The sequence below is a fragment of the Phocoena phocoena genome, chromosome X (genome assembly GCF_963924675.1).
Source record: "Phocoena phocoena chromosome X, mPhoPho1.1, whole genome shotgun sequence".
Taxonomy (NCBI): Eukaryota; Metazoa; Chordata; class Mammalia; order Artiodactyla; family Phocoenidae; genus Phocoena; species Phocoena phocoena.
Window position 1 is genome coordinate 68,202,104 of NC_089240.1, and position 72,089 is coordinate 68,274,192.

General features: G+C 36.7%; 1 protein-coding gene and 1 pseudogene across 1 annotated transcript; both read right to left on the reverse strand.

The window, feature by feature from the left end:
- Positions 1-29,740: 29,740 nt before the first annotated feature.
- Positions 29,741-36,400, reverse strand: HMGN5 (high mobility group nucleosome binding domain 5). Its single transcript, XM_065900200.1, has 6 exons — positions 36,386-36,400; positions 34,608-34,637; positions 34,032-34,061; positions 33,730-33,783; positions 31,687-31,824; positions 29,741-30,382 (listed from the first exon to the last, which is right to left on the reverse strand). The coding sequence occupies exons 1-6, from the start codon at positions 36,398-36,400 to the stop codon at positions 29,741-29,743; spliced, it is 909 nt and encodes a 302-aa protein (XP_065756272.1).
- Positions 36,401-39,616: 3,216 nt separating this feature from the next.
- On the reverse strand, positions 39,617-39,964 carry LOC136142833 (small ribosomal subunit protein eS26 pseudogene; annotated as a pseudogene).
- Positions 39,965-72,089: the final 32,125 nt, after the last annotated feature.

Sequence of the window (72,089 nt, forward strand, 5' to 3'; positions counted from 1 at the left end):
TATCAAATGGCAAAAATCTCCCAGAGATCTCCATTTCAACAAAAGCACCCAGCTTCACTCAATGACCAGCAAGCTACAGTGCTGGGCAACCTATGCCAAGCAACTAGCAAAACAGGAACACAACCCCACCCATTAGCAGAGAGGCTGCCTAAAATCATAATAAGTCCACAGACACCCCAAAACACACCACCAAACGTGGACCTGCCCACGAGAGAGACAAGGTCCAGGCTCATCCACCAGAACAAAGGCACTAGTCCCCTCCACCAGGAAGCCAACACAACCCACTGAACCAACGTTAGCCACTGGGGACAGACAACAAAAACAAAGGGAACTAAGAAACTGCAGACTGCGAAAAGGAGACCCCCAAAACAGTAAGTTAAGCAAAATGAGAAGACAGAAAAACACACAGCAGATGAAGGAGCAAGATAAAAACACACCAGACCTAACAAATGAAGAGGAAATAGGCAGTCTACCTGAAAACGAATTCAGAATAATGATAGTAAAGTTGATACAAAATCATGGAAAAAGAATAGACAAAATGCAAGAAAGATTTAGCAAGGACCTAGAAGAACTAAAGATGAAACAAACAATGATGAACAACACAATAAATGAAATGAAAAATACTCTAGATTGGATCAATAACAGAATAACTGAGGCAGAAGAACGGATAAGTGACCTGGAAGATAAGATAGTGGAAATAACTACTGCAGAGCAGAATAAAGAAAAAAGAATGAAAAAAACTGAGGACAGTCTCAGAGACCTCTGGGACAACATTAAACGCACCAAATTTCGAATTATAGGGGTTCCAAAAGAAGAAGAGAAAAAGAAAGGGACTGAGAAAATATTTGAAGAGATTATAGTTGAAAACTTCCCTAATATGGGAAAGGAAATAGTTAATCAAGACCAGGAAGCACAGAGAGTCCCATACAGGATAAATCCAAGGAGAAATATGCCAAGACACAGATTAATCAAACTGTCAAAAATTAAATACAAAGAAAGCATATTAAAAGCAGCAAGGGAAAAACAACAAATAACACACAATGGAATCCCCATAAGGTTAACAGCTGATCTCTCAGCAGAAACTCTGCAAGCCAGAAGGGAGTGGCAGGACATACTGAAAGTGAATAAGGAGAAAAACCTGCAACCAAGATTACTCTACACAGCAAGGATCTCATTCAGATTTGATGGAGAAATTAAAACCTTTACAGACAAGCAAAAGCTGAGAGAGTTCAGCACCACCAAACCAGCTTTACAACAAATGCTAAAGAAACTTCTCTAGGCAGGAAACACAAGAGAAGGAAAAGACCTACAATAACGAACCCAAAACAATTTAGAAAATTGGAATAGGAATATACATATCGATAATTACCTTAAATATAAATGGACAAAAGGCTCCCACCAAAAGACACAGATTGGCTGAATGGATAGAAAAACAAGACCCATATATATGCTATCTACAAGAGACCCACTTCAGACCTAGAGACACATACAGACTGAAAGTAAGGGGATGGAAAAATATATTCCATGCAAATGGAAACCAAAAGAAAGCTGGAGTAGCAATTCTCATATCAGACAATATAGACTTTAAAATAAAGACTATTAGAAGAGACAAAGAAGGACACTACATAATGATCAAGGGATCGATCCAAGAAAAAGATATAACAATTGTAAATATTTATGCACCCAACATAGGAGCACCTCAATACGTAAGGCAAATACTAACACCTATAAACGGGGAAACTGACAGTAACACATTCATAGTAGGGGACTTTAACACCCCACTTTCACCCATGGACAGATCATCCAAAATGAAAATAAATAAGGAAACACAAGCTTTAAATGGTACATTAAATACAATGGACTTAATTGATATTTATAGGACACTCCATCCAAAAACAACAGAATACACATTTTTCTCAAGTGCTCATGGAACATTGTCCAGCATAGATCATATCTTGGGTCACAAATCAAGCTTTGGTTAATTTAAGAAAATTGAAATTGTATCAAGTATCTTTTCTGACCACAACACTATGATACTAGATATCAATTACAGGAAAAGATCTGTAAAAAATACAAACACATGGAGACTAAACAATACACTACTTAATAACGAAGTGATCACTGAAGAAATCAAAGAGGAAAAAAAAAAATACCTAGAAACAAATGACAATAGAGACACGACGACCCAAAACCTATGGGATGCAGCAAAAGCAATTCTAACAGGGAAGTTTATAGCAATACAAGCCCACCTCAAGAAACAGGAAACATCTCGAATAAACAAACTAACCTTGCACCTAAAGCAATTAGAGAAAGAAGAACAAAAAAAACCCCGAAAGTTAGCAGAAGGAAAGAGATCATAAAAATCAGATCAGAAATAAATGAAACAGAAATGAAGGAAACAATAGCAAAGATCAAAAAAACTAAAAGTTGGTTCTTTGAGAAGATAAACAAACAAGGTAAACCATTAGCCAGGCACATCAAGAAAACAAGGGAGAAGACTCTAATCAACAGAATTAGAAATGAAAAATGAGAAGTAACAACTGACACTCCAGAAATTGAAAGGATCATGAGAGATTACTACAAACAACTCTATGCCAATAAAATGGACAACCTGGAAGAAATGGACAAATTCTTAGAAATGCACAACATGCCAAGACTGAATCAGGAAGAAATAGAAAATATGAACAGACCAGTCACAAGCACTGAAATTGAAAGGGTAATTAAAAATCTTCCAACAAACAAAAGCCCAGGACTGGATGGCTTCACAGGCGAATTCTATGAAACATTTAGTGAATAGCTAACACCTATCCTTCTCAAACTCTTCCAAAATATAGCAGAGGGAGAAACACTCCCAAATTCCTTCTATGAGGCCACCATCACCTCAATACCAAAACCAGACAAGGATGTCACAAAGAAAGAAAACTACAGGCCAATATCACTGATGAACACAAATGCAAAAATCCTCAACAAAATACTAGCAAACAGAATGCAACAGCACATTAAAAAGATCATACACCATGATCAAGTGGGGTTTATTCCAGGAATGCAAGGATTCTTCAATACACGCAAATCTATCAATGTGATAAACCATACTAACAAATTGAAGGAGAAAAAACATATGATCATCTCAGTAGATGCAGAGAAAGCTTTTGACAAAATTCAACACCCATTTATGATTAAAAACCCTCCAGAAAGTAGGCATAGAGGGAACTTTCCTCAACATAATAAAGGCCATATATGACAAACCCACAGCCAATATCATCCTCAATGGTGAAAAACTGAAAGCATTTCCACTAAAATCAGGAGCAAGACAAGGTTGCCCACTCTCATCACTCTTATTCAACATAGTTTTGGAAATTTTAGCCACAGCAATCAGAGAAGAAAAGGAAATACAAGAAAGATAAATTGGAAAAGAAGAAGTAAAGCTGTCACTGTTTGCAGATGACATGATACTATACATAGAGAATCCTAAAGTTGCTACCAGAGAACTGCTAGAGCTAATCAATGAATTTGGTAAAGTTGCAGGATACAAAATTAATGCACAGAAATATCCTGCTTTCCCATACACTAATGATGAAAAGTCTGAAATTGAAATCAAGAAAACACTCCCATTTACCACTGCAACAAAAAGAATAAAGTATCTAGGAAAAAACCTACATAAGGAGACAAAAGACCTGTATGCAGAAAATTGTAAGACACTGATGAAACAAATTAAAGATGATACCAACAGATGGAGAGATATACCATGTTCTTGGATTGGAAGAATCAACATTGTGAAAATGACTCTACTACCCAAAGCAATCTACAGATTCAACGCAATCCCTATCAAACTACCACTGGCATTTTTCACAGACCTAGAACAAAAAATTTCAAAATTTATATGGAAACACAAAAGACTCCAAATAGCCAAAGCAATCTTGAGAACGAAAAGTGGAGTTGGAGGAATCAGGCTCCCTGACTTCAAACTATACTACAAAGCTACAGTAATCAAGACAGTATGGCACTGGCACACAAGCAGAAAGATTGATCAATGGAACAGGATAAAAAGCCCAGAGATAAACCCACGCACATATGGTCACCTTTTCTTTGATAATGGAGGCAGGAATGTACAGTGGAGAAAGGACAGCCTCTTCAATAAGTGGTGCTGGGCAAACTGGACAGGTACATGTAAAAGTATGAGATTAGATCACTCCCTAACACCATACACAAAAATAAGCTCAAAATGGATTAAAGACCTAAATGTAAGGCCAGAAACTATCAAACTCTTAGAGGAATACATAGGCAGAACACTATGACATAAATCACAGCACAATCCTTTTTGACCCACCTCCCAGAGAAATGGAAATAAAAACAAAAATAAACAAATGAGACCTAATGAAACTTCAAAGCTTTTGCACAGCAAAGGAAACCATAAACAAGACCAAAAGACAACCCTCAGAATGGGAGAAAATATTTGCAAATGAAGCAACTGATAAAGGATTAATTTCCAAAATTTACAAGCAGCTCATGCAGCTCAATAACAAAAAAAAAACAAACAACCCAATCCAACAATGGGCCAAAGACCTAAATAGACATTTCTCCAAAGAAGAGATACAGAATGCCAACAAACACATGAAAGAATGCTCAACATCATTAATCATTAGAGAAATGCAAATGAAAACTACAATAAGATATCATCTCACACCAGTCAGAATGGCCATCATCAAAAAATTTAGAAGCAATAACTTCTGGAGAGTGTGTGGAGAAAAGGGAACACTCTTGCACTGCTGGTGGGAATATGAATTGGTTCAGCCACTATGGAGAACAGTATGGAGGTTCCTTAAAAACTGCAAATAAAACTACCATATGACCCATCAATCCCACTACTGGGCATACACCCTGAGAAAACCAAAATTCAAAAAGAGTCATGTACCAAAATGTTCATTGCAGCTCTATTTACAATAGCCCGGAGATGGAAACAACCTAAGTGCCCATCATCGGATGAATGGATAAAGAAGATGTGGCCTATATATATACAATGGAATATTTCTCAGCCATAAAAAGAAATGAAATTGAGCTATTTGTAATGAGGTGGATAGACCTAGAGTCTGTCATACAGAGTGAAGTAAGTCAGAAAGAGAAAGACAAATACCGTATGCTAACACATATATATGGAATTTAAGAAAAAAAATGTCATGAAGAACCTAGGGGTAAGACAGGAATAAAGACGCAGACCTACTGGAGAACGGACTTGAGGATATGGGGAGGGGCAAGGGTGAGCTGTGACAAAGAGAGAGAGAGGCATGGACATATATACACTACCAAACATAAGGTAGATAGCTAGTGGGAAGCAGCCGCATAGCACAGGGATAACAGCTCGGTGCTTTGTGACTGCCTGGAGGGGTGGGATAGGGAGGTTGGGATGGAGGGAGACTCAGGAGGCAAGAGATATGGGAACATGTGTATAACTCATTCACTTTTTTATAAAGCAGAAACTAACACACCATTTTAAAGCAATTATACCCCAATAAAGATGTTAAAAATAAAAATGAAAATAAATGAACAAAGTTTTTATTAGTTATCTTTTTATAGCACAGGGGACTCCACTTCTCTGTACAGTAGAATTGAACACAACATTGTAAAACAACTATAACCCAATACAAAAAAAGAGAACAAAGTTTCATTTTTTAATTTTTAAAATTAATTAATTAATTTCTTTTTGGCTGCATTGGGTCTTCATTGTTGCTTGTAGGCTTTCTCTAGTTGCTGCAAGTGGGGGGTACTCTTTGTTGTGGTGCGCAGTCTTCTCAGTGCAGTGGCTCCTTTTGTTGTGGAGCATGGTCTCTAGGTGCGAGGGCTTCAGTAGTTGTGACTCGCGGACTCTAGAGTGCAGGCTCAGTAGTTGTGGCGCACGGGCTTAGTTGCTCCACAGCACGTGGAATATTCCCGGACCAGGGCTCAAACCCATATCCTCTGCATTGGCAGGCGGATTCTTAACCCCTTCGCCACCAGGGAAGTCCAAGAACAAAGTCTTAATGGAATATTGATATGGTCTTCACAACAGATTTAAAAGTTTCTTTACCTTTTAAGGTATGTGTTGTAACATTCTGTATTTGCCTTTGAAATCTTTTGTCACTTTACTTGGGTGGATAACTAAGTATTGGTTCACAGTGGACTATGATCCTATTTGACCAAGTGTTTCTAAACTTTGATATCTTTGATTATCTTTCCAAATCAAATTCTAAGTGAAGTTCTTTTGACCTCTAGCTAATTTTGTGATGCTACAGAGGGCCCTGGAAACATCTGAAAGAGAGATACTAAACTAATTAGGCTTATTTGTGTTGTCAAATTACATAGGAAATGTTAAATGAATGATGATAAACCTTCTTAGGTTATGTTATATGGATAGATGTCATTAATATAAATGTTCTAGAAATTATATGAAATTTCTAAAATTTAAATGTGTCCTGATATAATGTCATCAGTTTTAATTCTAATTATTATTTTAATATTGTGTGTCACAAAAATTACCGAATTTCTTTGGCACTTGCATTGTAATCAGATCTTTAATGTTGTGTTTTTAAGTATTCTGTCATTTATAGACAGTTATTGTTTTACCTCTGATGCTTTTACAAAAATTCTTAATCTTCAAAACCATTCAAAAAAGGACTCATTGACAAACGCAAGTTTCTGATAACTTTTGGATCATACCACTGAACTGGGTAAGAAATTAAAGAATTCTAATGAAAAATCTGATGGCAAGTTCTTTGTGTGTCTTTCCCGGCCTTGTGAAGCATTTTAAAAGTTCAGTCTGAGATTCCTTATGAGAAGTTCCAGCACAGCCAATTCAAAAGAGCCTATATGATCAATTACATTTATAAAAATTATCAGACCAAGTTTATTGAAACCAGACATTTTGAAAACAAAATAGTCTTAATTTGGCTACATTTGGTAGAAATAAGGGTAACTTTAGAGAGAAAAAGTACTTACGTTTCAGTAGATATTAAGTTCTAGTGTTCTTAATTTCTTTGACATTTTTTATTTACTTCCTAAGACTCACTTCTAAGATGGCTGTATGTTGCCGTGTAACATTATTGTAAAGTTTAATTGAATTATTAAAAGAACATTCTAAGTTTCTGAAGCTTATCACAGTAAACTATTTTTTGGATGAAGATCAGGTGTTCCATGTCCTGCAACAGGAGATTATGCATACTGGAAAATACATCATTTAAAGCGCTCTCTCCAGCCTAGATTGAAGGACCGTTATCAGGTACTCTTGACTAGGTCATGCACAGCAAGCATGACGGGAACTGAGTCTTGCATTCATATTTCCCACTTAAAAGGGCCCCTGCACTGTACTGGTCTATAGAGAGGACTGCTGACCTCAAAATAACCTTAAAACAATGGTCAAACAAAGGAGAAATTATACCCATCCTAGGACGAGAGGAAGACAACATCAGAAGCAGACTGCTATCCCAAGATTCCAGACATGACCTATATAATTATTTATAGTATTCTTTGATATTTTGGATGATTGCACATGAATCAAATGTTTTTCTATCATGGGCACAATCCTATGCAAATTTTAGAAATTAATCCAATTGTTGTCTTTATGGTCAATTACCTACATCCAGCACTTCGGTGTTACCTTGGTGGATTTCTACTGTCAAAGGCTGTAACTGAGTGGCACTTAGGAAGTTTGTTCTAGAAGAAAGAAGTTACAGTTCTGTTCAGGCAACTATTGATATTACTAGATTGCATCCCCCCCTCACCGGACTATACAATCATACTTTCTTTGACCATGGTAATATATATGAATTTTCTTTAAAGATTACTCAAGCTCAAGAACATAACTTCCTGATTACGGAAGGACTGTCTCTCAGTTATGAGATGGATTTATATGGCTAAAACCATGTTATGGTTATTTAAGCCTCCCCACCACATGTTGGGAACAATTAAATCATACTAAAGATAATCAGTCCATTAACACTAGAAAATTAGGCTGAGTGCCTTATGAACAATGCCAGTATAGTTGATTTACAATATTGTGTTAGTTTCAGGTGTAGAGCAAAGTAATTGTTATATATAGATAGACATATTTTTCACATTATTTTCCATTATAGGTTATTACAAGGCATTGAATATAGTTCCTTGTGCTACATAATAAATCCTTGTTGCTTATATATTTCATGTATAACAGTTTGTATCTGTTAATCTCATACTCCTAATTTCCACCCCCTTTCATCTTTGGTAATCATAAGTTTGTTTTCTATGTCTGTGAGTCTGTTTCTGTTTTATATATAGATTCATTTGTATTATTTTTTAGATTCCACATATAAGTGATATCATATAACACTTGTCTTTGTCTGACTTACTTCACTTAGAATGTACTCTCTAGGTCCATGCAGGTTGCTGCAAATGGCAATATTTCATTCTTTTTTTAAGCAGAGAAATATTTTATTGTATGATCATCTTAAGCCACTTGTCTGTTAATGGGCACTTGGGTTATTTCTGTGTCTTGGCCATTGTAAATTGTGCTGCTATGAACATTGGAGTGCATGTATCTTTTCGAATTAGAGTTTTCATCTTTTTTGGATATATGCCCAGGAGTGGGATTGCTGAATCTTATGGTAGCTCTATTTTTAGTTTTTTAAGGAATCTCCATACTGCTTTCCATAGTGGTTGCACCAATTTACATTCCCACGAACAAGGTAGGAGGGTACCCTTTTCTCCACACCTTTTCTAGCATTTCTTATTTGTAGACTTTTTTATGATATCCATTCTGATAAGTGTAAGGTGATACCTCATTGTGGTTTTGATTTGCATTTCTCTAATAATTAGTGATGTTGAGCACCTTTTCACATGCTTGTTGGCAACCTGTATGTCTTCTCTGGAGAAATGTCTATTTAGGTCTTATGTTCATTTTTTGATTGGTATGTTTTTTTGATATTGAGTTGTGTGAGCTATTTGCATATTTTGGATATTAACCCCTTTTTGGTTACATTGTTTGCAGATATTTTCTCCCTTTTTGTAGGTTGTCTTTTCTTTTTTTTATGGTTTCCTTTGCTGTGCAAAATCTTTTAATTTTAATTAGGTCTCATTTGTTTTTTGCTTTTTTTTCTCTTGCCTTGGGAGACTGATCTAAGAAAGTATTGCTATGATTTATGTCTGAGAATGTTTTGCCTATGCTCCCTAGGAGTTTTATGGTGTCATGTCTTATATTTAGTTCTTTAAACTGTTTTGAGTTTATTTTTTGTATATTGTGTGACAGAGTGTTCTAACTTCATTGATTTACATGTAGTTGTCCACCTTTCCCAACACCACTTGTTACAGAGATTACCTTTTCTCCATTGTATATCATTGCCTTTAAAGAAAGGTATTGGTATGGGACAGACTGTGTCAGATGAGTGGGGATATACTGGGCACACCTGATGGAAGTTCTTAGCTTAAATATTTACTTATGACCTTAAGAGTTCTACTAACTATGTTACTTATACACTGTCTATTTTATAAGATTATTGTTTCTTACATTACCCATTGTGCATACAAGTCTCTGACAAAAGTAATGATGGCTGAATGTATATATGATGAACATATATATGAATGTATATATGATAGTGAACATATATAGTTCTATATATAATTAATTGTAATAGTGCAATTCTAGATATGGAAGAATCAACAAGGGGAAAGTTTCTGGATAACAATGGACTAGTAAGGGAGATGATCCAGATACTTTTTAAGTTATTAACAGGGCTTAATCCAGAAATAGCCCATTGTGTGGTGTATCAAATTAATCCTCATCTGACTTAGGAATGAGCTTTCCTAGCACCATGGGACAAATTAGTCATGAATTGCCTCCCAAATTTTGGTGAAATTTATCACAAACAGGGGGCACTGTAAACAAAAATGTTACCTGCCATTTCAGTTCTACAAGAATCATATCATTAGCCACTGCGGTCACCCACCAACAGTGTACCCTGAAGGAAATTCAGGATGGAAAAAATAGGATGAAATATCCTGTGCTTTTGGATATACAGACCCCTAAATAGCTAAGATGCATATCTATGGAAGCATTTCGATGACTACAGATTCTTGCATCTTCCCATACATAGAAAAGCACTAAAATCATTAACTGAGATATCTGATCTTCATTACTAGCCATGACATTTTACCAAGATGTATTCTTGACCCCAGGTATTTCCCAGCCAAAAGAAACTTCTCTATATACTGGCTCTTCCCTTACCTCTTTGAAGCAGTTCCTCAGAGCTATCTCCCATCTATAGTCGTCAGTATGTCCCCCAATAAAACTGAATCTTACAGCTCTCATGTCTTGCATTTTTTCAGTCAATGTAATTCTCTTCCTGGTTCATAGATAGGGCATTCTTGTTGTGTTCTCACATGGTGGAAAGGAAAGGGATCTCTCTGATGCCTCTTTTATAAAGACACTAATTCCATGCATAAGGGCTCCATTCTTATGACCTGATTACCTTCCAAAGGCCCCACCTCCTAATATCATTATATTGGACATTAGGATTTCAACATATGAATTTTGGGAGGATACAAACTTTCAGACCATAGCATCCACCAATTTTCTTTATAGCTCTAAAAATCTATCTCTAAATACAAAAATGAAATCAAGTAAATGTGTTCCTGAATTTCTGAAACTTTAAACACCTTTGGATTGTATATTCTCATGCTTATTTTACTCTAAAAGCTCTTTAAAATAGGATGCCATATTCAGTGAGTTCAAATTTAACATGTAGTATGGGCAGTATGCAGTTGATGCTACTTCCATACCTTCAAGCCTTGGAAAAAATAAATTTCCAAAGACAAGCCTGAACCACATTCTCTGTTCCTGCCTAGAACAGAGCCAGAGCAAATGACACGAGCACTCTGTGTTGAGAACAGAGGCCTCATTCAGCTATAAAATGTCATTGGGGATTCTTTGCTCTACCTTCTTGACCTTCCCAATGCAAACCTCTTCCTAGCTGGTCCCTGGGATTAGTCAGGTGGACAGAGATAGGACTACTTCTTTCCAAAGACAGAATGAACAAGCCCATCAGTCCTCAGGGGCTTGCAGCTAAAGGATGCAGACCCTTTCACTTTTGGCGAGAGGGCAACTCAGGCTTCTTTGTCCCTCTGGTTCTTTGAAACCTGGGTAAAGCTGTGTTGTGTTATTCTACTTTCCTGGGAAACCTACCCACCTTTCCAGCCAAGCTCCTATTTTTTAATCACCCAAGCTATATCTCCACTGGGCATCCCTGGATATGACTTAGCTCTGTATGTCTGGACTTAAAGGGTTAAGCTCACACTTTCCTCTCTTAGAATTAGACCTCTCACACCACCCCCACAGGAAATAGCATGTGCCAATAAATGGACTCAATCTTTTTCAAAAAACAAAATTAGCATGTCAAATAAATGTGTAAGTACACAGAATTTAATGAATATTTTGATGTTTCAAACATAGTAAATATTTTTTTTTCTTTTCTGTTTGGATACTTCAAAACCAATTGTCTCTAAAAGTTATTAATTTTTAAGTCATATAGTATGTATTAATTTCAAATTTACTCGTCAGTGAAAACAAACTGATCCATAACTGTGCCTTGTCAAACAAATGACTGAAAATATTTTAAAATTGAAGGCCAAACATTAAGAGAACATTGTCTTTATGCACATTTAAGCAAATGTGTTGTATGTATAAACAGCTGTAAAGAGGTAAGACTATTTGAGAATAAGTAATACTGTTAGCATGTATCTCATGGAAAATCTGTGGACTTTCAGAAGACTTTTATACTTTTAGTAAGAGTAATTTCAATCTTTATTTCTTTTCCATTTGTCTCCTGCATAACAATTTATTAAGTGTTTAAGCAAATGATGTAAAAAGGAAAAACAGTGCTACTGCAGCTACGTGGATACATCATAGGATGAATAAATTCTGGTGTCAAAATACGTTATAATGAAGAGATATCATATTGAGTGTTTCAAAGCATATTATCTATACTAGCATCAAACATGTGAAAACCGAAATAAAATACACAGTACTATACACTTTCACTCCAAAAAATTAAAAGTAGATATCAATCTAATAAAACATGTACAGGATCTGTATGCTGAAAAGAACAAAATGCTGATGAAATAAATCAAAGAAGATAAATGGAGAGACATATTGTGTTCATAGACTGGAAGACTCAGCATAGTAAAGATGTCAATTCTCCCCAATGTAACCTGCAGGTTTAACGTAATGCCCATTAAAATCCAAGCAAATTTTGGTAGACGTTGAGAAGCTTATTCTAAAATTTATGCAAAAAGGCAAAGGAATTAGAATAGCCAAAATAATTTTGAAAAGTAAAATACAATGGGAATAATCACCCTATCTTATGTTAAGAATTACTTATATTGCTACAGTAATCAACAGAGTGTGATATTGTGGAGGGGTAGACATATTGATCAATGTAACAAAAGAGAGAACCAAGGACTAGAACTAAAAAGATATGCCCAGTCGATTTTTTTTTTACAAAGGTGCAAAGCAATTTAATGTAGGAAGGATAGTCTTTTTGACAAGTGGTGATGGAATAATTGGACACTATAGGCAAAAAAAAAAAAAGGAACCTTGACTTCAACCTCACATCTCATACAAAAATTAGCCTAAAATGTATCACAGACTTAATTATAAAATGTTAAACTATAAAACTTTTAGAAAATCTGGGACACATTTTTCAGGATCCAGGGCCATGCGGAGTTCTTAGACTTGATATCAAATGGATGATCCATAAAAGGTAAAATTGATAAGTTGGACTTCATCAAACTTTATAACTTTTGCTCTGTGACTTTGTTAATGGGGTGAAAAGATAAGCTATAGACTGGGAGAAAATTGTTTGCAAACCATATATTCATAAAAGTTCTTGTTTTTAGAACATATAAAGAACTATATAAAGACTCAAATGCTTAAAAAAATCTAATTAGAAATGGTCAAGACATGAAGAGACATCTCATAGGATAGCATACAAAATTGAAAATAAGCACATGAAGGGTTGTTCAACATCATTAGCTAGAAGAGAATTGTGAATTAAAACTACAATGAAATATCACTGAACGCATATCAAGGTGGCTTTGAAAAAAGAGTGACAACAACAAATTGTTGGAAGGATGTGGACAAACTGGATAACCCATACTTTACAGATGGTGAATGTAAAATGGTATAGCCACTCTGAAAAATTGTTCGTCAGCTTCTTAAAAAATTAAATGTGCAACCACCATACAACCCAGCAATCACACTTTTGAACATTTGTCCCAGAGAAATAAAAGCCTATGTTCACACAAAAATATGTATATGAATATTTATAGCAGCTTTTTTCATAATATACAAAAGGTGGAAAAACATAAAAATGAATGTCTTATTTTTAAAATTTCTATTCAATTTATTTAAACTAAACTAAAAAGAAAAGTTTAGCCATTTCTCCCATCTCTCCCATCACCCCCCCAACCTCTTAAAACCACTAAGCTGTTCTCTGTATCTATGTACTTGCTTTATTTTTAGTTTTTTTTTTTTAATTTCACATTTAAGAGAGATCATATGGTATTTATTTTTCTCTGTATGACTTAGTTCACTTAGTATAATGTCCTCCTTGTTTATTCATGTTGTTACAAATGACAGGATTTCCTTCTTTTCTATGGCTGAATAATATTCCACTGTATGTATATGTGTGTGTGTGAATATATATATATATATATATATATATATATATATATATATATATCACATCTTTTTAATCCATTCGTCCATCAGTGGACACTTAGGTTGTTTCCATATTTTGGCTATTATAAATAATGCTGCAATGAACATGTCGGTGCCTATATATTTTTGAATTAGTGTTTTAGATTTTTTTGGATAAATACATAGAAGTGGAATTGCTGGATCATATGATAGTTCTATTTTCAACATTTGGAGGAAGCTTCATCCTGTTTTTCATAGAGACTGCACCAATTCATATTCCCACTAACAGTGTACTAGGGTTTTCTTTTCTCCACATCCTCCCCAAACTTTTTTTTTGTCCTTTTGATGGTTGCCATTCTCACAAGTATTAGGTGATATCTCATAGTTTTGATTTGCATTTCCCTGATGATTAAGGATGTTGAGCATCTTTTCATGTGTCTGTTGACAACCTGTATGTCTTCTTTGGAAAAAAAATGTCTATTCAGATCCTCTCTCCATTTTTTAATTGGATTGTTGTTTTTCTGATATTGAGTTAAATGAGTTTTTAACATATTTTGCATGTTAACCTCTTATCAGATATATCCTTTGTGGGCTTCCCTGGTGGTGCAGTGGTTGAGAATCCGCCTGCTGATGCAGGGGACACAGGTTTGTGCTCCAGTCCGGGAAGGTCCCACATGCCACGGAGTGGCTGGGCCCATGAGCCATGGCCGCTGAGCCTGCAGGTCCGGAGCCTGTGCTCCGCAACGAGAGAGGTCACAACAGTGAGAGGCCCGCATACCGCCAAAAACAAAAAAAAAGATATATCCTTTGTAAATATCTTTGAACATTCAGTAAGTTGCCATTTTGTTTAGTTGATAATTTCCTTTTCTTTGCAAAAGCTTTTTAGTTTGATGTAGTCCATTTATATTTGCTATTGTTGCTCTTGCCAGAGGAGATAGATCTCAAAAAAGAAAAAAATGACTGATGTTAAAGAGTGTCCTGCTTACATTTCCTTTTAGAAGTTTAAGGTTTCATGCCTTACATGTAAGTCTTTATATTTAAGTAATATGATTATAAAATTCATTTATGTGGTCTTTGTTGTTCCTTACAAATTTTAGGAATATTTGTTCCAGATCCATGAAATGTGCAATTGGTATATATATATATATATATATATATATATATATATATAAACATCTTTATTGTAGTATAATTGCTTTACATTGTTGTGTTAGTTTCTGCTGTATTACAAAGTGAATCAGCTATACGTATACATATATACACTCCCTCTTGTGTCTCCCTCCCACCCTCCTTATCCCACCCCTCTAGGTGGTCACAAGAACCAAGCTGATCTCCCTGTGCTATACAGCTGCTTCCCACTAGCTATCTATTTTACATTTGGTAGTGTATATATGTCCATGCCGCTCTCTCACTTTGCCCCAGCTTACACTTACCCCCACCCCATGTCCTCAAGTCCATTCTCTACATCTGCATCTTTATTCCTGTCCTGCCCCTAAGTTCTTCAGACCATTTTTTTTTAGATTCCAGATATATTGCACTGAATCTTTAGATTGCTTTTGGTAGTATGAACTTTTTAACAATATTAATTCTTCCAATCCATGATATGGTATATCTTTCTATTTATTTGCATTGTCTTCAATTTCTTTCATCAATGTCTTATAGTTTTTGAGTACAGGTCTTTTAACTCCTTGGTTAGATGTATTCTGAGGTATTTTATCCATTTTGATGCAATTGTGAATGAAATTATTTTACTAATTTCTCTTTCTGATACTTTGCTGTTAGTGTATAGAAGTACAACATATTTTTGTATATTAATATTGTACCCTTTGACTTTACTGAATTCTTCATTAATTATAAAAGGCTTTTTGCTGGAGTCTTTGGGGTTTTGTATATATAGTATCATGTCATTTGCAAATAGTGACAGTTTTGCTTCTTCCTGTCCAAATTGGATGCATTTATCTCTTTCTGTTGTCTGATTACTGAGGCTACAATCTCCAATACTATTTTGAATAAAAGTGGCAAGAGGGGGCATCCTTGTCTTGTTCCTGATCTTAGAGGAAAAACTTTTGGCTTTTCACCATTGAGTGTTATGTTAGCTGTGGGTTTGTCATATATGGCTTTTATGATGTTGGAGTATATTCCCCCATACTCATCTTGTTCAGTTTTTTTTTATCTTAAATTGATGTAGAGTTTTATCAAATGCTCTTTCTACATCAATTGAGATGATTACATGATTTTACTTAAATTGAAATATAGTTAATTTACGATGATGTGTTAGTTTCAGGTGTGCAGCAAAGGAATTCAGTTATATATATATATATATATATATATATATATATATATATATATTCTTTTTCAGATTCTTTTCCCTTATAGGTTATTACAAAATATTCAGTATAGTTCCATGCATTATACAGTAAGTCCTTGTTGGTTTTCTATTTTATATGTAGTAGTGTGTATATGTTAATCCCAGACTCCTAATTTATCCCTCCACTTTCCCCTTTGGTAACCATAAGTTTGTTTTCTAAGTCTGTGTGTCTATTTATGTTTTATATTTAAGATCTTTTGTAATATTTCTTTAAGATTCCACATATAAGCAATATCATATGATATTTGTCTATGTCTGGCTTACTTCACTTAGAATGATAATCTCTAGGTCCATCCATGTTGCTGTCAATGGCATTATTTCATTCTTTTTTATGACTGAGTAATATTCCATTGTATATATATGTACCACATCTTCTTTATCCATTCATCTGTTGAGGGACATTTAGATTGCTTCCTTGTCTTGGCTCTTGTAAATAGTGCTGCAATGAACAGTGGAGTGCATGTCTCTTTCAAATTATGTTTTTCCCCATATATAGGCCCAGGAGTGGGATTGCAGGATTACAGTAAGTCCCCTATATATGAATGAGTTCTTTTCTGAGAGTGCATTCATAAAACCAACTTGATTGTAAGTCTGACAAAGTTAGCCTAAGTACCCAACTAACACAATCAGCTATATAGTACTGTGCTGTAATAGGTTTATAATACTTTTCACACAAATAATACATAAAAAACACAAAAAATAAAGAAAAAATTTTTAATCTTACTGTATAGTACCTAGAAAAGTACAGAGGTACCAGCTACATCACCGCTGATTTTACCCTTGCTTTGGGACATCCTGGGCTTGAAATAAAGATACTGTACTACTGTACTCTATACAGTACTGTACAGTAAAGTACACAAAAGCACAACCACTTGTAGAGGGTACAAACACACGACAATGTAAGCCAGATATATGAACTAGCTTATGTGATTTGACATGTGAACACAGGTTCACATCTTTGAAAGTTTGTAACTTGAATGTATGTGTGTAGGAGACTTACTGCATATGGTAGCTCTAGTTTTATAAGGAACTGGATACTGTTCTCCATAGTAGCTGCACCAATTTACATTCCTGTCAACAGTATAACAGGGTTCCTTTTTCTCCACACCGTCTCCAACATTTACTTTTTGTAGACTTTATGATGATGGTCATTCTGACTGGTGTGCGGTGATGTTGAGTGCTTTTCATGTGCCTGTTGACCATCTGTATGTCTTCTTTGGAGAAATGTCTATTTAGGTCTTCTGCCCATTTTTTGATTAGATTGTGTGTGTTCTTTTTTTTTTTTGATATTGAGCTATATGAGCTGTTTGTATTTTTTGTATATTAACCCCTTGTCAGTCACATGGTTTGCAAATATTTTCTCCCATTCTGTAGGTTGTCTTTTCATTTTGTTTATGGTTTCATTTGCTGTGTAAAATCTTTTAAGTTTAATTAGGTCCCATTTATTTATTTTTGTCTTTATTTTCACTACTCTAGGAGGTATATCCAAAACAATATTGCTGTAATCTATGTCAAAGAGTGTTTGGCCTATGCTTTCCTCTAGAAGTTTTAGAGTATCTGGTCTAACATTTAGATCTTTAATCCATTTTGAGTTTACTTTTGTGTGTGGTGTTAGAGAATATTCTAATTTCATTCTTTTACATGTAGCTGTCCAGTCCCAGGACCACTTATTGAAGAGACTGTCTTTTGTCCACTGCATATTCTTGCCTCCTTTGTCATAGATTAATCGACCATAGGTGTATGGGTTTATTTCTGGGCTTTCTATCCAGTTCCATTGATCTGTATTTCTGTTTTTGTGCCAGTACCATACTGTCTTGATGATTGTAGCTTTGTAGTATAGTCTGAAGTTAGGGATCTTGATTCTTTCTGCTCTGTTTTTTTTTCTCAAGTTTGCTCTGGCTATTCAGGGTCTTTCGTGTTTCCATACAAATTGTAAATTCTTTATTTCTAGTTCTGTGAGAAATGCCATTGGTAATTTGATAGGGATTGCATTGAAACTGTAGATTGCCTTGAGTAGTATATTCATGTTGACAATATTGATTCTTCCATTCCAAGAACATGGTATATCTTTGCCCCCGTTTCTGTCATCTTCGATTTCTTTCATCAGCGTCATATAGTTTTTGGAATTACATGTATTTTACCTCCTTAGGTAGGTTTATTCCTAGGTGTTTTATTCTTTTTGATGTGACAGTAAATGGGATTGTTTCTTTAATTTCTATTTCTGATCTTTTGTGGTTAGTGTATAGAAAGGCAACAGATTTCTGTGTATTAATTTTGTATCCTACAACTTGACCAAACTCATTGATTAGCTCTAGTAGGAGGATTTTCTATGTATAGTATCTCGTCATATGTAAACAGTTACAGTTTTACTTCTTTTCCAATTTGGAGTCCTTTATTTTTTCTCTTTTTTCTTCTCTGATTGCTGTAGTTAGGACTTCCAAAACTACATTGAATAAAAGTGGTGAGAGTGGACATCCTTGTCTTGTTCCTGGTCTTAAAGGAAATGTTTTCAGCCTTTCACCATTGAGTATAATATTAGCTGTGGGCTTGTCATATATGGCCTCTATTATGTTGAGTTATGTTCCTCTATGCCCACTTTCTGGAAATTTTTTGTATCATAAATGAATGTTGAATTTTATCAAATGCTTTTTCTGCATTTATTAAGATGATCATATGGTTTTTATTCTTCAATTTGTTAATGTGGTGTGTCACACTAACTGAATTGTGGATATTAAAAAATCCTTGCATCCCTGGGATAAATCCCTCTTGATCATGTCATATGATCCTTTTACTGTATTGTTTGGTTCAGGTTGCTAGTAATTTGTTAAGGATTTTTGCTTCTATGTTAATCAGTGATATTGGCCTATAATTTTCTTTTCTGTGTGTTATCTTTGTCTGTTTTTTGTATCAGGGTGAGTGAGGTCTCATAGAATATGTTTGGAAGTGCTTCCTTCATCCTGTGCAATTTTTTGGAGTAGTTTCTGGAGATAGGTGTTAACTATTCTGTAAGTATTTGGTAGAATTTGCATGTGAAGCCATCTGGTCCTGGACATTTGGTTTTTTTGGAGTTTTACCTCAGGAAACAAGAAAAATGTCAAATAAACAACCTAACCTTTTACACCTAAAGTAATTAGAGAAAAAAGAACAAACAAAACACAAAGTTAGTAGAAGGAAAGAAATCATAAACATCGGAACAGAAATAAATGAAATAGAGACAAAGAAAACAATAGAAAAGATCAATGAAATAAAAAGCTGGGTCTTTGAAAAGATAAGAATATTTCTAAACACTTAGACTCATCAAGAAAAAAAGAGAGAGCTCAAATCAATAAAATTAGAAATGGAAAAAGAGTAGTTACAACCGACACCACAGAAATACTAAGGATCATAAAAGGCTACTACAAATAACTATATGCCAGTAAATTGGACAACCTAAAAGAAATGGAGAAATTCTTAGAAAGGTACAATCTCCCAAGCCTGAACGAAGAAGAAATAGAAAATATGAACAGACTAATTACAAGTACTGAAGTCGAATCTGTTATTACAAACTTGATATAATTATCTTCCTTATTAGATTTCTGAAAGAGTGCACAGGAGATTAAATTTTTGACTTTTCACATATGGAAGCATGCTTATTTTACTCCCAAACTTGATTGATAAATTGTCTAGATATAGACTTCTAGGTTGTAAATTAATAATTCTGAAGTCATGATTCATTGTTTTCCAGCTTCCAGTGCTGTTGTTCAGAAGTCCTTTGTCATTCTTATTCCTTCTCTTTTGAATGTGAACTGGTTTTTATATGTGTGTGTGTGTGTGTACACACACGCACGTGTGCTCATGCAAACAGGCATGCATGCATGTATGCATGCACCTGCACAAAAGACAGAAAGGGGGTAAGGAGAGAAGGAAAGGAGAGAGAATGAGAATTATAAGTTTGAAGGTGTCCTTTTTTTTTTTTTTTTTTTTTTTTTTTTGCGTTACGCGGGCCTCTCACTGCTGTGGCCTCTCACTGCTGTGGCCTCTCCCGTTGCGGAGCACAGGCTCCGGACGCACAGGCCCAGCGGCCATGGCTCATGGGCCGAGCCACTCTGCGGCATGCGGGATCCTGCAGGATTGGGGCATAAAACCGTGTTCCCTGCATTGGCAGGCGGACTCAACCACTGCACCACCAGGGAAGCCCTGAAGGTGTCCTTTTAATCCATAATATACTAAAACTTCCAGATGATGTCCTTTGACATTTTTCTTTTTTAATTCATTATGATGGGCACTTGATAGATCATTTAAATCCAGAAATTTAGTCCTACAAATGTTCTTGCATTGTTTCTTTGATAATTCATGTTCCATTTCTTTTTTAACAAAGCATCCCCAAATTCAATAGCATAAAGTAAATATTATTATTTCTGAAGTTTTTGTGAGTTTGCAGAGATCACTTGAGTGGTTCTCAGGAGTCTTTCATGTGGTTACAGTCAAATGGTGGTAGGGGTTGGAGTCATCTGAAAACTTGACTGGCTTACTGTCCATGATGACTTCTTCATATATGTGTCTGGCAACTCAGCTTAGATGGCTGAAATATCTGAGGGCCAGGCAGTCATTTCCTTCCATACACAGGCTTCTTCAAAGCATGGTTATATCAGGGTAGTCAGATCTCTCACATGGAGGCTGGATTTCCCCAGAGCACACATTCCAAAGGTGAGTGTTCCAAGAATTAGGAAGCAAAAGCCACTCATCTTTTTAAATCAGTTGTTCTCAGCTGGAGGTTATTTTGCCCTTACCCCAGGGAATATTTGGTTATGTCTGAAGATATATTTAGTTGTCACAAGAGTAGGGGGGAGGGAGAGTACAACTGGCTTCTGGCTAGCAGAGGCAAGGGATGCTGTTAAACAGCCTATGGTGTACAGGACAGCATCATACAACAAAGGATTATTCAACCTCAAATGTCAAAAGTGCCAAATTTGAGAAACTTCATCTCAAAATTTAGGCTCAGAACTGGCACAGCATCACTTCTGCCACATTCTATTGGTTAAAGCAGCCATAGGCTAGAAGTTTGGTCACTAGAGACTTTGGCACAAAAGGGGTCTGAATTCAGTGATACCAGGTACAACTAAGGATGAAGGTAAGGTACTTTTTGAAAACATCACAGTGAATTAACTGAAAGGGTACATAATAATCAATGAGACCATTATATTTAATTTTATCTGTCAAATTGGAGAGTATTTTGGATGAGCTTAACATTAAACCCATGAACTTTGAGTTAGCAGATTGCCCTCCATAATGTGAGTGGGCTCATTGCAATCAGCTGAAGAAAAAAAAAAGACCGTCTTCCCTGGGGAAAAGGGAATTTTCTAACTGACTGCCTTCATCTGAACCATTGGTTTTCCAAGCCTCTGGTCTTCAGGCTGAAACTGCAATGTCGACTCAGATCTCGAGCCTATCAGCCCATATGACAGATTTAGAATTGCCAGTTTCCATAATCATGTGAATCAATCCCTTATCTCTCATTCCCCCCTCTTTCTCTTTCTCTCTCTCTCTCTCTCTCTTTATATATATATATCCTTCCTGTTGGTTTTGTTTCTCTGGAGAATCCTGACTAATACAGAAACACACAGCACCCATTTTTCTTGGGTTTTCAGAATACCTGTAGTTAAGCTTACACATCCAGACAGGAGTTTGAATGATTTCTCTCCAGAGAAACTCATTAGCTGAAGAGAGAAGGCTCATAGAGAATGACATTGGTAGATCTAGCTCATGAAATGGCCAGACTCCTACATATCATCCCATAGTGCCATTAATTGACAAGCTCCACTTAACCAGCTTTCTTAGCGTCTCATTCTTAAATTTGAATATTACATATTTTAAATCACCAGGAATTTGAGGAAAGACACTAACATTAAAGGCAGATACTAAAATAAGCCAAAAATGAGGAGGGGAGGACCTTGGAGGAAATATAGCAACCCAAGAAGTAGAAGAAAACTTAAACAAAACAAAAACCAGAAACAAATTGTTGTAAAATTAATACCAGAAGACAGAAGAGAGAAAATGTTACATCAAGAAATAAGAACAGCGTGATATGCAAAAAAGAAATAAAAAAGTATAAAATTCAATAGACACTTTGATGAAAATATAAAGACATATCCAAGAAAGAAGAAAACGACAAAGAGAAGAAAGATAGGAGAGAAAAGGTTTGTTTTTTTTAAAATAAGGGATCAATCCAGAAGAGCCAACATCTATGTAGAGGGAATTCTGAAAACAGAGAATGAGGAAATGGAGAATTATGGTAGCTAATCTCCAAAGATGGCTCCCCCATGAGTCATGCCCTCCTGTACTCATGTCCTTGTTTATATTCCTTCTCTTGGATTTGGGTTGATTTTTTCATTTTCCTTTTGACTAATAAAATGGGGAAGTAATACATGGCTTCCCAGGCTAGGTCATTAGAAAACTTGCAACTGGTGTCTGGGTTTCTTGCAACACACATTTTGGGGATATCCAGCCACCATCCACCTTATAAGAAGTTAGACCACCCTGAGACCACCATGCTGCATGGGTTAAAAAAAATCCCAATAAATTAGCCATGTGAAAAATCATCCAAGCAGTATCCAAGCTGAAGTGTAGACAGGTGATTGAAGAAACCATCCTAAATGTCTGCTCAGTTAAGCTTTCGGTTGACTCCAGCCCCAAACACTATGTGTCTATAATTACATGGGCAATCTTAAGTGAGAACCTCCCAGCTGAGTTCAATCAACATATGTGTCTAGGTAAGTGGATTGACACCTCTAATCACCTACAAGTACTAACTTCTCCCAGGTCTCTGTCTTTCCATCTTTTAGCCACCTTACTATTCTTCTATAGCATTAACAAAAATTATAATTATATAATTATTTATGTGATTGAAAAATATATTGGTTTCTTCTGGTGCACTGTAAGATCTATGAGGGCAAGGAAGATCCCTATTTTCTTCACAGATATAACCCCTGTCACCTAATTGACACATAGTAGGTACTCAACAAATATTTATTGACTAAATGAATTAAAGAATCTAAGTTGTAACACTGGTGAGTGACGTCATTTCTCATTGAATTTCTAAGAGTATTTTTACAAAACAAACAAAAAATCCTACTATGTGGAAAATGCTTGTGGATTAAGCCTATTTGAGAGATGGTATAACTTAGTTCAAATCCTGGAAACCATGGATTTACCACAAATAAAATAAATTGATCAGCCTTTGTGCTTAGTTTCCTTATCTATGAAAATGAGGATAATAATAGTACCTGCCTCATAGGGTTGTTATATGTAAATATGTTTCTTTACATATATGTGTAACATATGTAACATGTTTAAGAAAGTGCCTGGCACATAGTAAACACTTTTATATGTGTTAAATATTTGAAGAAGTTATTTCACCCTTGGTCAGAATTCCTAATCTATGTGAAAAAATAGCCTTTTAAGCCACTGATACTAAAATATTTTGAAATCATTCATCTCATTTTGTGATTTCCCCTTCTTCTCTTCTCTAGAAAACACACACATGCACACACACACACACTCACACACACACACACACGCACACACACACATACACACATACACCCTCCCCCATTATCTGATCTGGAACTCAATTTCTATAACCACTGGAGTTCATTCATATTATTTAGTAAATTACACCAAGCCTGGACTGCAGATTACAGTTACTAAGGAATTAAATGCATATGTTGTCAAGTAACATAGTAAATCATAGTTTAGGTTTTTAAGGAATAATTAATTTTTATGAATTTAATTTTTAACTTCTAAAGAAAGGAAAACCATTCTGATCTACACTATTATGTCGTACTTGATATAAATATGTAAAGATAATGTTCATGGGAAAAACAACATTTAGAAAAAGAGAGTTTATAAAATATGTAATAAACAACCAGAATGAACTGTAGTTACAGAGAAAAATATGTGAAAGAAAATGATTGTTACTCCATATAAAGCTGGACTTTTGCCTACTTACTATTTTCCAACCTAAGAAAGTCAACATAATCTGAAAGACTATTCACGTCAGGCAAATAAATTGATAGGTAATAATATTAAATCCATGTATTTTAAGATAAAAAACAATCATATCTATTGTGTAAATATCACATTAAAAAGCCTCTTCTGTATTCTAGAAAAATACCTTCACACAAGTCACTTACCTACTGCGTGGTTTAGATTTAACTTAATTTAAACACAGGAGGTTGTAAACTGCAGCCGATTTGGTGGGCTTTTTCTCCGTTCCTTATATGCTAAGCAACTTGTTCCAGCAGTTCTGCTTTGAAATTTTGGACAATTGCCACAATAGTATCTTGAAGACAATTAAATTTTTAGGACCAAAACATTATTATTTGAGGATTTTCAAAACCCGATTTTTAAAGATAATATCAAGATTTATCTGTGTGATCTCAGTAGGTAATTAATAATACCTATAATTTATGAGATTAGACTCCAACTCTGACATGCCTTTGTTCTATGTCTCCCTTTCTTCATACCACCCTAAACATGGAATTTTTATAAGGATTAATAATGTTCAGCATGAAAAATTTTAAATATTAATGGGAAGTATTAAGGACAGTCCTTATACAGCAGATATTCCCCTGAAGAACTGTGTATAAATATTCATTTTTTTTTCATGGTACAACAATAAACTGAATCAGCTTCCCATCTAATTACAATATAATTTCAAAGTTTATTCCCATTAATTTTTTTTTTATTCTGAGGCATGCCCTCAAGCTTATGAATGGGGCAAGCCCTTTAAAGTAACAACAGAAAAGTTTAGATGAAAACTTCAGCACTACATACTCAGAAAATCAATTATTGTGTTGAATCAATAATATGCTACCAAAAACTTGTGCTGCCAATCAGATACTTAACAAAAGATGCTTCATATTACTGAAGAAACTCCAAAGGTACTTCTTGAATACCATTTCTCTGTGGGGTTCCCTGAAGATTTTTTATACCCTTATTTATTTCTCCCCATCTTTAGTGAAGATTGTTCTGTTTTGTAGATTTATAATTTATATCCGCTTTCACTTATAGTCATGGTGTGCTGTCTCTATAAATTAGCACTCCCCTACTCCACTTCTCCCCTCACACCTTACTATCATTGAGTTTTTTAGAAGAGAAATTGTGGGAAGCAAGGTTTGATGATAAAGAGAAAGTAGGATCCAATTAAAACATCAAGAAATAAAACAATAAAAGACCAGAGGAAGAAAATTTACTTTAATATCATAGTGTGAAACAATGATCCTCCTATAGTACACCATGGCATTTTGTCATATGAGCACTTTATTATAGAGTTAAGATAATGTTGTAAGGTGAAGGCGCCTACCTTCTTTATGTAGAGGGTATAATTTCACAGGAAAATTAAGATTACTCATTACCACAGTTCTGCCAGTCACCTGGGATGTGTTTTTAAAGAGGAATGCAGGATTGTTACTTTTATTTTATCCTTAGCAGTGAAGGGGATCAAGGTGCTTAAAACAACACATTTCTGTGCTGGAAGTTGAGTACAATTTTTGTGGTTGCAGAATATGGCTAGAAAGTGGGGGATCCAGGCAAGTTACCTAGATATTTAACCAGCCCATTTAAGTTGGTTTTTATTACTGTAGTATTGTAGTAAGTTCTGAGACAGAGTAGGAAATGGTGCAGGGCCTGCCAGCCTTGGGAAAGAGGTAGAAGCAGAAGTCTATGCTTTGAAAACTGGAATTCTGAACTTGTATATTTCCTTTTTTTATTCTTAATATTTGAGAAGCCAGGGAAATTAGGCAGAAAGAAAGAAATAAAGGCATCCAAATTGGAAAGAAAGAGGTAAAACAATCTCTATATACAGATGACATGATCTTATAAATAGAAAAAACTCTGAAGAAAACACAAAATACCTGTTAAACCTAATATACAAGTTCATGAAAATTGTAGGATATAAGATCAATATTCAAAAATCAATTGTATTCTGCACACTAGTAATGAACAATGCTAAATTAAAATCAAGAAAACAATTCCAGTTACAGCTTCAAAATGGATATAATACTTAGGAATAAATTTGATCAAGGAAGTGCAAGACGTGTACATGAAGAACTACAAAATATTGTGGAAAGAAATTAAAGGCACCATAAATAAATGGAAAGACATCCTGTGTTCATGGATTGGAAGACAATTTTGTTAATATGGCAATGTTCCCCAAATTTATCTGCATATTTATTATGACCCCTATCAAACGTCAAATGCCTTTTTCCTTTTTTTTTTTTTTTTTCTGGTAGAAATGAACAAGCTGATCCTAAAACTCATAAGGAATTGTAAAGGACTGGGAACAAACTTGGAGGACACATACTTTCTGATGTCAAAACTTACTCTAATGCTATGGTAGTCAAAAGTGTGAGACTGACATGAAGAAAGACCTATAGATCAATGGTATAGAATTGAGAGTCCAGAAATAAACCCATACATTTGTGGTCCATTGATTTCTGAACAGTGCCAGCACCATCAAATGGGGAAATAGTTTTTTCAAGAAATGGTGCTTATAAATGAATGAATATGGGACCCTACTTCATGCCATACACAAAATTTAACACAGGATGGATCAAAAGCTTAAATGCAAGAGATAAAATTATAAAACTCTTCATACGGGTATACATCTTTGTGACCTGGGGTTTGGTAACAGATTCTTAGATATGTCACCAAAAACACAAACAGAAAAATAAAAAGTAGATAAATTAGATTTAATCAAAATTTAAAAATCTCTGCATCAAAAGATACTATCAAGAAAGTTAAAAGACAGCACATAGAATGGGAAAAATATTTTGCAAATTATTACACCTGATAAGGGACTTGTATCTAAAATATATACATGTCTTACAACTCTGTACTAAAAAGACAATACAAGTGAAAAATGGGTTAGGGCTTTGTTAGACATTTCTCCAAAGAAGTTATCCAAATCACTAATAAGCACATAAGACTATGTTCAACATCACTAGTTATTAGAGAAATGCAAATCAAAACTACAATGAGGTATCACCTCACACTGGTCAGAATGGCCATCATCAAAAAAATCTACAAACAATAAATGCTGTAGAGGGTGTGGAGAAAAGGGAAAGCTCTTGCACTGTTGGTGGGAATGTAAACTGATACAGCCACTATGGAGAACAGTATGGAGGTTCCTTAAAAAACTAAAAATAAAATTACCATATAACCCAGCAATCCCACTACTGTGCAAATACCCAGAGTAAACCATAATTCAAAAAGATACATGCACACCAATGTTCATTGCAGCACTATTTTCAATAACCAGGTCATGGAAGCAACCTAACTGCACACTGACAGATGGATAAAGAAGACGTGGAACATACATACAATGAAGTATTACTCAGCCATAAAAAGGAACTAAATTGGGTCATTTGTAGAGACATGGATGGACCTAGAGACTGTCATACAGAGTGAAGTAAGTCAGAAAGAGAAAAACAAATATCATATATTAACACATATATGTGGAATCTAGAAATATGGTACAGATGAACCTGCTTGCAAGGCAGAAATAGAGACACAGACAAACATATAAACACTAGGAGGGAAAAGGAGGTGGGATGAATTGGGAGATTTGGATTATACACTGATATGTATAAAATAGATAACTGATGAGAACCTGCTGTATAGCACTGGGAACTCTACTCAGTGCTCTCTGGTGACCTAAATGGGAAGAAAATCCAAAAAAGGTGGGATATATGTATACATATAGCTGATTCACTTCGATGTACAGCAGAAACTAACACAACATTGTAAAACAAATATAACCCAATAAAAAATTTAAAAATAATAAATAAAAGACAATCCATAGAATGGGAAAAAATTTTGCAAATTATTACATCTGATAAGGGATTGTATCTAAAATATATACATGTCTTACAACGCAGCACTGAAAAGACAGCCCAAAGTCTTAAAAAATGGGTTAAAACTTTGTTAGATACTTCTCCAAAGAAGTTATCCAAATCACCAATAAACACATGTGAAGATGCTCAACATCATTAGGGAAATGCAAACAAAAATTACCATGATTTTGGGGCTTCCCTGGTGGCACAGTGGTTGAGAGTCCGCCTGCCGATGCAGGGGACGCGGGTTCGTGCCCCGGTCCGGGAGGATCCCACGTGCCGTGGAGCGGCTGGGCCCGTGAGCCATGGCTGCTGAGCCTGCGCGTCCGGAGCCTGTGCTCCGCAATGGGAGAAGCCGCAGCAGTGAGAGGCCCGCGTACCGCAAAAAAAAAAAAAAAAAAAAAAAAATTACCATGATTTTGATCACCCCCAAATCACCCCACTAGGATTTCTATAATAAAAAGGACAGACAATAACAAGTGTTGGCAAGGATGTGGGGAAATTAGAACACTCACACGTTGCTGGTGAGAATACAAAATGCTGAAGCCACTTTGGAAAACTGGAAGTTTCTCAAAAAGTTAAACATAGAATTACTAAAATAATCCAGTGGTTCTACTCCTAGGTATATAACCAGGAGAAATGAAAACATACATGTACACAAATGTTCATAGCATTATTCATAATTGACAAAACATGGAAACAAATCAAATATTCTTCAACAATGTAGTACAATATATTATTCAGCCACAAAAAGAAATGAAATACTGATACATGCTACAACATGGGTGAACATGAAAAACTATGCTAAGTGAAAGAAGCCAGACACAAAAGGCTACATGTCACATGATTCCATTTATATGAAGTGTCCAGAATAGGCAAACCCATAGAGACAGAAAATAAATTAACAGTTGCCAGAGACCAGTGGTGGTGCCGGTTGGGGGGAATGGACAGAGACAGCTAATTGGTACTTTGTTTCTTATTTTGGTGATGAAAATATTCTGTAACTAGATAGTGGATAATGATAGTGGTTGCACAACATTGTGAATATAGTAAAACCACTGAATTGTATATTTTGAAATGGCTAAAATGGTGAATTTTATGTTATGTTTATTTTATCTCAGTGCAAAAAAATTTTTAATGTCTTTGTGAACCTCACAATAGAAAAACTGAAGCATTATAATATTTCACTAATTACATTTTTGGAGTTATAACAAACTACAATAATCTTTAAAGAGAATTTTTATTAAGATAAATCCAGTAAAATATTTTGAACACACATATTGTCAGAACTGCCCTTCTGAAATAAACATTTGTATTTCTTTTAAAAATGGAATTACAATTTTATTTTTTCCCAAGCTAATATCAAAGTTATATTTGGGAAAGATAATTCTAATTCTTAGCATTACATGAAAATAGTTCACCTTCTTTATAAAAGTAACCTAGAGAACCACAAGAATGTTTGAGGAAACTCTTTTGGGATCTCTCCATTTTGTGAAATTATCATATATAGGAGTAAAATTAAAAGTCAAAGGTTTAACACATAACTTACAGAAAAAGTGTATTCACTGACAAAGTTGAAAACATATTTTTTCTATATATTCCACTATTATAATTACAAAATTTATAGATAAAGGTTTCATGTTAGAAACTTTGTGACTAATAACCAGTATGAAGATGTTTTGAAATTAAATTGATGCTAAAGAAAAGCTGTGTTTATAAAATATTTGGTAAAAATATTCATCTCTCTTAACATTACAGCATGAAGCTACATATTACCAAATTATGAAACCACATAGGGCAGCTTTAAAAAACACTCTGAAACTCTACTTTTTTTCCATCTTCTTTTTTGACCTCTTTTCTTCCGACTATTTCTTTTCCAATTTCAGCCTTGCTTTCATCTTCTTTTCCATCTCCTCCATCTTTCCTGTCTCCTTTTCCATTTTCTTCCTCTTTTCCTTCTTCCTTTTTTCCATCTTCTCCTTTCTCCTTTTCATCTTCCTTCTCATTTACACCTTTATCCCCCTTTCCATCTTCATCCTCTTTTCCATCTTCATTCTCTTTTCCATTTCCTTTCTGTTTTCTATCATCTCCCTTTTTTTCATCTTCTCCTTTATCTTTTCCATCTTCAGATTCTTTGCCATCTTCTCCTTTCCCCTTTCCATCTTCACCCTCCTTTTCATCTCCTGTGTCTTTCTTGTCTTCTTCCTCTTTTCCATCTTCTTCTTTCTCTTTTCTACCTTCATCTTCTTTTTCATATTCTTTCCCTCTTCCATCTTCTCCTTTTTGATCTTCCTTGTTTTGATCTTCTCTGTCTCCTTTCTGATCTTCCTTTTCATCTTCTTTTCCTTCTGCTGCCACTATTCCTTTCTTTTCTCCTCTTTCTTCTTTGATATCTTCAATTTTTTCTTTTTTTATTTCCTCTATTTCTTTTTCAGAAGTTGATGTCTATATATAGAGAGAAAAAAACCAAGATTATATTTGGAGCCATTTCTGCTAAATACTTAGGATTATATCTGTTTTATGGAAAAAATTATACTTCATCTATAAGAAAGTAATTTTCCTGTGGAAAAGGCCTCCTAAACACACATCAGAAGGAAACCTTATAAGAAATAGGATTAATTAAAGTATCTCCACACAAACATGCACAAATAGATATTTGGAACAATAAATTCGGGGAAACTTATTCATATAAATGATTTTCATTACAAATATGAGGAAACAGAGTAAATACAGAAAAAATGAGTATCATGCATGTAAACAAAATATATTCCTTGAAGAAATAATACATTTTATTTCTATAATGGTGAGATTTAGGTTTACTTTGTAAAAAGTTACGTGAAAAGTCTTCTACAATATATCATAGGACCACTTAGAAAAGATTTTCCCTACATGCATAGGTCTGGTTTATAGATTTGGCACTAAATCCCATTTTCATTTTTTTAACTACAATACCTAGAAACATGGTATGCTAAATATGTAAAGCAAGACCTGTTGGAAACATACATAATGATTCGTTTTGCAATCTGAAGAGGAAAGAAGAATCATATATGATCTTGCAAAGGTATTTACAAATAGCCCATGTGCTGACAAAAGCAATAGAGGATTGGTCTGTATTTAATAAGACAGTCATTAGATTATTAATAAGTCATAATCTCTGGCATTGTTCTATTAATATCAATGCTAACACACTGCTCCCACTACCCATTCCTGTAAATTCTCAATTTTAAATTTGTTTTCTTTCTTTTCCCCTTATATACCATTATACTAGATGTTATAAACAGAATGTTTGTGTCCTCCAAAATTCATATGATGAAACCTAATTTCCAATGTGATGATATTTGGAGGTGGGGCCTATGGAAGGTGATTAGGTCATCAGAGTAGAGCCCTCATGAAAGGGATTTATGTCCTTATAAAAGAGACCCCAGAGAGCTCTCTCACCCTTTCTATCATGTCAGGACACAGCGAGAAAACTGCCATCCATAAAACAGGAAGCAGGTCCTCAGACACCAAAAATGCTGGTGCCTTGATCTTGGATTTCCCAGCCTTCATAACTGTGAGAAATAAATTTCTGTTGTTTATAAGCCACCCATGTGTGGTATTTTGTTACAGCAGCCTGGACAGACTGACACTATGTAACCATACTCATTTAATGTTTCTCAATGTTTAAACTACAAGACAAACAAGATTTCTTCCAGTGGCACCCATTGTTAAACTTCCAAATGGACAAAACTGTTAATATTGGAAGATACCTCTATAATGTTGGCTTCTCCATTTTCAGCAGTTTCACTGTTGTATTCTTCTTTAACAACTTCTTTCTTGATTTCAGCTATGACTTTGGCACTTGCATCTGTGTTTTTTTCCATCATATCATTTTTTGTCTTCATTTTCTGTCCAGCAAAACAAAACAATAAAAAAATAAATACACAGTTTAACTGAGGTGTTGATTAAATGGCCTGTTATTTTACCAGTTGTTGTAATAATTTACAGAAAAGCTTTAAAATATCCATATAAACTTAATATCAACAAAATTATCACTTGACACTTTCAGTGTCATTATAAACCTGAAATGGCATTAAAATGAATAATATTCCTGATATGAATCAAAGAAAGTTTCTTTTAGGTGAGAAACAACAAGTTAGAATGCTGACCAGTGGCTACTCAGGGCCAATTGCTAGCATCAGGTTACACTTTGATAAATTAACTTTCTTTGACTAGAGGGGACCAGTTTATCCCTGTCATGTCTAATAATTAGCAACAGGGTTTTTGACTGCTGAGCCTCCATTGGTAATAATTAAGAGAAATACTATGTTAGGGAGAGCAGCAATTTAGATATATTTGAAAGAGGTCACCTGGGGACATTAGTGATTCAATATTTGGGTCTACAAGTTTCTGAATGACTTGAATCATAATTTCTTTACCAAGAAAGCTCTTTGCCTAAGTGTGTATGTAGTAGAAAGAGCACTGGGTTCAGCATCCAGCAAACATGTGTTTTAAATCTGGATCTGTTTCTTACTTGATGTGATCTTGATCAAAAGCAGAAATCTCTTTGTGTTTATTTCTTATATGTAAAAGAGAGTAATACCACCTACCTACAGGGATGTAATAAGGAGCAAATGATAAAATATATGTGAAATTACTTTAGAAACTGTAAAATGTAATATAGATATGTTATTATTCTTTGAATACATGAGAAACTGAGAGCCAAGGAGTGTAAAGTGTTTTAAAGTCCATGATTATATATTATCTGTTTTATTCTATCACTGTCTTTTATTTTGAAAGGAAATGAACAGTGTTTACTATTTTAACAACTTATAAATTGAGTACTTAATTTTATAAATAGTGACCAGGAAATGCAAAATAGAGAAAAACCAAAAAGCACTTTTCTCTTCTGTTGTCACTTACTATGATTACTAAACCTATGACCATAGTTTTAGCAATATCTTTTTTTTTTTGCCGTACGCGGTCCTCTCACTGTTGTGGCCTCTCCCGTTGCGGAGAGCACAGGCTCCGGACGCGCAGGCTCTGTGGCCTCGGCTCACGGGCCCAGCCGTTCCACGGCACGCGGGATCCTCCCGGACTGGGGCACGAACCCGCGCCCCCTGCATCGGCAGGTAGACTCTCAACCACTGCGCCACCAGGGAAGCCCCCTCCTAGCTTTAACATTTTATGATGTTAAGAATTCAACTTATCCTTAAAACATCAATCATATCTCAATAAACCAGTTCTAAAAATGAAATACGATATTATATTCACACATATTTACACATAAATAAATAAATATAAATATAGGGGAAAAAGTGAACTTAATATTGAGGCTATTTCTAATGTCTTTAACCACAACATTAGAGTACAGAAGCCTATATGAGATCAACTATGTGAATTTGAAAATAATGTATGTGAAAGCACTTTGCAAACTGTAAAGTATTATCAAATGTTAGTTACTATTATTATCACAAAGCATTACTTTGGTTACTAGAGTTTACACCTTTTGTTTCCCCAGGAGTACTGGTATTATGACTATATGACATCAAAATCACGTATGTTTTATGGATCTAGCCAACTAAAATTTTGTTTTGTCTCTTCCTAATGAAAATGCCGAAACACAGCAGACAACCACAGAACACAAACAAATATTTCTGACTCAAAGGGCTGACATGTACCATATGGTATAATGTATAATGTAATATATCATCTGAAAAGAAAATAAAGAAAATGATCAACTGTATGCCTTTCCGAAAAACTATTTCTGAAGAAAAGCAAGTTTCTCTCAACATTGCGTGCTGAATATTTACCCTTGGAGTTGATGTTCTTTTGGACTTCAACTCTGGTGTAATGGGCACAGGCAACTGGGGGAAAAGAAAGAAGAAATCATAATTGAAGACAGATCACTAACAATGAAGTTCAGCCTCGTAATTAAAATAAATGGGTATAGTTCAAATTGAACACTAACATAAAAACATTTCCTTGGTGAGAAAGTTTTTCTTAAAACATCAAAAACAAATCTTGTATTAAATAACTAGTATTGTCTAGGATTCTCTGAATTTTAAAATTACATTTTACAATACATGGGCAGCTTTTTAAAAAGACTACTTACAGCAGACAGTCTGGCTGATCTTCTCTTTGGCTATAAGTTAAAAATAATTATCAGTTAAGAGAATTATGTATACAGAAAACTAGAAATAGTTATATTGTGGTGAAAATATTTGGTGTACCACTAAGTACACATTGTCATTAAGAAGCATTGTGTACTTGATTTAAAAATATCATAGTAAAAATATAAGTTTTGATTTTTCCCTCCTCTGGACCCTTCATAGAGCTAAGGAAAAAAGAATCCCAAATTAAATTTCAATTGCTAGGCTAAATGAACACAAAATGGCTAGTAACAAGGAGTATATTTAGAAATGAAAATACAGCCCCTTCTTGCAAACTGACAAAGCAATTCTTTGGCTTAAAAGGAAGAAGCTCTCTCCAGATCTTAAGCACAAGGTCCTAAGTTCCATGGAGTTTGGAGTTTTCAATACCTACTATATTTCTGAGAGAGCTCACTGGCATACCATATTGGTACTCATATGGTACAAATATACTAACCAGCATTTAGTTTTTAGCTGCTTATGTGTCAAGTTTATAAAACAGGTGAATTTTTTCAGATTCTAAAACTAAAGAAACTCACCTCCTGCCTCATATCACCTTGATCTGCAGCCTATACAGGGGAGAAAACCACACAGAAATAAGGTCATCGATATAAACATATACTGATATATCCGAAAATATTGCCTATAGATTGCAGTTGCAATATAACAGCTTTACTTTTTCCTGGATTCCTGCTCAAGTAGCCACGTGTTAGTGCCTAGTAGCCTGCTGTCTACTAAAGTGCAAATTTGCACCAAGATGCAAATGAATTCCCAAGACATAAGTTTATACAACTGATAGTCAATTTCATCATTTTGTGTAAATTGCATTTCCTAAAAACAAACCTTTTTAATTTTAAAATCCACCTGTTGTAGCCAGGGTTAAAGCCAAAAATTGTGGGAGCGGGCAGAATGAAGGCGGAGCTTCATGCAATCACCCTGTCGGTTTAGCTTTATGCTCGAGATGCAATTGTACTTAATCTGATCCTCTCTTCTAAATGGACTATACTCCCCTCCAAGTTGTGCATACAACTACAACCCCCACAATACCCTGGTGTGGGGGAACGCTCTTTGTTACAATGTCAATGCGTTATTCTGAGAAGCCGGCTGCGGATTTTAAAACTTCCCGCCACTACCTGCTACAAGGTTGCTGTCAGCTCTGTAAAATAGCAAGACCCATTGCACAAGCCTAGAAAAGCGCAGCGGCGGGAATCTCAGGCAGGGGGATGCTGATTATAAACCATTGCTTTCCGTATCTGAGCAGCCCTTTAGCCTGGGAATTATCGAGCTATTGCACGAGTCATACAGCCCCAGAGGATCGGGGAATTTCAGTCTTGTTCCTATGTTCTAAAAATATGGAAGGCGGACGAATAGATAGGAATAGTACCAAAACAATCATAATGCCTTACTTAACACAGTGTTTTACAATTTTATCAAGCAACGAAACAGCGATCGATTTCACTTCTAAGGGAACTCCCCCCCACCCCCCAAAAAAAAAAAAAAAACCCAACACCGAGCGTGAATTTATTTCCCGTCCAAGAGAGAAACCACGATCTTTTAAGTGAGGGTTTTCAGGAGACTTGTAGCCCTTGAATAGCTCATATCAATTCTGCGCGTCCAAAGTGAACAAATCCATGCTACCCTAACATCAGCAATAGTTTATCTGACGCATTTCCCTTGTCATCCTTCCATCTTTAGACAGTGAGTGAGCTTGGAGAGTTCCAGATCTCTCAGCTCCAAAGTTGCTAATTACAGCTGTGAATCTCTCCCTTCTCTAGGACAGTTTGAAGTCTGCGCCGCCTAATGGCACAGGATTATCATTGCATAGCCATCTGGCATGACAAGAAGCGGAGGAGGGAAAAAAAGGAAAAAGAACACGGGAAGAACAAAGGCAAATACGGGAGAAAGCCATGGCTTTCGTTCCCCCAAACTGGACGGTTCCCGGAGAAAAGCCGGAGGCTGAGGAGGAAACTAGTGCCTGGAAGTGTGGTTGGGAGAAGTCTTCTCCAATAGGGTAAACGGAGGGGGGTGGGTGGGGTAGGAAGCGACAGCACAGCGCTATGACTGTTTGTAATTTAGCATGGAGACACCTCTCAAGTGATTCTTACCCTTAAACAAAATAAGTCAAAAGTGAACTACTAGTTGCGTGAGAGACCATCCTCAACTTACACCAACCGATACCTGCCCTTCCCTCCCCTTCCATTCAGCACATCACAAAATCAAACTAGAAGCCAAAATGCTTTTTTAAAAAAAATCTCTGCTGATTAGGAAATATGTATTTCAGTCTCTAATCCCCCTTCTATCTTCCTATTTCACTTACCTTTCTTTTGGGCATTGTTGCAGCTCTCTAGAGGAGATCCTAACAGCAGGAAAAAAGCCGAAAGCAGTCTCTACCTGACAGCTCAGAGAGCAAGTGAGTTTTCAATGAATGAACTAATTGCAGCACGACCTGTGCTCGCCTCCAAAAAAAAAAAAAAATCCCTCGTTATTGGCAACATTAAACGCACCAGACGCAACCAAACTACGTGAATGGTTAGCAGGAGTGGGAGCCAAATTGGAGTGACAGGCTGTCAGGCCAATAAGGGGAGGTGACCATCCCAGGGGGCGTGGCCCACGGACCTCCCGAAGCCCTCGTATGCTGCCAGCTCCGACCGCTGGTGGGGTAGAGGAGCCCCCAGACTTCGTGGATGCAAAGTGCTGAAGCATAAAACCGGCGGGAAAGCTGGAATTGTCTTGATCGTTTTTTGTTGTTGTTTTTTTTTTCCTTTTATGTAGTAATGACAGGCGAAAGTCATTGCACTTGCTTTCTCCACGGTCTCTAAAAGCCCCACTTTACTTCCTGGAGACAAAGTGCTTTAGAGACATTATTGAACCTAGGCTCCAGTCTTTCCATTCTACTTTTGGCAGAAGGATGTAGATGAACTGAGAGGAGCACTCATTCAGAAAGTAGAAAAGAGTGGAGCTGTTTCTCAGTTTGTGGGAACTTTCCGCCAAAGCAGAATTGTAGTACTGGCAGGATCAGGGTGCCAAACGGCGCGTCTCCCGCAGATGGAGAGCAACAAACTGGGAGCTGTAAGAGCAGGAGGAACCTGAAGGTGGGGACATTTGATAGATATCTTTATCCCACTTGGTGGTAGTCCACCAGGAATTCAATGGAACCCCGCGTGAGGTTTGTAATACCAGAGGTCTATCTCGAGGAAAAGTGCTGATACAATGGCTTATGAATCCAAAGGTGGCATTTAGTGAAGGGACTAGGGAAGGTGCCATACATGAAAATGTTTGGGACTCGGATAAAGCAATTAAAGCACTCACCTCTGGTGCAAATTTAAGAATGTGCCCCAGACTCAGGAGATTAGGATGAGGCAATTGAGGTGAATCATGCAAGTGCAGGGCAGGATCTTGATTTTATTTAAAATTGATATTTTGTTCATCATGGACTTTTTTTGCATTAGTTAGGTTTTAAAATAGTGCTTTAAAAATTTATCTTCATTATCGAGTTTTGGGGTGACTCTTATAACTTGTGCCTAAGGAGAGTGCCCCCTAACATCACCCTAGTCCTAGCCATCATTAGGTGGCTTTCTACTCTAAAAGAGGCTTCTATCTGCGTTCCCAAGTTAGTTCCTGAGACCTAAAGTTTGTGAGAGTGGGGGTGAGGATTCGTGAATGAGGTACTTGAGGATATTTATGCGTAAAAATGTAGGATCCTGAAGCACCTTTTCAGAATGCCTTACTTTGGATTTTGTAACAGCGAATTGGGTTTAAACTTGTTTCAACAACAGCCGAAATCCCTATGCTGGAAGGTTAATCAAAAAAAGGAAATTAACCCTTTGAACAGTTAAAGGAATAAACTCATTTGTGTTCATGTGGATTAAAACATTGCAATCATCAGTTTTAAAACTATTCATAGCTGTTTTAGAATATCAAACTAAAATACAGCCTAACAGAAGAACCCATCATTTTTACCTTTACACATTCTTCCCCAGCACCTACAGTGTGGAATTAAACAGATCAGGTAGTAGAGACTGTTTGAAGCTCAATTTCCCTCCTCTAACCTCATATTACATTCTGATTCAAGTAGGTAAATCAGAAAGACATTTAAATTGCTTCCTTTTCCCACAGTTATTGGGATCATCCCTAGATTCCCTAGATGCCTCTTTAACTCTTATGGTGAAGGCATTACTGAGTGAGACTAGATATGTTTCAATCGTTTTATTTTCCAAGAGTTAGAAAGTAAACATAAAATTTGGGTTCAATATAAGGATTGCTCCATAAGGATAAGGAGAAACATGAAGAGAATGAAAAATGTGTCAACACTGGAACACACTCAACAAATTCGTATTTAGCATTATTTTGTGAGTTGGATTTTGTTTTTATAGACTAGCCTATGAAACTGCAAAACGCTGTGGTATGCAAAGTTGCATTACATGGTTTCTGCCCTTAAGAATTTTTATAATTGTGTAGGATAAAGCAAGCAGATGCAAACATTTGTAAATCAAGGCTGCTTGCATCATGTGAGTGGTACAATCTAAGTTCAATAATAAAACAGACGAGAACTATGGTTTAGGACTGACATCACTGGAGAAGGTTTTTGTTGAGGAGGTAGTATTTGCCTTGGCTCTGAATAGTTGGATAGACTGTTATAGCAAATGCAGAGGCAGGAAAACTTTGTACTTTTTCAGGGAACAGAATGACTAGTCCAGGTGGATTGAAATAAATGATCGTGAGGAGTCTTGGGAGGTAGGGCTTAGTTTGGAGGCAAAGAAGAAATGTGCAGGTCAGTGGGGTCTAAGATTCCTCTTACATTTGTGAGCAAGTTTCTTTTATGGTACATTTCCCTTCCTTGCAGTCTAACCTGTTGCATCTGTGAATTATGTCCTATCAGATTGAAACAATAGTCATGCATGCATACAAAAATTTTCTAAGGTTGAAACATTTCTCTAATTCCTGATCCCCACCACCATGTTCTTTTTTCCAACCATTAACCAGGATAGTCTTTTGTAGAAACCAACCTGCCCTAGGCTTTTTGCCTTTGCTATATTTTTACCTCTGATTGCAGCCCCATTGTCTTATATCTTTGCTTATCAAATGTCTATCAAACTGTTCAGACCCAAGTCAAATATCACTTCCTTGACAAAAGCCTTATCCAATCATTTCAGCCCTAAAAGATTCTATCTTCTTATTACACTATAGAATTTAAATTGTACCACTCATATGACACAAGCAAGCTTTGATATTTTCTATTTTCTCCCCAACCACTCAGTCATATAACTTCACGTTGATTTAAAATTTTATATACTTATTTCTCCTTACCTAAATATTTTCTTAGCACATTACACTCTACATATCTCATATAGAATTTACTAACTTTAAAAATTTTCTAAAATTGATAAATTATTCCTTAAGTAATTTTTTTGTATAATTGTCAAAGTTAGAATTTTTTTGGCTCATTAAATAAATACATTGGCTTATTTCTCTCTTTTTTAAAGTATAATTTCCACTTTATTGTCTTTCCAGGGAATAGTATTTCTTTAGTCTTTAAGGACTTAGCTCCTTACATGGGCTTTGGTGAAGGTTGTGGGGCTGCACCTGCAGGTCTAAATCGGGATGGAGGTGTTCGGTCCTTCCGGGCTTTCCGAGAACGATTCCTGACTACCTTGCTGTGAATGGCACAACTCACGCAGTAATGCAGTTTCACATACAGCTTGGGAAGCACATAGGCGTCGAAAACAATCGCTTCGGAAATGTCCCTAAAGGCTGCGGCCTCTACGATGTTCCGAATGACGAACTTCTTAATAGCCTTAACCTTGGGCACGCAACGGTCACAGTTGGTACAACGAATAGGCTGCACGTGGCCGCGGCCCTTTTTGGCACGACCATTGTTCCTTCTTTTCTTGGTCATCTTGGAAGCGAGGAGGTGACAGAGGAGCTATTTCTCTTTTTTAAATTATTTATTCATGACTATGAAGGTTAATTGCTGGATAATTCTCTACAGGGCTCTCTAATTTCTCCTGGGTATTAAGAATGCCTACTGCCATCCTCAAAACTTATAAGAACTGTAGCATGCCTATTTAGTAACCACTGGGAACTGACACAGGAAGATATGAACAATTATAAATGGAAGACACCAACATTAAATTGTTTGAGACAGAGAATCCAAAAGAAAATAGTAAGTATTTATGAGAAAAGGGATGTTAGGCAGTTAAGGTAAAAGAGGTCATCAAATGTTCTATATATTCTAGCTTAAAATGATATATATGTTGCATAATTCAAAGTATTTCTCCATATACAGCTTTGCATGCAATGGGATCTCAAAAATACTGATTGATTAGTAATGAATATCTTCTTTTCCATATTAAATTATGTTTAATTTTGGCCTCATCCATTACCATTATTATTATTATATTTCTAAAAAATGAAAAAAAGTCAGAAAACTACCTACTATTGTTTGAAAATAATGAGGTAAGGCTTCCATTATATAATTAAAATCTGGGTTTTAAATACATTGTCACTTGGTATTTTCACAGGGGAAAATAAATGGTAAGACTACAGTGAGTCAAAATACATAAATATACTTATTTTGAGCCTTATATAAGATTGATCTGAGGAATTTGCTTAGATTGATGATAGCACTTACCTGATACTCTGGAAAAATTACAATCCTGAAGACCCAAAGCTTCCCATATCCTGTGTTTATTCATAGCAGGCTAGAGATTAATAAAATAGTGAATTATGGAGCGATCCCTGATATGAAGGATCTGGAAAGTATGTTTCCAAAGGTAAAAATAAATGAGGCTGCTTTCTAGGGGAAAAAGGAATATAATACAATTTTATGATTTTAATTGCAAAATGTCTACCTATTTTTAAAATAATTATTTGAGGAAATCCTATTTTTAGGCTCTCAGACCTTAAAGCTTAAAGGAGGCTGTTGAAGATTTTTTAGTTTAATCCCCTTGGAATACAGATGAATAAACTGTAGTCCAGGGAGTTAAATGACATGCCCAATATCATCTATTGAATGCACAGCAGGCTTTTTTGGTTTTGTACTAAAAGTATGTATCTATGGTTGTGATATTAACAATTATACAGAAATGTTAGTAACTATGTGGCATATTTGGTAAATATAAATTTTGTTCAATTGCTGGCCATCAGCCTACTTCAGATACTTTTTTAATGCTTATTCACTGCATCCTCCATTCATCTATAATCTTAAACTTGAATTCTCTAGTAATTTTCAATTACCTCAAGAAAATAGAAAACTTAGGGAAGAGAAATTCTACTTTCACGTTTTCTTCTTTTTCCTTTTTGGTCTAAGGTAATTCCAAGGAATGTGGTTTTTTCTCCTAGAACTTGACAAATACTTGCCTATGCTGTCCTCTTTCTTTTGCCAGCAAAGAAGTTTTCAAATAAAATTGTAGATGAGCTTTCTCTTTGACTAAAATTATTCAAAGATTTCCAACTTCCAGTAGGTGTCGTCATTTATTTGAAGAGTTTCAAAGTTTCTCACTTTAGGGATAAAGGCTTCTGGTTCCCTTAAACTTACTAAATTCTATCTATTGAACTTTTTTAAAATAAATTTATTTAGTTTTGGCTGCGTTGCGTCTTCGTTGCTGTGCGCGTGCTTTCTCTAGTTGCGGCGAGCGGGAACTACTCTTCATTTTGGTGTGCAGTGGCTTCTCTTGTTGTGGAGCATGGGCTCTAGGCGCACAGGCTTCAGTAGTTGTGATGTGTGGGCTCCAGAGCGCAGGCTCAACAGTTGTGGCACAGGGGCTTAGTTGCTCCACAGCATGTGGGATCTTCCCCATCCAGGGGTCGAACCCATGTCCTCTGCATTGGCAGAAGGACTCTTAACCACTTCCCATCCAGGGAAGTCCTATCTATTGAACTTAATTTGTGGTTTGGTATGGTTAATATCTGTTTTTGCATGAAATATGAAACTTTTAAAATCTTAATTATTTTAAAATATTTTACCATCAGCTTTATATTACAGAAGCATAGATGTTAGTCCATAGCCTATAAACTACTAAATGTATATTGGGACACTTCTACAAGTTGTGTGAATATCATGGTATGCTAACACAGTGGCATCTTTAGTTTAAAACAATTATCTTTTGGCTTTATGTAATTTAATTTATCTTAATGCTCCAGGCTTCTTCTATCTCATTAGAAAGCTCACTAATGCTAGTTATCCTTGTAAAAATAATTTATTAAAAAAGAATTAACAGGGAATCCCCAGAAGTCCCGTGGTTAAGACTTGGCGCTTTCACTGCTGTGGGCTAGGGTTGGATCCCTGGTTGGGGAACTAAGATCCCAGAAGCCATGCAGCACGGCCAAAAAGAAAACGAAATTAATTAAAAAATTGATAAATACTCCACGCTGCCCATATGAGACTACAGCCTATTTTCAAGAAGAGATAGATCAGTTTTTTGGTGTAGTCCAACTGTCTATCAATGAGGGTTGATTAGAAACAATCACCTTTCACAGAGAAAATAGTGGTGACCTGTCAAATAGGTTGTGCATCGAAAACAAATGCATTCACTACTAAAAAATTCAATTTAGTATACTGATACCATTTTAACCAGAGGTTAAAGTTAAATGCTGGATTTTTAAGATGCTCATAGAAATGATTCTCTTAACGTTGTGTCATGCTAGGTTTTTTTCCCTCACTTTTCTGTTTCTGGCCTTATATATCAGATTGCTCTATAATAAGCACCATGTAACCCTCCAAATTGTTTTATTTTATTGTAAATTACTTGAAGCCATCAACTAAAACTCATTTAAATGTAGACATATTTAAAGTGTGATAACATAAAGTTGAAACTAGTTTTCTTCAATTTTCAAACTGTAGATATAAATGTTCTGATGAAGTAGTGAACATCAAGTCAATTTTTGTTTTGGGAAATTGGCAACTATGTTATTGTACTCACTAAATGTATATGCCTTCAAGAGGATAAATGAACAAATAGCTGTACAACAAAGGTGCTAAAATGCTTTACAGCATACAGCAGAGGAAGAAAGAGTGCAAGGAGGAAGAGAGAAAAGAAGATCCACGGGAGAAGAACCATTAAGAAATTACCTCTTAAGAGTCATTGTGGGAGAATTATTTATACACATCTCTGTGTTCTTAAATTCTAAGGACATGGTGGAAAACATTTAATGCAAGGTTTTCCCTATTATTTTTAATAGGGAAATCATTCTTTTTGTTTGTTTGTTTGTTACTATCTTGTTTTTATTGTCAGTCTATGTCCAATTAGTTTGTCAAACAATAGCTGACATGCTTCATTCATTTCCCATTTACTTAAAACTTAGGAAATTATAATTGATATTGAAGTGAATAACCATTCAAGCAAATGGGCATGCTCAATTTTTACACATTTTAGTGATAATAGTGTAAGTTTACATATATTCATTATTTTAAATAAACTAAACATATCTTTGGAATTTCTTCCCTTGGTTTCAGGGTTAAATTGTCTAAATGAAAATAAGAAGATATTTTTAAATATATGCCCATAGTTATTTGTTGGATTATATATTGTTTAGTCTATTTCATGTATGGATTCATTGCTGATTCAAATTGAAGGGAAAATAGAATTGCTTCTTCAGTCTCCTTTTTTTTAAATGTTCTAGTCCACTTCTAAATATATTGTAACATTAATTGCCATTCAGCACTTGATTTCTCCTGTATAAGGTCCACACTGGAGATTTTTAGAAAGTAATAAAATACATGCTATTTTGGTTCATGAGGTATGTTTTGTTCTGTGAAAAATATTATTTGTGTAACTCTTAAAAACAGAAACATCGGGCTTCCCTGGTGGCGCAGTGGTTGAGAGTCCATCTGCCGATGCAGGGGACACGGGTTCGTGCCCCGGTCTGGGAAGATCCCACGTGCTGCGGAGCGGCTGGGCCCGTGAGCCATGGCCGCTGAGCCTGCGCATCCGGAGCCTGTACTCCGCAATGGGAGAGGCCACAACAGTGAGAGGCCCGTGTACCACAAAAAAAAAAAAAGAAACATTATTTTTTGAGTTTATGCTAATTTTTACCCATAAAAGTAGTATCCTGTTATATTTAATCATATTAATTTCATATTTAAAATAACTGTGGCAGGATAATTTCTTTAAATATTAATTTTTATTTTGTTTCCATTTCAAGAATTTAGCAAAATCTTTGTTTCCTCCCCTCAGCCATTTGCTGATGGCTATGCTTTGAGAATTACACTGGCTGAGATCTCAGAATTTGTGGAACTTGTTTATCAAAGGGAAGGAGGGATCCCAAAGAATAGAAGAGAGAGAAAGAACCATACTGTAGGAGACTTTGAACTTTCCTCAAAACAGAGGCGGTGACAGGGGATGGAATAGTGAGACCAGACACTATTTGAACATAGTGTCCCAGATTAAAATGTGGCTGTGGGATGCCCAATTAGGTAGTAGGAATACTGTAAGAGGGGTATTTCTGAAAATGGTTGGAACAGAAGCTCCTCAGAGACAGGCAGCAAGAATCAGCACTGGAGAGCAGCACCACTTTATACTCTCACCAATGCAGACGCATGACCACTTCTTTTACTCCCAAACTTATACCAACCTTGATAAGGATATCTCAGGAGTTTTATGACTTGTTGGATTTTCCTAGATTCAGGGATATTTGTGATTTATTGAAGGACATAATTCTAGATACAAGATCAATAGAAATGCCATAAAGTTCACTATCAGCATCTTAGGAAGACCATGTGGTAATGTCCAGAAGCATTTAACTTGAGTGCAAAGTTTTTGAGCTGACATTTTCAACCAATTATTCTGTACAATGGGCTCCCAGTTTACTCTACAACTTTGGTGTCCTTCACAGAGTGCCTCACACAAGGCTATGTGTAACCATCTGCCATTCATTTATATCTGATAAGTTATTTCTAACTACTGATGGATGGCTATAAGGTTTCCATGGTGGAAGATCTCTTGGGGTTAAGTGGCCTCTGCTACCCCATATCATCCAGAGGCTCTGATTACCTATTACATGGATGTTTTGTACTTGGATTGCCACCAGAACACTGCCTAATGCATCAGAGATGAGCTGCACTTTCTGATTGGTCTGATTATTCCAAGTTGTAATGACTGGTCCCTTGGACACAAGGTGATGGGTGCCCTCAAGCTTATCTCTCTAAATAAAAAGAATTCTCCAAGTAGCCCCATGGAGAAGCCACTTCTAGGAGTTCTGATCAGCAGCCTCTACTGAGGCCCCAGCCAATAACCAGATATGTGAATGAATGAACCTTCAAATGATTTTACCCCCCAGGCTTTGAGTATTCCAACTGAGGCCTTAAACATTTTTTAACAAAAACAAGAAATTCTTGTTCTGTCCTTTCCAAATTCCTAACCCTAGGAGTCTGTTAGAATAATAAAATGGTTGTTGTTTTGTGTCTCCAAGTTTGAGGGTATTTGTTACTCAGCAAGAGTTAACTATAATATAAGTTGGTACCTATAAGTGGAGTGCTGCTATAACAAAAAACAAAAATGTATGGCATAGGCTTTAAGACAAAGTAGTAGATGGAAGGACCTTGGAGAGAGTAATAGAAAAAACATACAAGGCCTTAAAGGGGCTGTTGGTAAAGGCTTAAAGAAAATCAGAAGCTGATGGAAAAGGAGCTCTGCTTATGTATTAGCAGAAAGTCAGCGATGCTCTTCTATGGTAACATGGAAAATAGGAAATATACCTAATAAACTTGATGATCTATGTACATATAGAGATATACAGGCAAATAATTGAAAGGGCCTTCTGCCTTTTTTCACTGAATATAAAACATGTGGAAGGGGAGATGTGAGCTAAAGAATTAACTTTTATTATAAAGAATGTAGGACTTCTTGAATTTGAAAATAATAGTCTATTTTGTCCAGCTTCTCCAGTGATTCTCAAATTAGTAAAGGCTTTAGGCCAAAAATCAAAACCAGATTGGAAGTGTTAACTCTGTTGTTAGAACTTCAAAATGATGTAAGGCAGTTCCTCCTAGAATCTTTCAGATAGACAAAGGCCTTCTAAGGATCTTAAGGACATACCTTACAGACCCTTTTTGCTAAACAATAAGGCATATAAGAATTTTAAAGTAGTTACCACACAGCAGTCTTTAGAGGAAGCCAAAGCTAGAGGAATCTCTTTTGTTATGGCTTTTGTTTAATGGAGTGGTTTATAAATTAGTATAAAAAAGCCCAGAGTTTTTCAAGGAATTGTATCAGCTTCGATTGAAAGGGATAGAGAGAGTAGTGCAAAATGAAGTCCTTTGGACTCCATGAGGAAGCAGGCTGAGAAAACTACTCAGCTGCAAATATGAGCTTTTCTGTTTTTTAATGAAACAAGAAAAGATGACTCAGAGGGTTGAACCAAGCAACCAGAGCGTAGAATGATGAGTGGTAGACAGCAATGTCAAAGCAGCAGGACAGAAGAAAGAACTGGCAACATGTTCACATTAGATTTCAGAGTTGTTAAGGACCAGTGATTGCTGAATTCTTTTCATTACTCCCTCCTTTCATTTCCATCAGAATGTCTATAGTGATTAGGCTAGTCCTCCCCCACAATTGTATGTTGGGTATATGGAGTGGATAACTTGTAACTTTAGTTTGCATATCTTCATTACAAGAGATACTCAAGGAACTGTACCCAAAAAACCAAATCTGAGGATCTTCATCTATACCTGGACCTGATTTAGAGAATGAAATCTTGTAGTTAACCTGCTGTCATAATGGGGTTAGATTTGGAGAAGAGGATTAGTATATTTTGCATGTGGGAAAGATGTTAATTGTCATAACCAGTGGGCAGATTGTGGCAGATTGTATTTTCCAAAGTTGACTAGAGCAATATCTCCCATACTACATACTATTCCTAAAATGTGACTTTGATATTTCTTCCATCAAGAGCTGGGTCTAAGATACCTTCTGGTATCACTTACATGTGAAATCTTTAAAAAAAGAAAAGCTGAACTTTTAGAAACAGTGAGTAGAATGGTGGTCATCAGGGGCTGCTGGCAGTGCGTGAGGATGAGGAGATGCTTGACCAAGTGCAGAAACTTCTGGTTATTAATGTGTATAAGTTTTAAGGATCTAATGTCCAGCATGGTGACTACAGTTAATAATACTGTGATGTACACCTGAAATTTGCTAAGAAAGTAGATCTTAAGCATTTTCACCAAAAAAAGGTAACTGAGCAGGTGATGTGTGTTAATTAACTTGATTGTGGTAGTAATCATTTAGCAATGTATACATATATCATATCATCACATTGTATACTTTAAATATACAATTTTGTTAATTATACATCAATAAAGCTGTGGGGGAAGGGTGAAGAAAAAGAGCTGGGGTGTATGTTTCCTCCTATTTAATCTGAGTGAGCTTGTAACTATAGCACAAGTGATGCTGTGTGACTGCCAAGGCTAGAACATAAAAGGTGATAGAGCTTCAACTTGTGACTCTTGGGACACATGCTCTCGGAACCCAGCCACCATGCTGTTGATGAAATCTAAGCAGGTTCATGAAGGGGTTACACGTTCTAGCAGGCAATCCCAGCTGAGATCAGAGGTCACAGTCCGTGTCAATTGCCAAGCATGGGAGTGAGTGAGGCCTCAGGTGATGTTAGGCCTCAGCCTTTGAGTCTTCCCAGCTGATGCTCCAAACACTGTGGAGCAAAGACAATCCATCCCTGATGTATCTTTTCCAAATTCTTAACTCACAGAATCTGTGTACATAATAAATAAGTTGTTGCATACTATTAAATTTGGATTGTTTGTTACATAGCAACAGTGACTGGAACAGGACCTATCAATAGCCAGTACTCTTTATTCCTAAACCAGGTTCTAGCCAGGCAGGTAGAAAGTTCTACCAGAAAGTTCTGTCTGAGCAACTTCATCTCTAGACTTTTGAAATGTGTTTTAAAATTTTAGTCTGGAAATAGTACAACTGTGGAAACCTCATTACTACTTGGACTAGGAGCTCATTACAGAGATATATTTGTAGAATGTATTACATATATCAGACAGGTCAGTCTTCTTCAACCTTTCTATGCTAACACACCTAAGGGATGAGTCCCTTTCTTATAAGTAACAGTGTCTCGCCAAAGCAGTGACTTTTTGATATAAGAGTAGGAAGTATGTATCATAATATACAAGTGGTAAGAAGAGGGAATGTGTAGTTTGAAAAAGTCCCTGACCCCTGGAGATTCTTATGAGTTCTCCGTTTGAGATTCAATTATTGGTATACTAATATCCCTCTGAGAACTGAGACAGGTTTCCATTTCTTAGCAGCCAGGGCCATTGAAAAGGACAAAGGAAATCATTAGGAACTGAAATTAGTTTACAAATGCCCTTGGATTGCCACATAAGGCTCTGGATATTCATATTTGTTTATTTTTCTTCTTTTTTCATATTTGTTTAAAAATGGCCCTTTGGTTGGTATAAGATTTCAGAGATGCAGATAGAGGCTTCACACAACTAAAGCTATTTTAAAGAGAGGCAGAAAAGCTGTCATTAAGTGCTACTGGGCTCTTTCTCTCAGTGAGTCCCCTCCCCTATGATAATGTGGTTATTTCAAAAGTGCTGAGAAAGTGTAAAATTTTATCATCAAATTTTGATTCAAGGCATTTATTATGTGGTCTGACTCAGATCAATTTGTTGTCCGATGGGGGTCAAACTCAGTCCAAGATAACAAGAGCAAAGATACAGAATTAGAAAGATGATTGTTTCAGTTGACTTCTCTTCCCTGGCATTTTCAAACCAAGCTCATTACTTTACCCTTACTCCCAGTACTTTGTAGCTATATTGTCCCATCTTTGTTATACTTTGTCAATCTTTGTCCGCTTATCTTAACTTGGGTCTATAATGTTATTTATTTCATTATGAATGCCTCTCATTCTTTTTGATGTGACATTTTTTCTCCTTCCTTTTGCCCAAGGTCAATGACTTTCTGATTTCCAGATTGTTCTATTTCACTTGTTCAAAGCAACCAGCAAATTTACAGGAAAACTAAAGTCACATGCAACATTGAACAAAGATGCTGAAGTGGGGAAAATGGGAGAATAGGGTGGTATCTAGATTTCCTTCTACTATTGAAGGAGGGGATTGAAGTTCTCAGAGAACCAGAGGCTTTATGACCGGGAAGACATCCAGAACCCTTGTTTCATTATAAAGAAGCTTATTATACAATAAGCTCCCTAAGATCTGGGATTTTTGTCAGTTTTGTTCACTGATGTATCCAAGTGCCTACAATAGTTCCTGGAATATAATAGGTGCTTAATATAAAATTTATTGAATGATTAAATGCAATTTCCCTTATGTCTGGAACACAGCCTGATATAGAGGAAATACCATTGGCTCTGAATTAATCCTTTATCTGACATCAAATGTTGGATTTAAGAGTTTGGTTATAGAACTAGTTCCTCTTTTAAATCTATATTCTTTCCTTAGTTGTTATCACCTACTCTTGTGGCTTCAATTACCACCTATAAATGTTGATGCCCACATTTCTATTTCTACCTCCAATTCCATATAGTCAAGTACCTACTTGACATTTCTGCTTGAATGACCAACAGGCATCTCAAACTCATCATATTTAAAACTGAACTCATTATCTTCCCCCTCATATCAGCTACTAAGTTGAATCAACCCTCCTGTGGTGTACATGGCATTGATTGAGCCTAGTTTTAGCCTTTTAAAGTCTCAGAATATTATTTACAGCAGCAGACTCCTGATATATCCTTAATAAAATCCCCTTACTTATCTTATTTGCACCAGCTCACCAGAATTGGAGAGAAATAGAAAGGAAAACAACTCTCAATCTCTCTTCCTTCTGGCTATCATCCTAGAAAATTTCAAGTTTAAGATTTGAGTTAATTTTGAGTTTGAGATCTATTCAAGTTCTGAAACATAGAATAAGAGGTTGATAAGGAAGACCAGGATTAAAGCTATAGTATAGTCTCCATGTAAATGAAGGGGTATATAAAAGGAAACACTCATTATAACTTTGAACAACACAAGAAATGTTAAGGTCAAATATCAGGGTCAGGACAGAGTTTCTTAATATTAACATTAGCATTTTGGCCCTACTGACACTTTGGGCCAAATAATTCTGTGTTGGGGGGGTAGATGAGGGGGCTTCCCTGAGTGTTTTATGATGTTGAGTGGCATTCCTGGCCTCTACTCATTAGACACCAGTAACAACAACCCCACAGTTTTGGCAACCAAAAACTTCTTCAGACATTGCTAAATGTCCCCTGAGTGGCAAAATTTCCCCCAATTGATAGCCATTGATCTGGAGAATTGTTTTATCAGAGATTAATGATCTGAGAAATCATATTAAAGAACTATCAACTAATGGAGTTATTACCAAATCCTTCTGTCCATACCCTTTACCTATTGCGGTAGTGAGAAAAAGTGAAGTTTTGAATGGGCATGGATTATCACTCTCACAATTACTATTACAAATTATAGTATGGTTTATTAGGAAGCCAGTAAATTACTCTGTTATATTTGTGAAACATGAATAATAACATTTCAATAATTGATGAAGATAAAGGGAAATATCTTTATCAGTTTAAAAGACTACTTCAGAGCAAAACAAGTTTCTGATACTTCTCAGCACCTGATGGAAGGTGGTAGATTACATGAACTAACAAGAAGTATTGCTAGTTCTAAATGACAGCATTGCCTTTGTCAGGCACTGGCAGAACATGGATGCTGGCTATTTAAAGAATCAAGCCACCCGAATTTAGCCAATTTGAAAAAATATCTAGAAAAGTACTAGTTCTGTGGGAATGCTATTCAAGAGGGACTCATGCAAAGAAGAATCTCAGAGAAGTCCAGACAAAGCCTCATACATTCTTGTCCTTAGCCAACCCAGCTGTATGAGCAACAAGATCCCAGTCATTCCTGTATCATTGCTGACACTAATTTCTAAGATACCATATTCTTCCTTGGTCTTCACTGTCTCCAACCTCTGGCTTCTCTTGGAGAAGGGATTGAATAACACTTTCAGATTAGATGTTACCGGGCATAAGTAGGTAGTGGTTTTCTTAGATTATAATTTAAAGATTTCAAGCTATGCTACAGGGCCAAGATTTACAGTAAAGTTATGCCATCTCAGGTACTCAACTTGTAGGAAATGGAAACTATTTATCCCCATGGAGGAAATTAAGTCTGTTTGGAATTCCCAGAGTACCTGGTACTCTGTTTCAGCAAACATGTCTGAAAACTTGTTCCCGTCTCTAGACAGTATCTATACCTGCCAGCTATGTTGTCCTACATAAATTGTTGCTGACTCAATTTATGGGGTAGGGGATAGATACAGAGCATGGTGAGCTAAGAGAAAAGGGCCCCCCAACCTACAGACTCATCTATGACATGAAAGAGACTTTATGGTTCTATACACAACCATATATGCATACATATACAACATATACAACAAAAGCTTCACACAATAATTATTTTTTTAATGACATATATTTTTATATTTCTTACTCCATCCTGTTCTTCTTCATTTTATAAAAATGCTATTTGTGACCTGCTGACTTGATTTCAGTACTTAAGGGGCTATGATCTGCAGTTTGAGAATTATTCTTTTAGGGTAACTAAGATTTACTTTAAGAATGACATAATTTGGAAGTAGTCAGTCAGGTATTATGCCAAGTGTTTCACTGATCTGTGCAAGGGAAATAGAATCATGTGAGATTGTTTTACACATTTGACTTTTCTCAGAGGATCAGGAAATATTTGTGAGAGCATTAGCAATGACTATTATTAAATAGTTATTAAAAGAGAAAAGACCTTAGAACTAATTTGGACCTGGATTTTCTTTTGTTTTGTTTGCCAAGTGTGACTGAAGACATTAAATCCACTGTGAAACTTCTGCATACTTCAAAAGATGTCCAAATTTGACAGCCTGACTGAAAACAATCCATAATGGCAAGCCATAGTATTAATGAACTAAGTATCTTGTTTTTAAAACCAGAGCGCAGAACTCATAGGAACGGACTCCTGGAAACCAAATCTTTTACCCATGATACCTAAAATTAAAGGGCTCTAATCATGGTTGCTTAGATTTTGTGGAAGACCTGATTCTCTCTACATAAGCTATTCTGCAAAGTAGTCCAGGTGATAGGCACACAAAAATTCAGAACCCCCCCATCATGACTCTCAGGGGGTTCACAACCTAAAATATTTGATTACCTTGCTGAAAATGCCAGGAAATGGGGAGTGGTGGCAGAGAAAAAGGGTTAAGAGTCAGACATGTCATTCTTAGCACTTGTCTACAAAGACTAAGAAAAACGCCACATTCTTTACCCTTCATTTTACATATTTAGCAGGTATCCTGATGTCCACAGACGACCAACTTGGAATGGGTGTTGAGGCTGGAAATTCAGTAAGCCTGACCTATCATGTAGATAGATAAAGTGAGAAAAAACAGGAAGTTACCAGATGAAACATTAATGTGGCTCACAACAGTGGTGGCAATGCTGAAGTGTGGTGCCAGGGACTCCAATATGGATGATGAGTACTGTTGTAGACTTTGGGCCTCCTTGTCCAATATAAAATGAATGACAGGTGAATACTTATATCCCATCTAATGAGACTAAAGTTTGAAGCCACTACCTGTGTAAAAAGAGCTGGCAGAAAACGGGGTGCATACCCGCGGGTGGACAAATATGATCTATTGCCTAAGGATGAATTGGAGAAAGATAATTTTCCTCCATCTGTGAGCCCAGTGCTTGAAAACTAAGGCAAGAATATGAAGCCTCTGTCCTTTGCCTAGGAAAAGTTACAGTTGACTGTGCCTGATTTCCATGAGAAACAAAAGAAGCTAGGATAGAGAATGGGTCAGAAAATGAGGTTGGAGTGGTTGCCTTTATAAGATAGGGAATCTGTCTACTTACAACCATAGGTTTTCTAATGGGCAGTGTTTTTTGAGCATGTATCTCCTCCAGGGAGGTCTCAGGAAGTTCCAGAAGACACAAAGAGCCTGAGGGCCTACTCTCTAGGGTGGAAGGGATCAGAGATAGAAAGGAAAATGCTAATCTTGAAAAAGAGTACTAATTCACAGGAAAGGTAATTTGTAATATGCATTATAGCCCAGCTTTATACAATCACCTTGTTTTCTGCAGGAGAGGATGTCACAAAGTCCAGGGTTGTTTGGTATGTGAGAATCTGGGTCTGTGAGCCAAGCGTAGAGTGCTTAGAAAAAGAATTGATTATTCTGCTCCTGGGTCCCTCAGGGGCCCACCCCCATGGGCACATGCACTTGTGCTGCTCTTGCCCTGCGCTCCCTCCCTCTGCCTTTCACTTCCCAGCTGTCAAGATATTGGAAGCTTTGAAACTCAGCAAAGAAAGGATACTTATTGAGAACAGTCTGTTAAGTGTCAAGCAATATCCAGATATTACCTGTACAATGCTTGTCCCCTGTCCGAAGCTGGGATTCTTCCACTAGGTGAGTGGTCTTGGGCCCCACATTATCATTACTCATTTGGTTGATGAGTACATATTTGATGAGGACAGTTGCTGCTGGTATCCCAGGACTGCCTGCTTGCTGAAACATTCTGTAAAAGCTCTATGCACCCTGCAGTTGAGTGCTCCAAAGAGGTAACAGTACTCAGAGAGGAAAAGTAGTGCTGCACAAAATTAAAATAGAATGGCCATGATTCTACCAATTTAAAGAAAAAAGAATACTTATAGTTAGAAGACCATGCTTGGGACAGAGTCAAGATGGCAGAATAGGAGGACATAGAATTTGTCTCTCCTTAGAAGTACATCAAGAATACATCTACAAATGAAACAATTCTCATGGAGCACCTGCTGAACACTACTGAAAGACCTCAGACACCTAAAAGGATGAGAAAAATCCCCACTCAAATGGGTAGGACAAAAGAAAGAAAAAAAGAAAAGAAGAAACTGGAAGGGACCAGCAACCCTGGTGGAGAGATGAAGTTTGCTCTCATTCAGATTTGATGGACAAATCAAAAGATTTAAAGACAAGCAAAAGCTAAGAGAATTCAGCACTACTAAACCAGCTTTACAACAAATGCTAAAGGGAACTTCTCTAGGTGGGAAACAAAAGAGAATAAAAAACGATTATGAAAACAAATCCAAAACAATAAAGAAAATGGAAATAGGAACGTGCATATTGATGATTACCTTAAATGTAAATGGATTAAATGCTCCAACCAAAAGACACAGACTGGCTGAATGGATAGAAAAACAAGACCCATATATATGCTGTCTACAAGAGACCCACTTCAGATCTAGGGACACATACAAACTGAAAGTGAGAAGATGGAAAAACACATTCCAAACTAATGGAAATCAAAAGACAGCTGAAGTAGCAAAACTAATAACAGACAAAATAGACTTTAAAATAAAGACAGTTACAAGAGACAAGGAAGGACACTACATAATGATCAAGGGAAAATCCAAGAAGATATAACAATTCTAAATATTTATGCACCCAATAGAGGAGCACCTTAATACATAAGGCAAACTCTATAGCCATAAAAGAAGAAATCAACAGTAACACCAAAATAGTGGGGGACTTGAACACTCCACTTACATCAATAGACAGACCATCCAGACAGAAAAATTAATAAGGAAACACAAGCCTCAAGTGACACATTAGACCAGACAGACTTCACTGATATTTATAGAAAACTCCACCTGAAAGCAGCAGAATACACTTTCTTCTCAAGTGCACACAGAACATTCTCCAGGATAGATCACATCCTGGGTCATAAATCAGGCCTTGGTAAATTTGAGAAAAATTTGTGTCACACATCTTTTCTGAACAGAATGCTGTGAGATTAGTAATCTATTACGGGCAAAAATAGTAAACACCACAAACACATGGAGGCTAAATAAGGTGCTACTAAATAACCAATGGATTACTGAAGAAATCAAAGAGGAAATCAAAAAATGCCTAGAAACAAAAACATGAAGTGACCCAAAACCTATGGGATGCAGAGAAAGCAGTTCTAAGAGGGAAGTTTATAGCAATAAAATCCTACCTCAACAAAGAAGAAAAATCTCAAATAAAAAACCTAACATTATACCAAAGCAACTAGAGAAAGGAGTACAAACAAAACCTAAAGTGAGCAGAAGGAAAGAAATCATAAAGACCAGAGCAGAAATAAATGAAATAGAGATGAAGAAAACAATAGCAAAGGTCAATGAAATTAAAGCTGGTCCTTTGAGAAGTTAAACAAAATTGACAAACCTTTAGCCAGACTCATCAAGAAAAACAAGGGAGAAGACTCAAAAGAACAGAATTAGAAATGAAAAAGGAGAAGTTACAACTGACTCTGCAGAAATACAAAGGATCATGAGAGACTACTGCAAGCAACTCTATGCCAATAAAATGAACAACCTGGAAGAAATGGACAAATTCTTAGAAAAGTACAACCTTCCAAGCCTGAACCAGGAAAAAACATAAAATATAAACAGACCATTCACAAGCAATGAAATTGAAACTGTGATTAAAAATTTTCCACCAAACAAAAGTCCAGGAACAGATGACTTCACAGGAGAATTCTATCAAACATTTAGAGAGGGCTATCAACTATCCTTCTCAAACTCTTCCAAAAAATTGCAGAGGGAGGGACACCTCCAAGCTCATTCTATGAGGCCACCATCACCCTGATACCCAAACCAGACAAATATCATAAAAAAGAAAATTACAGAACAATATCACCAATGAACATAGACATAAACTTCCTCAACAAAATACTAAGAAATAGAATGCATCAGCATATTAAAATGATCATACACCATGATCAAGTGGGATTTATCCCAGGGATGCAAGGATTCTTCAATATACACAAATCATTCAATGTGATACACCATATTAAAAAACTGAAGAATAAAATCCATATGATCATCTCAATAGATGCAGAAAAACTTTTCAAAATATTCACCACCACTTTACTATAAATTTTTTCCAGAAGTGGGCATAGAGGGAACCTACCTCAACATAATAAAGGTCATATATGGCAAACCCACAGCAAACATCATTCTCAATAGTGAAAAACTGAAAGCATTTCCTCTAATATCAGGAAAAAGGCAAGGATGTCCAGTCTGACTTCTTTTATTCAACATGGTTTTGGAAGTCCTAGCCACAGCAATCAGAAAAGAAAAAGAAATAAAAGGAATCCAAATTGGAAAAGAAGTAAAACTGTCACTGTTTGCAGTTGACATGATACTATACATAGAAAAGATGCCACCAGAGAACTACTAGAGCCAATGAATGAATTTGGTAAAGTCGCAGGATACAAAATTAATGCACAGAAATCTTTTGCATTCCTATACACTAACAATAAAAGATCAGAAAGAGAAATAAAGGAAACAATCCCATTTACCATTGCAACAAAAGGAATAAAATACCTAAGAATAAACTTACCTAAGGAGTTAGCTTCAAGAAGGTGGAAGAGTAACACATGAAGATCAACTTCCTCCCCACAAATACATCAGAAATGCATCTACATGTGGAATAATTCCTACAGAACAACTACTGAATGCTGGCAGAAGACCTCAGACCTCCCAAAAGGCAAAAAAACTCCCCACGTACCTGGGTAGGGCAAAAGAAAAAAAGAAAAAACAGAGACAAAGGAATACGGACGGGACCTGCACCCGGGAGGGAGGGAGCTGTGAAGGAGGAAAGGTTTCCACACAACTAAGAAGCCCCTTCGCAGACAGAGACTGCAGGTGGCGGAGGGAGGAAGCTTTCAGGCCACAGAGGAGAGCGCAGCAACATGGGTGTGGAGGGCAAAGTGGAGAGATTTCCGCACAGAGGATCAGTGCCGACCGGTACTCACCAGCCTGAGATGCTTGTCTGCTCATCCACCGGGACGGGTGGCGGCTGGGAGCTGACAATAGGGCTTCGGTCAGATCCCAGGGAGAGGACTGGGGTTGGCTGTGTGAACACAGCCTGAAGGGGCTGGTGTGCCACAGCTAGCAGGGAGGGAGTCCAGGAAAATGTCTGGAGCTGCCGAAGAGGCAAGAGACATTTTCTTGCCTCTTTGTTTCCTGGTGCGTGAGGAGAGGGGATTAAGAGCACCGCTTAAAGAAGCTCCAGAGATGGGCGTGAGCCGTGGCTATCAGCACAGACCCCAGAGACAGGCATGAGATGCTAAGGCTGCTGCTACTGCGACCAAGAAGTCTGTGTGCAAACACAGGTCACTATCTACACCTCACCTTCAGGGAGCCTGTGAAGCCCACCACTGCCAGGGCCCCATGATCCTGGGACAACTTCCCCGGGAGAATGCACGGTGCACCTCAATCTGGTGCAATATCACGCCAGCCTCTGCCATCACAGGCTCTTCTGCAATCCATACCTCCTCTCTTCCTGGCCTGAGTGAGCCAGAGCCCCCGAATCAGCTGCTTATTTAACCTCATCCTGTCTGAGCGGACAACAGATGCTCTCAGGCGACCTACACAAAAAGCGGGTCCAAATCCAAAGCTGAACCTCAGGAGCTGTGCAAACAAAGAAGAGAAAGGGAAATCTCTCCCAGGAGCAGCAGAAGCAGGGGATTAAATCTCCACAATCAACTTGATGTACCCTGAATCTCTGCAATACCTGAATAGACAACAAATCATACCAAATTGAGGAGGTGGACTTTGGGAGCAATGATATATATATATATTTCCCTTTTTCTCTTTTTGTGAGTGTGTATGTGTATGCTTCTGTTTGTGATTTTGTCTGAATAGCTTTGCTTCTACCATTTGTCCTAGGGTTGTCTGTTTGTCACTTTTTTTTTTTTTTTGGTATAGATTTTAGCACTTGTTATCATTGGAGGATTTGTTTTTTGCTTTGGTTGCTCTCTTCTTTTTTCTTTCTTATTTTTATTACTTAAAAAATTAATAGTTGTTTTCATTTTAATAACTTTATTTTATTTTATTTTACATTTTTATTTTATATTATTTTATCTTCTTCAATCTTTCTTTCTTGCTTTTTTCCCCTCCCTTTTATTCTGAGACATGAGACATGTGGAAGACAGGCTCTTGGTGCCCCAGCCAGGTGTCAGGGCTGTGCCTCTGAGGTGGGAGAGCCAAGTTCAGGACACTAGTAAAAAAGAGACCTCCCAGCTCCATGTAAAATCAAATGGTGAAAATCTCCCACAGACCTCTATCACAATGCCAAGACCCAGCTCCACTCAATGACCAGCAAGCTACACTGCTGCACAACCTACGCCAAACAACTAGCAAGAGAGGAACACAAGCCCATCCATTAGTACAGAGGCTGCCTAAAATAATAATAAGGCCACTGACAACCCAAAACACACCACAAGACCTGGAACTGTCCACCAGAAGGACAAGATGCAGCCTCATCCACCACAACACAGGCACTAGTCCCCTCCACCAGGAAGCCTACACAACCCATTGAATCAAGCTTACCCACTCGGGGCACACACCAAAAACAACAAGAACTATGAACGTGCAGGCTGCAAAAAGAAGAACAAAAACACAGTAAGTTACACAAAAAAGAAGACAAAGAAACACACAGCAGATGAAGGAGCAAGGCAAAAACCCATGAAACCTAACAAATTAAGAGGAAATAGGCAGTCTACCTGAAAAAGAATTCAGAAAAATGAGAGTAAAGATGATCCAAAATCCTGGGAATAGAATGGAGAAAATACAAGAAATGTTTAACAAGGACCTAGAAGAACTAAAGAGCAAAAACACAGTGATGAACAAAACAATAAATCAAATTAGAAATTCTCTAGAAGGGATCAATAGCAGAATAACTGAGGAAGAGGAAAGGATAAGTGACCTGGAAGATAAAATAGTGGAAATAACTACTCCAGAGCAGAAAAAACAAAAAAGAATGGAAAGAATTGAGGACAGTCTCAGAGACCTCTGGAACAACATTAAACACACCAATATTTGAATTATAGGGGTCCCAGAAGAAGAAGAGAAAAAGAAAGGGACTGAGAAAATATTTGAAGAAATTATAGTTGTAAACATCCCTAATATGGGAAAGGAAATAGTTAAGTCCAGGAAGCACAGAGAGCCCCATTCAGGATAAATCCAAGGAGAAACATGCCAGGACACATGTTAATGAAACTATCAAAAATTTAATACAAAGAAAAAATATTAAAAGCAGCAAGGGAAAAACAACAAATAACAGAAAAGGGAATCCCAATAAGGTTAACAGCTAATTTTTTTAAACATCTTTATTGGGGTATAATTGCTTTACAATGGTGTGTTAGTTTCTGCTTTATAAAAAAGCGAATCAGTTATACATATACATATATTCCCATATCTCTTCCCTCTTGCGTCTCTCTCCCTCCCACCCTCCCTATTCCACCCCTCCAGGCGGGCACAAAGCACCGAGCAGATAGCCCTGTGCCACGCGGCAGCTTCCCACTAGCTACCTACCATACGTTTGTTAGTGTATATATGTCCAGGCCTCTCTCTCACACTGTTACAGTTCACCCTTCTCCCTCTCCATATCCTCAAGTCTGTTCTCCAGTAGGTCTGTGTCTTTATTCCTGTCTTACCCCTAGGCTCTTCAGGACATTTTTTTTTCTTAAATTCCATATATATGTGTTAGCATATGGTATTTGTCTTTCTCTTTCTGACTTACTTCACTCTGTATGACAGAATCTAGGTCTATCCTCCTCATTACAAATAGCTCAATTTCGTTTCTTTTTATGGCTGAGAAATATTCCATTGTATAAATGTGCCACATCTTCTTTATCAATTCATCCGATGATGGGCACTTAGGTTGTTTCCATATCCGGGCTATTGTAAATAGAGCTGCAATGAATATTTTGGTACATACTATTTCTCCCTTTTTGAATTTTGGTTTTCTCAGGGTATATGCCCAGTAGTGGTATTGCTGGGTCATATGGTAGTTCTATTTGTAGTTTATAAGGAACCTCCATACTGTTCTCCATAGTGGTTGAACCAATTCACATTCCCACCAGCAGTGCAAGAGTGTTCCCTTTTCTCCACACCCTCTCCAGGATTTATTGTTTCTAGATTTTTTGATGATGACCATTCTGACTGCTGTGAGATGATATCTTATTGTAGTTTTGATTTGCATTTCTCTAATGATTAATGATGTTGAGCATTCTTTCATATGTTTGTTGGCAGTCTGTGTATCTTCTTTGGAGAAATGTCTATTTAGGTCTTCTGCCCATTTTTGGATTGGGTTGTTTGTTTTTTTGTTATTGAGCTGCATGAAATGCTTGTAAATTTTGGAAATTAATACTTTGTCATTTGCTTCATTTGCAAATATTTTCTCCCATTCTGAGGGTTGTCTTTTGGTCTTGTTTATGGTTTCCTTTGCTGTGCAAAATATTTGAAGATTCATTAGGTCCCATTTGTTTATATTTGTTTTTATTTCCATTTCTCTAGGAGGTGGGTCAGAAAGGATCTTGCTGTGATTTATGTCATAGACCGTTCTGCCTATCTTTTCCTCTAAGAGTTTGATAGTTTCTGAACTTACATTTAGGTCTTTAATCCATTTTGAGCATATTTTTGTGTATGGTGTTAGGGAGTGATCTAATCTCATACTTTTACATGTACCTGTCAAGTTTCCCCAGCACCACTTACTGAAGCGGCTGTCCTTTCTCCACTGTACATTCCTGTCACCTTTACCAAAGATAAGGTGTCCATATGTGCGTGGGCTTCCTATCCTGTTCCATTGATCTATCTTTCTGTTCTTGTGCCAGTACCATACTGTCCTGATTACTGTAGCTTTGTAGTATAGTTTGAAGTCAGGGAGCCTGATTTCTCCAGCTCTGTTTTTCATTCGGAAGATTGCTTTGGCTATTCGGGGTCTTTTGTGTTTCCATACAAATTGTGGAATTTTTTGTTCTATTTCTGTGAAAATTGCCAGTGGTAGTTTCATAGGGATTGCATTGAATCTGTAGACTGCTTTGGGTAGTAGAGTCATTTTCACAATGTTGATTCTTCCAATCTAAGAACATGGTATATCTCTCCATCTATTTGTATCATTTTTAATGTTTTTCATCAGTGTCTTATAATTTTCTGCATACAGGTCTTTTCTCTCCTTAGGTAGGTTTTTTCCTAGGTATTTTATTCTTTTCGTTGCAGTGGTAAATGGGAGTGTTTTCTTGATTTCACTTTCAGATTTTTCATCATTAGTATATAGGAATGCCAGAGATTTCTGTGTATTAATTTTGTATCCTGCTACTTTACCAAATTCATTGATTAGTTCTAGTAGTTTTCTGGTAGCATCTTTAGGATTCTCTATGTATAGTATCATGTCATCTGCAAACAGTGACAGCTTTACTTCTTCTTTTCCGATTTGGATTCTTTTTATTTCCTTTTCCTCCCTGATTGCTGTGGCCAAAACTTCCAAAACTATGTTGAGTGAGAGTGGTGAGAGCGGGCAACCTTGTCTTGCTCCTGATCTTAGTGGAAATGCTTTCAGTTTTTCACCATTGAGGATGATGTTGGCTGTGGGCTTGTCATATATGGCCTTTATTATGTTGAGGAAAGTTCCCTCTATGCCTACTTTCTGCAGGGTTTTTATCATAAATCGGTGTTGAATTTTGTCGAAAGCTTTCTCTGCATCTATTGAGATGATCATATGGTTTTTCTCCTTCAATTTGTTAATATGGTTTATCACATTGATAGATTTGCGTATATTGAAGAATCCTTGCATTCCTGGAATAAACCCCACTTGATCATGGTGTATGATCCTTTTAATGTGCTGTTGGATTCTGTTTGCTAGTATTTTGTTGAGAATTTTTGCATCTATGTTCATCAGTGATATTGGCCTGTAGTTTTCTTTCTTTGTGACATCTTTGTCTGGTTTTGGTATCAAGGTGATGGTGGCCTCGTAGAAGGAATTTGGGAGTGTTCCTCTCTCTACTATATTTTGGAAGAGTTTGAGAAGGATAGGTATTATGTCTTCTCTAAATGTTTGGTAGAATTCGCCTGTGAAGCCATCTGGTCTTGGGCTTTTGTTTGTTGGAAGATTTTTAATCACAGTTTCAATTTCAGTGCTTGTGATTGGTCTGTTCACATTTTCTATTTCTTCCTGATTCAGTCTTCGCAGGTTGTGCATTTCTAAGAATTTGCCCATTTCTTCCAGATTGTCCATTTTTTTGGCACAGAGTTGCTTGTAGTAATCTCTAATAATCTTTTTTATTTCTGCATTGTCAGTTGTTACTTCTCCTTTTTCATTTCTAATTCTATTGATTTGAGTCTTCTCCATTTTTTTCTTCATGAGTCTGGCCAATGGTTTATCTATTTTGTTTATCTTCTCAAGGAACCAATTTTAGTTTTATTGATCTTTGCTATTGTTTCCTTCATTTCTTTTTCATTTATTTCTGATCTGATTTTTATGATTTCTTTCCTTCTGCTAACTTTGGGGGTTTTTTCTTCTTCTTTCTCTAATTGCTTTAGGTGCAAGGTTAGGTTGTTTATTCGAGATGTTTCCTGCTTCTTAATATGGGCTTGTATTCCTATAAACTTACCTCTTAAAACTGCTTTTCCTGCATCCCATAGGTTTTGCATCATCGTGTCTCCATTGTCATTTGTTTCTAGGTATTTTTTTTATTTCCTCTTTGATTTCTTCAGTGATCACTTCGTTATTAAGTAGTGTATTGTTTAGCCTCCATGTGTTTTTATTTTTTACAGATCATATCCTGTAATTGATACCTAGTCTCATGGCGTTGTGGTCGGAAAAGATACTTGATACAATTTCAATTTTCTTAAATTTCCCAAGGCTTGTTTTGTGACCCAAGATATGATCTATCCCGGAGAATGTTCCATGAGCACTTGAGAAAAATGTGTTCTGTTGTTTTTGGATGGAATGTCCTATAAATATCAATTAAGTTCATCTTGTTTAATGTATCATTTAAAGCTTGTGTTTCCTTATTTGTTTTCATTTTGGATGATCTGTCCATTGGTGAAAGTGGGGTGTTAAAGTCCCCTAATATGAATGTGTTACTGTCGATTTCCCCTTTTATGGCTGTTAGTTTTTGCCTTATGAATTGTGGTGCTACTATGTTGGGTGCAAAAAGAATTACAGTTGTTATATCTTCTTCGTGGATCGATCCCTTGATCATTATGTAGTGTCCTTCCTTTTCTCTTCTAATAGTCTTTATTTTAAAGTCTATTTTGTCAGATAAGAGAATTGCTACTCCAGCTTTCTTTTGATTTCCATTTGCATGGAATATCTTTTTCCCTCCCCTTACTTTCAGTCTGTATGTGTCTCTAGGTCTGAAGTGGGTCTCTTGTAGACAGCATATATAAGGGTCTTGTTTTTGTATCCATTCAGCCAATCTGTGTCTTTTGGTGGGAGCATTTAGTCCATTTACATTTAAGGTAATTATCGATATCTATGTTCCTATTCCCATTTTCTAAATTGTTTTGGGTTCGTTATTATAGGTGTTTTCCTTCTCTTGTGTTTCTTGCCTATAGAAGTTCCTTTAGAATTTTTTGTAAGGCTGGTTTGGTAGTGCTGAACTCTCTCAGCTTTTGCTTGTCTGTAAAGGTTTTAATTTCTCCATCAAATCTGAATGAGATCCTTGCGGTGTAGGGTAATCTTGGTTGCAGGTTTTTCTCCTTCATCACTTTCAGTATGTCTGCCATTTTCTTCTGGCTTGCAGAGTTTCTGCTGAGAGATCAGCTGTTAACCTTATGGGGATTCCCTTGTGTGTTATTTGTTGTTTTTCCCTTGCTGCTTTTAATATGCTTTCTTTGTATTTAATTTTTGACAGTTTGATTAATATGTGTCTTGGCATATTTCTCCTTGGATTTATCCTGTATGGGACTCTCTGTGCTTCCTGGACTTGATTAACTATTTCCTTTCTCATATTAGGGAAGTTTTCAACTATAATCTCTTCAAATATTTTCTCAGTCCCTTCCTTTTTCTCTTCTTCTTCTGGAACCCCTATAATTTGAATGTTGGTGCGTTTAATGTTGTCCCATAGGTCTCTGAGACTGTCCCCAGTTCTTTTCATTCTTTTTTCTTTATTCTGCTCTGCAGTAGTTATTTCCACTATTTTATCTTCCAGGTCACTTATCCGTTCTTCTCCCTCTGTTATTCTGCTATTGATCCTATCTAGCATATTTTTAATTTCATTTATTGTGTTGTTCATCTTTGCTTGTTTCATCTTTATTTCTTCTAGGTCCTTGTTAAATGTTTCTTGCCTTTTGTCCATTCTATTTCCAAGATTTTGGATCATCTTTACTATCATTATTCTGAATTCTTTTTCAGGTAGACTGCCTATTTCCTCTTCATTTGTTAGGTCTGGTGCATTTTTATCTTGCTCCTTCATCTGCTGTGTGTTTTTCTGTCTTCTCATTTTGCTTATCTTACTGTGTTTGCCGTCTCTTATTTGCTGGCTGCAGGTTCGTAGTTCCCGTTGTTTTTGATGTCTGTCTCCAGTGGCTAAGGTTGGTTCAGTGGATTGTGTACGCTTCCTGGTGGAGGGGCCTAGTGCCTGTGTTTTGGTGGATGAGTTTGGATCTTGTGTTTCTGGTGAGCAGGTCCACGTCTGGTAGTGTGTTTTGGGGTGTCTGTGGACTTGTTATGATTTTAGGCAGCCTTTCTGCTAATGAGTCGAGTTGTGTTCCTGTTTTGCTAGTTGTTTGGCATAGCTTGTCCAGCACTGTAGCTTGCTCATCGTTGAGTGAAGCTGGTTGCTGGTGTTAACATGGAGGTCTCTGGGATATTTTCACCATTTGATATTATGTGGAGCTGGGAGGTCTCTTATTAACCAGTGTCCTGAAGTTGGGTCTCCCACGTCAGAGGCAGAGCCCTCACTCCTGGCTGGAGCACCATGAGCCTTTCATCCACACAGCTTAGAATAAAAGGGACAAAAAGTAGAGAGAATTAGTAGAAGTAGGAAAAAGGAAAGAAAGGAAGAAAGAAAGAAAGGAGGGAAGGAAGGAAGGAAGCAAGGAAGAAAGAAAGAAAGAAAGAAGAAAAGAAGGAAAGAAAGGAGAGAGGGAGGAAGGAAGGAAGAAAGGAGGGAAGGAAGGAAAAAAGACAGAAAGAAAGAAGTTACAGTAAAATAAAGTATAATTTTTTTTTGAATTAAAAACTAATTATTTAGGAAAAAAAAAGGGATGGATAGAACCTTTGGACAAATGGTGGAAGCAAAGCTATACAGAGAAATTCTTACACAGAAGCATACACATACTCCCTTACAAAAAGAGGTAAAGGGGAAAAAATCATAAATCTTGCTCTCAAAGTCCACCTCCTCAATTTGGGATGATTCATTGTCTAAAGGAGGGAAGGAAGGAAAGAAAGAAAGAATGAATGAAAGAAAGAAAGAAAGAAAGAAAGAAAGAAAGAAAGAAAGAAAGAAGGTAAAGTATAATAAATAAATTAAAATTAATTATTAAGAAAAAATTTTAAAAAAACAACAATGGACAGATAGAACCCTAGGACAAATGGTGGAAGCAAAGCTATACAGACAAGATCTGACACAGAAGCATACACATACACATTCACAAAAAGAGGAAAAGGGGAAAAAATCATAGATCTTGCTCTTGAAGTCCACCTCCTCAATTTGGGATGATTCATTGTCTATTCATGTATTCCACAGATGCAGGGTACATCAAGTTGATTGTGGAGCTTTAATCCGCTGTTTCTGAGGCTACTGGGAGAGAGTACCCTTTCTCTTCTTTTTTCTCACAGCTCACAGGGGCTCAGCTTTGGATTTGGCCCTGCATCTGTGTGTAGGTCGCTGGAGGGCGTCTGTTTTTTTGCTCAGTCAGGACGAGGTTAAAGGAGCCGCTGATTCGGGGGCTCTGGCGAACTCAGGCCAGGGGGAGGGAGGGGCACGGCATGGGGTGTGAGCCTGCGGCGGCAGAGGCCGGCATGACGTTGCACCAGCCTGAGGCCCGCCGTGTGTTCTCCCGGGGAAGTTGTCCCTGGATCCCGGGACCCTGGCAGTGGTGGGCTCCACAGGCTCCTAGGAAGAGGGGTGTGGATAGTGACCTGTGTTCGCACACAGGCCCCTTGGTGGTGGCAGCAGCAGCCTTAGCCTCTCCCACCCGTCTCTGTGGTCCGTGATTTTAGCCACGGCTCGCGCACGTCTCTGGGGTCCGTAGTTTAGCTGCAGCTCGCTCCCGTCCCTGGGGTCCGTGCTTTTAGGCGCGGCTCACGCCCATCTCTAGGGTTCATGCTTTTAGCCACGGCTTACGCCCATCTCTGTATTTCCTTTAAGCAGCGCTCTTAAACCCCTCTCCTCACGCACCAGGAAACAAAGAGGGAAGAAAAAGTCTCTTGCCTCTTTGGCAGGTGCAAACTTTTCCCGGGACTCCCTCTCTGCTAGCCATGGTGCACTAACCCCTTCAGGCTGTTTTCAAGCCACCAGCCTCAGTCCTCTCCCTGCGCTCTTACTGAAGCCCGAGCCTCAGCTCGCAGTCCCGCCTGCCCCGGTGGGTGAGCAGACAAGCCTCCCGGGCTGGTGAGTGCTGGTCAGCACTGATCCTCTGTGCGGGAATCTCCCCGCTTTGCCCTTCCACACCCCTGTTGCTGTGCTCTCCTCCACGGCTCCAAAGCTCCCCCCTCTGCCTCCCACAGTCTCTGCCCATGAAGGGGCTTCCTAGTGTGTGGGAACCTTTCCTCCTTCACAGCTCCCTCCCACTGGTACAGGTGCTGTCCTTACTCTTTTGTCTCTGTGTTTTCTTTTTTTCTTTTGCCCTACCCAGGTACGTGGGGAGTTTCTTGCCTTTTGGGAGGTCTGAGGTCTTCTGCCAGGATTCAGTAGGTGTTCTGTAGGAGTTGTTCCACGTGTACATGTATTTCTGGTGTATCTGTAGGGAGGAAGGTGATCTCCATGCCTTAACCTTCCGCCATCTTCCCAGCACCCTAACAGCTTATCTTTCAGCAGAAACTCTGCAAGCCAGAAGGGACTGGCAGGACATATTTAAAGTGATGAAGGAGAAAAAACTACAACCAAGATTACACTACACAGCAAGGATCTCATTCAGATTTGACAAAGAAATTAAAACATTTACAGACAAGCAAAACCTACGAGAATTCAAAACCATCAAACCATCTTTACAACAAATGCTAAAGGAACTTATCTAGACAAGAAACACAAGAGAAGTAAAAGATGTACAATAGCAAATCCAAAATAATTTAGAAAATGGTAATAGGAACATACATTTTGATAATTACCCTAAATGTAAATGAATTAAATGCCCCTACCAAAAGACAAAGACTGGCGGAATTGATACAGAAACAAGACCTGTCTATGTGCTGTTTACAAGAGACCCATTTCAGACCTAGGGACACATACAGCCTGAAAGTGAGGGGATGGAAAAAGATATCCCATGCAGATGGAAATCAGAAGAGAGCTGGAGTAGCAATTCTCATATAAGACAATATACACTTTACAGCAAAGACTATTAAAAGAGACAAAGAAGGACGTTACATAATAATCAATGGATCAATCCAAGAAGAATATATAACAATTGTAAATATTTATGCACTCAACATAGGAGAACCTCAATACATAAGGCAAATACTAACATCCATAAAAGAGGAAATTGACAGTAACACAATCATAGTAGGGGACTTTAACACCCCACTTTCACCAATGGCCATATCATCCAAAATGAAAATAAATAAGGAAACACAAGCTTTAAGTGATACATTAAACAAGATGGACTTAATTGATATTTATACGACATTACATGGGAAAACAACAGAATACACTTTCTTCTCAATTGCTCATGAAACATTCTCCAGAATACATCATACCTTGGGTTCCAAATCAAGCTTTGGTACATTTAATAAAATTGAAATCTTTTGAAGTATGGTTTCTGACCACAATGCTATGAAACTAGATATCAATTACAGGAAAAACTCTGTAAAAAATACAAACACATTGAGGCTAAATAATACACTTCTTAATAACCAAGAGATCATGGAAGAAACCAAAGTGGAAATTAAAAAATACCAAGAAACAAATGACAATGAAAACATGATGACCTAAAAGCTATGTGATGCAGCAGAAGCATTTTTAAGAGGGAAGTTTATAGCAATACAATCCTACCTTAAGAAACAAGAAACATCTCAAATAAACAACCTAACCTTACACCTAAGGCAGTTAGAAAAGGAGAACAACAGAACCCAAAAGTTAGCAGAGGGAAAGAAATCATAAATTTCAGGTCAGAAACAAATGAAAAGGAAATGAAGGGAATGATAACAAACATTAATAAAATTAAGGCTAGTTCTTTGAGAAGATAAACAAAATTGATAACCTATTAGCCAGACTTATCAAGAAAAAAAAGAAGACTCAAATCAATAGAATTAGAAATGAAAAAGGAGAAGTAACAACTGACACTGCAGAAATACAAAGTAGCATGAGAGATTACTACAAGCAAGAATATGCCAATAAAATAGACAACCTGGAAGAAATGGACAAAATCTATGAAATGCACAACATTCTGAGACTGAACCAAGAAGAAAGAGAAAATATTAACAGACCACTCACAAGCACTGAAATTGAAACTGTGATTAAAAATCTTCAAACAAACAAAAGCCCAGGACCAGATGGCTTCACAGGCGACTTTTATTAAACATTTAGAGAAGAGCTAATACCTATCCTTCTCAAACTCTTCCAAAATATAGTAGAGGGAGGAACACTCCCAGACTCATTATATGAGGCCACCACCACTCTGATACCAAAACCAGACAAAAATGTCACAAAGAAAGAAAGAAAACTACAGACCAGTATCACTGATGAACATAGATGCAAAAATCTCCAACAAAATACTAGCAAACAGAGTCCAGCAGTACATTGAAAGGATCATACACCATGAACAAGTGGGGCTTATCCCAGGAATGCAAGGATTCTTCAATATATGCAAATCAATCAACGTGATACACCATATTAAAAAATTGAAGGAGAGAAACCATATGATCATCTCAATAGATGTAGAGAAAGCTTTTGAGAAAATTCACTGCCCATTTATGATTAAAAACCCTGCAGAACATAGGCATAGAGGGAACTTTCCTCAACATAATAAAAGCCATATATGACAAACCCACAGCCAACATCATCCTCATTGGTGAAAAACTAAAACCATTTCAAATAAGATCAGGACCAAGAGAAGGTTGCCCACTCTCACCACTATTATTCTACACAGTTTTGGAAATTTTAGCCCCAGCAATCAGAGAAGAAAAAGAAATAAAAGGAATCTAAATCAAAAAAGAAGAAGTAAAGCTGTCACTGGTTGCAGATGACATGATACTATACATAGAGAATCCTAAAGATGCTACCAGAAAACTACTAGAGCTAATCAGTGAATTTGGAAAAGTAGCAGGATAGAAAATTAAGGCACAAAAATATCTTGCATTCCTATAGATTAATGATGAAAAATGTGAAAATGAAATTAAGAAACACTCCCATTTACCATTGCAACAAAAAGAATAAAATATCTCAGAATAAACCTACCTAAGGAGACAAAAGACCTGTAGGGAGAAAGCAATAAGACACTGATGAAAGAAATTAAAGATGATACAAGTAGATGGGGAGATACACCATGTTCTTGGATTGGAAGAATCAACATTGTGAAAATGACTCTACTACCCAAAGCAGTCTACAGATTCAATTCAATCCCTATCAAACTACCACTGGCATTTTTCACAGAACTAGAACAAAAAATTTCACAATTTGTATGGAAACACAAAAGACTCCGAAGAACAAAAACAATCTAGAAAATGAAAAATGGAATTGGAGGAATCAGGCTCCATGACTTCAGACTATACTACAAAGCTACAGTAATCAAGACAGTATGGTACTGGCACAAAAACAGAAAGATAGATCACCGGAACAGGATAGAAAGCCCAGAGATAAACCCACGCACATATGGTCACCTTATCTTTGATAAATGAGGCAGGAATATACAATGGAGAAAAGACAGCCTCTTCAATAAATGGTACTCGGAAAACTGGACAGGTACATGTAAAAGTATGAGATTAGATCACTCCCTAACACCATACACAAAAATAAGCTCAAAATGGATTAAAGACCAAAAGGTAAGGCCTCAATGCAAGCCCAGACACTATCAAACTCTTAGAGGAAAATATAGGCAGAAAAATCTCCGACATAAATCACAACAAGGTCTTTTTTGACCCACCTCCTAGAGAAATGGAAATAAAAATAGAAATAAATAAATGGGACCTAATGAAACTTAAAAGCCTTTGCACAGCAAAGGAAACCATAAACAAGATGAAAAGACCACTCTCAGAACGGGAGAAATTATTTTTAAATGAAGCAACTGACAAAGCATTAATGTCCAAAATTTACAAGCAGCACAAGCAGCTCAATATCAAAAAAACAAAAAACCAAATCCAAAAATGGGCCAAGACCTAAATAGACATTTCTCCAAAAAAGATATACAGATTGCCAACAGACGCATGAAAGAATGCTCAACATTGTTAATCATTAGAGAAATACAAGTCAAATCTACAATGAGATATCTTCTCTTACCACTCAGAATGGCCATCATCAAAATATATCTACAAACAATAAATGCTGGAGAGGGTGTGGAGTAAAGGGAACTCTCTTGCACTGTTGGTGGGAATGTAAGTTCGTACAGCTACTATGGAGAACAATGTGGAAGTTCCTTTAAAAACTAAAAATAGAACTACCATACAACACAGCAATCCCACCTCTGGGCATATACTCTGAGAAAACCATAATTCAGAAAGAGTCATGTACCAAAATATTCATTGCAGTTCTATTTACAATAGGCAGGACATGGAAGTAACCAAAGTGTCCATCAACAGATGAATGGATAAAAAAGATGTGGCACATATATACAATGGAATATTACTCAGCATAAAAGAAGCAAAACTGAGTTATTTGTAGTGAAGTTGATGGACCTAGAGCCTGCCATACAGAGTGAAGTAAGTCAGAAAGAGAAAAACAAATACCGTATGCTAACACATATATATACGGAATCTGAAAAAAAGGTCATGAAGAGCCTAAGGGCAAGATGGGAATAAAGACACAGACCTACTGGAGAATGGACTTGAGGATATGGGGATGGGGAAGGGTAAGCTGGGATAAAGAGAGAGAGTAGCATGGCCATATATACACTACCAAGCGTAAAGTAGATAGCTAGTGGGAAGCAGCTACATAGCATAGGGAGATCTGCTAGGTGCTTTTTGACCACCTAGAGAGGTGGGATAGGGAGGGTGGGAGGGAGGGAGATGCAAGAGGGAAGAGATATGGGAACATATATATATATATATATATATATATATATATAATGATTCACTTTGTTATAAAGCAGAAACTAGCACACCATTGTAAAGCAATTATACTCCAATAAAGATCTTAAAAAAAAAAAACTTCCTAAGGAGGTAAAACACCTGTACTCATAAATCTGTAAGATACTGATGAAAGGAATCAAAGATGACACATACGGATGGAAAGATATACTGTGTTCTTGAACTGGAAGAATCAACATTGTCAAAATGACTATACTACCCAAAGCAATTTACAGTTTCAATGAAATCCCTATCAAATTACCAATGGCATTTTTCACAGAACTAGAAATAAAAATTTACAATTTGTATGGAAACACAAAAGACCATGAATAGCCAAAACAATCTCAAGAAAAAAATGGAGCAGGAGGAATCAGAATCTCTGACTTCAGACTATGCTGCAAAGCTACAGTCATTATGACAGTATGGTACTGGCAAAAAAACGCAGAAATATAGGTCAATGCAACAGGATAGCAAGCCCAGAGATAACCCCATGCACCTATGGTCACTTAATCTATGACAAAGGAGGCAAGAATACACAATGGAGAAAAGACAATCTATTCAATAAATGGTGTTGGGAAAACTGGACAGCTACATGTAAAAGAATGAAATTACACCAGTCCCTAACACCATACACAAAAATAAAGTCAAAATGGATTAAAGACCTAAATATAAGATTGGACTCTATAAAACTCTTAGAGGAAAACATAGAACACTCTTTGACATAAGTTACAGAAAGATAGTTTTTGACCCACTTCCTAGAGTAATGAAAATAAAAACAAAAATAAACAAATGGACCTA

Coding starts and splice junctions, on each gene's coding strand:
- HMGN5 (XM_065900200.1), bottom strand. Junction 33,784..34,031: donor GATCAGCCAGACTGTCTGCT/GTAAGTAGTCTT, acceptor CTTTTCCCCCAG/TTGCCTGTGCCCATTACACC. Junction 30,383..31,686: donor GAGAAGCCAACATTATAGAG/GTATCTTCCAAT, acceptor CTCTATATATAG/ACATCAACTTCTGAAAAAGA.